Below are 72,089 nucleotides of genomic sequence, written 5' to 3' on the forward strand. Positions count from 1 at the left end.
CTGGATTCGTCTGTATGACATGCAACTTGGATTTGCTAATAAGGGTATAGTGGAAAGTGTAGTATCCGCAATGGGAGCAGTTAAAGAGATTGACCCTCCTGACTGTATAGTGCCTAAAGGGAAGCTACAAAAGGCTTTAGTCCTTATAGATGTTTGTAATGCTCTTTGCAGAGGTTTCTGGGTTAAGAATGCAGCTGGAGAAGAAGTCTGGATCTGGCTATACTATGAGAAGCAACCATTCAATCTCTGTGGTTTTTTTTATACTATAGATCACAAGGAAGCTGAGTGTGGAACTATTGCAGTCTATCTACTTCAGCAACAACGAGGTTATCTTTCTGCTACATCCATTTATGATCCTCCTTCATGGACTAACCCAGATATGAGAGGAGTCAAGGCAAGCATCTCTGCAACAGTTCAAATTCAATAGGATACAGACGATCAACTGGTAGATAACCCACAAGATCAAACTCTTGCCGATATAACTCAACTTTCTAGTCAGCAGCAGCCTAATGTGCCAGAGATGGTTAACAATCCTACATGCATGCATGCTGAGTCTTCAGCTGCTCAACCTGCACAATATTTGGTGGAAGTTTCAAAAGAGAAGGTCACTTTACAAGAGCAATCTGCAGACAACACAATAACAAACATTCCTTTGTCATATTCTTCTCCAGTGAATGCAGTGAATCGTTATGCTCGAGGTAAGATGCATGTTAATTTTGCTTGTCCTAGTGAGAAAGATAAAGGTGAATATAATTATTGTAAGAGGATCAGAATTGAAGAGTCCCCATCTAATAATCCAAAGAAGGTAGTTAATGAATCTTTAGAAAAAGTGTGTGATGTGCATGTGGAGAACCAAATGCAAAATTGTGAATCATTTATGGGCCAGAGTTTTGGGCTTGGTTCACATATGGAGATTTTAAAATCTTATATTGCATTAGGAGAACTGGACTTTTCCTTTGATGATTACAATGAAGACAATATTGATCCAGCTAGTCCAAATGCTTTTAAAGTTTATTCTCAGTCCCTTCAAGCACTCATAGCTCATTTTGAGGAAAACTTGGAAGACCGTAACTCCACTGAGTTAAATGTAGAGTACTCAGCAAATACACATGTTAGCTTGGATGTCAATTCTCTCTCGCCTAACTCATTCACTTTATTCCATGGGACTGTTTCAGAGTAAAACCTTCACAAACGACTCAAAGCAACTTCTTCAAGCACTAATGGCCAGGTAATCACCTATTTCCTGCTATATTTTCACTCTTATTTTCCTATTGCATACAGTTTATCATATGTGTTCTACCCTTCCAGTTGTTTAGTCTTATTTGAAGATTGTCACTTGCTTTCATCTGAACTTGCTAATATGAAAATCCTGTCATGGAATGTCCAAGGAGTAGGTGGTAAAGATACTAAAGACCACTTGGATGATATTATTAAAACCCATAATCCTGACTTAATCTTCTTGGTTGAAACTAAGGTTGGAATAGATAAAGCCAGATCATTGATGCAGAGATTTAGTTATCCTAACTCTCATTTTATTAGCTCTATTAGGTTGTCTGGTGGAATAGTTTTATTGTGGAAAAATGGGTTCCCGTGTGACATAGTTTTCTCTAATGATAACATGGTTCACTTGTTAATTACTGACAATCCTTCTAAGCATGAATGGTTGCTTTCATGCGTGTATGGTTATACTCATAATGGGTTGAAGCAACATCAGTGGGAGTTTATTAGAGAAATTAGTGAAAATGTCTTCCAACCATGGATTCTTTTAGGCGATCTCAATATTCATGTTTCAGACAAAAATTCTTCAAGTAGTGTTAACTCATTTGATAATTGGGTGGGTAATCTTTTAAATGACGTTGGTCTGATGGATTTAGGATACATTGGCTCCTCTCATACTTGGACTAATAGAGTCAATGGAAAAGGTTTTAAAAGAGATCATATTGATATGGATTTTCATAACTCTAACTGGATTAGAGATTATCCTGACTCTAAACTTCTACATTTTCCTTTCTTGGGTCATATCACAGACCCATTTTTCTCATTACTGAAGCTGACTATGTCAAACCAAGAAACGTGTGGAAGTTTTATAGATGCTGGCTTAGAGACCCTAATTGTGCTGATGTTATTGCTAATTCGTGGGATTCTTCTAATAAGAATATGAATCTTCATCAAAAATTATGCAGTGCTATAAATAAGCTTTCCAGGTGGAATAGGAATTATTTTGGTAAGATAGGGTTTCATGTTAAATACTTCAAGGATCAGTTGTCTTTTCTCCAGAATCAACCGTATAGTGATGCTATCTCTTATAAGATACACATAACTATTCAAAGGTTGTAATATTGGAAGAAAATGGAAGTGGATTTTTGGCATCAAAAGTCAAGATTTAATTGGTTTAAAGACTCGGATAACAACACTGCTTTTTTTCACTTTTTTGCTAATAGAAGAAGGTCTAGAAACCACATATCTGCCTTGAGAGATGATCAAGGTTAATTGCATCATTCTCAGAAAGATATGGAGCTTCTTCTTACCAAACACTTTTCTAGTATTGCCCAATCTTCAAACCCAAAATATGATGATAACTCTTTTGATATTATCTCTGAAATAGTCTCTCCTGGGGAAAATGCTTTTTTAGTCTCCATTCCTTCAGAAGAAGAAAATTTTAATGTGCTACAGAGTATGCCTAGCTGGAATTCTCCAAGGCCGGATGGATTTCCGGCTGGTTTCTTCTTAACTCAATGGAGTACTGTTGGAAGTGATGTGGTTCATTTAGTCCAAAAATTCTTCATAACAAGAAAGATGCCGCATAATATAAGTAACACAGTTACTTGTCTTATCCCTAAAAAAAAAAATTACCTCTACTCCTTATGATTACAGACCAATTGGTCTCTGTAACATAACATACAAAATCATTTCAAAGCTTCTAGTTACTAGAATGAAACCACTGATGGAGAAAATCATTTCTCCAACTCAAGCTGCTTACGTTCCCAGAAGATACATTAATGACAACATAGTGATGTCTCATGAATTAGTTCACACTATGAAGAAATCCAAGAAGAAAAGCGGTTTAGTGGCTCTTAAATTAGATATGTCGAAGGCGTTTGACAGAGTTGAGCGGACTTTCATAGATAGAATGTTGTTGTCCCTGGGATTCTGTGAGGAATGACGTACTATGATTTATCAGTGCATTTCAACTACCATTGTTTCTATCCGGCTAAATAGTAGTCTCAATCAATCATATATACCTTCTAGGGGTCTTCGTCAAGGGATCCTCTTTCCCCTTATTTATTCATCATCTCAATGGAGTACCTTTCTAGATCTTTAGCACCGGCGGAGTCGCATAAGTTACTCTATGGTATTCAAGTAGCAAAAAACTCGTTGTTTATCAATCATCTCCTCTTTGTGGATGATTGTTTGTTGTTTTTCAGGCAGATCACACTAGCATCAATCAGGTTAAATCTTGCTTACAAAATTTCTGCAATATATCTGGTCAAATGATCAACTTTTCTAAGTCACCAGATTTTTTTACTGGAGATATATCTGAAGAGACTAAGTCTAATATTAGGAATAATCTTGGTGTTAAACATCTTTCCTCCTCGGACAAGTACTTAGGTTTGCCCATTCTGTTAGGTAAGTCTAAAGTGAATTATTTTGGGGCTAAACAAGATGCTTATGAACATCGTTTTCAAGGATGGTGTTCCAAGACTCTTAATCAAGCAGCACGTTCGACATTAGTTAAGGCTGTCCTTAACTCTATGCCTACTCGTTACATGAGTAACTTCAAATTGCCTAAAAATATTCTATCCAAGTTAGATTCGACCCAAATAAAATTCTGGTGGGGTCACAAATCTAATCATGGTCTGAATATGATTTCCTGGAGTTCCCTGTATTACCCTTTAGATGAGGGTGGTTTGTCTTTCAAGAATCTTGAAAGGTTTAATAAAGCCTTACTGATAAAACTCGCTTGGAGATTATGTACTGAAAATAATACACTCTGTACTCAAATTATGAAGGACAAATATTCTCCATATACAACCTTTCTTCAGCTACAGGAATCACCCTCTAACTCTGAGTGGTGTAGAATTAGGTCTTTATTATGTAAGACAGTTTAGCAGATGGGAAGTCAGAGATGGAAAAAGTATATCTGTCTGGGGTGATAAATGGGTAATAGGGTTAGACACTCCCCCTAAACCAAATGATACCTTTAGAGAGCCAGCAACCATTGTGTTTGTCTCTGACTTAATGTTAAAAAATCCAAGAAGATGGAATGTACAATTAGTCAATGATCTTTTTGATCCTGATACAGCTCATCTGATTTTTAGGATGTATCTTGTTCAAGATGGTCAAGACAAACTTATTTGGTAACCAAGTAGATCAGGTGCATTTTTGGTCAAATCCACCTATAAAGCCTTAACTAAGCTTGAAAATGGTTCTCATCAGAATTGTCCTGCTACCACTAATGTGAACTGGAATAAATTTTGGAAGTCTAGAGTACCCCACAAAGTGAAGTTGTTTATCTGGAAGTGTCTTAGGAGAATTGTCCCAACAAACCTTAAGTTACACAACTATAAACAAACAATCGATACTCTATGTCCAAGATGTTTTCAAGCAGATGAATCTTTAACTCATTTGTTACTTCAGTGTGATCACTCTAAAGTTGTGTGGTTAGCTATGAACATCAATGTGTATGTTGTTTTTAGTCAAAACATTGATGTGGTGGAATAGATTACAAGTTGGTTCCAGGATAATGTCAACTCCTCTCTGGAAGATTACAATAATTGGACTTCTACTCTTATGGTGACTGCATGGTTTATTTGGAAGAATAGATGTTCTAAGGTCTTCCAGAATAAAAATCAAAATGTCTATTTCAAAGTTCACTCCATTAACATCATGTTGCAATAATCTGTGTCAGAAGTAACAAACAAGAAGAAACAAGCAGTTCAAACTTGGTTTCCTCCACCCCAGACCATTTTAAACTCAATATGGATGCATCGTTTAATCTTGATACTTATGAATTTGCTATTGGTCTGATAATTCGTGATTATACAGGACAAAGATACGGCATCAGGGGAAGATACTTCCATGGAGGAATAGATTGCGAACAAGCAGAGTGTCTAGCCATGAAAGAAGCAATCTTGTGGGCTAGAGAGTGCAATCTCAACAATGTTATTTTGGAAAGTGACAACTTGAATGTAATCAACTCGATCAGGCAGACAACTTCTTCAGTACAATGGATGAATCAAGGGATCATTGATGACATCAAGTTGTTGCTGTCAAATTCCCCCTGTTTTGTTGTAAATCATGTAAAAAGATCGGCCAATAATGTAGCTCATAGTATAGCTAAAACTGCTGGTAGTGACAAAACCTCTTTTAACTACACTTGTAATGTTCCGGAAGACTTCATGAAAATTATCCGGACAGAGCAAAAATCTGTCGCTTTAAGTTATGTAAATTAATCTGAAATGGTGTTTTGCATTAAAAAAAATGTGTGCTTCTTTAGGCGGCGTTGAACCATTGGAGGAGCTCCACTCCATGTAACTGACCTTGGATGCGTACATGCCTCGTGTCGTGCCGTTCCGTTGTGGGGCACGGACGGTGTTTTCTCTAATTAATCTTAATTAACAACATAAACCCTACTTAGCTATTTTATTAGTCCTCTTACTTACCGTCTTACATCCTGTTATCTCTTCTTGTTTTCTTGTTGCCGCTCTCTTCTCGTCTTGTTTACCTCGCCGCCTTCCACCGAAGAAAAAATCAGTCCAACCACCTAAGATGGCTGAAGAATACGACGATGGCCCATATTCTACTGATGACAGTGGTGATGACAGTGATGATGATCAGATGGATAGTGGTGATGATAGTGATGATAATCTGATGGATACTGGTAATGATAGTCATGATGATGATCTAATGGATAGTCTAGTAAACTTAGCAGCTATCATGAGAAAGTTTAAGGCTTCTTTATTTTTCTAATCTTTTTTTCTGTCTAGTGGTAGAAGAATTTAGGGTTTTGTGTTAATCCATTTTAGGGTTCACATGTATTATATTTTGGTTACATAGATATTCTGATTGTGTTTCCAGTCTCGTGAAGATGTTAAAGATGCAGTCGTTTATGGATGGGAATCTGTTAAGAACGAAGAGGACCGACGTATGGCGAAAATCAGGTCACAAGATAGCAACTAATTCGGAGTTCAATTGGGATTAATTATTGTTATTATTAACCTCATTTCCTAATAATTTAGAAATTACGAATCTGATGTCTTTAAAATATGTGTTTTGCAGGTCGTTATTGGGACTTCAGGATGGAAGTACTTCTGCTCCGCCTTTGGATGATATGTAAGTCCGTGTATTTGATGCTTGTTAGGATAGTGTTCTACTACTTATCATGAATCCTTCACGTATGGGACATTGAGATATGGTGCATACACGAATCATGTATGTCTAATTTTTAGTTTGAATTGGTATCGTTGAAACTCGTAAAGATTGCAATTGACATTTGCACTGTTTATCGTGCAAAATGCACTTCGTTATATTCGAGCTGTACTACATTTGTAGGAATTTCTCAATGCTTTTGGTGTATGCTGTTGCTGATATGAGTTGCATACATTCATTTATTCTACCATTGTTGATCTATTTTTTTTTATCATTGTTAGTAAAACATACATCTGAATTTTTATTACTGTTGTAGGAAACGCAACCATACACATTTGAGGAAACTTTTTTTTCCATTTTTGAATGCTTAGAATGTGTAGGAATGCTAAATTTCATCTCGAGTAGTAGAAAATAACTTTTATTGATAGTGTTACATTTGGTTTTCCTGGTGATGTATATGATACTAATTATGTGGATATTTACTTTACTTTGTTGATGACTTAGATATCTGCCAGAATCACTTCTGAGGGAAGATGATGTAAGTGATCACTTTTATCCACTTCCAACCTTATTCTTATTAATTTGAATTAAACTCTTCTCCTCTTCTTTGTTCCGATAGTTTTTGGACTTAATTAGACTCTTTTCCTCTTCTTTGTTCTAATAGTTTTGTATTTATTTTTCCATCAGGTCTCATACGAGAATATGAAGGCATCGGTTGAAAAATGTTTTAGATTACCAAGTTTTAAAAGAGATGGTTATGTGGTTCATCGCTTTCTGTTTCTTTTGGACAGCAACGATATACTTCAAGATGTTAAAAAGAATCTAAGGTCTATTATTAAAAGTCTATGAGTTGCACTGGTCTGCTGCGGTTTGCCAATATAGTTGCTGGAGACTTAGTCTTATATGAGAAAACTCGTTCCAAGATGAGAAAGATTATTCTGGAATATTTGAAGAAGATACTACAGAACCCTAAGCATAGAAACCGTAAAAGATTTATTAAAGAATTACCTAAACTTCTTAAGAATCCATCTAACTTCCACGTAAGTAATCATGTGCAAGTTGTAGACCCTGCTTACCTATCTCATCACAGTGCTGCAAAGAAGATACTGGAAGGCCTTGAAGAAATGAATAATCAATTATTGTCTGCAATGTTCAGGAGGCTTAAAGGTGAAGTGAAAGAACCCAAGTTCGGTGATAAATTGGAAAGAAAATATAAAAACAAACCCTATTTAATTTCACATGTGAGAAATGCATTCAATGAAGAGCTTTGTAAAGTTAGGGCAGGAGAGGAACTTCCCATAGGGTTGGCTAAAGCAATGTCTGTTGCTGTTTTGGGCCTTAGAATGAAATTGGAGGATAATCCAAAAATACTTTTCCCTGAGTTTTGTGGGTCCAAATCAGTAATTCATGGGGATCTTCTAAAGTGTATTAGAATTCTCAGTGACACCAAACTCAAAGTCTTGGTTGACAACATTATAGAGGAGTTGCGAAGTATATTGGATCCGATATCCAACTCTGTAGTGAAACCGCAATAATTCCAAGATGCCTTAAAAAGATGGCCGACTGATCACTTGTTTGAGTACAGTGAGCTGGCTAAGACCCCAGAAGTATTAAAAGTTGTTAATATCATCAAACAAATGCATCATAAACGAGCTATATGCAACAAAAACGAGCAAGTTGAGAAAGAGGTAGAGATTGTAGGAGATCTTAGTGCTCAATATAAGCAAATTATGCTAGATAAAATTTGTAACCATAATATGGATGGTGATTACAACAATGCATACTTTAAGGGTATCGAAGTGGATAATTATGATGAGTGTGATAATTTCTTTAAGGACGGGGTAATCACAGTGATGAAAGTGTTGGGGAATGCGAAGTAGATGGTTCTGTATTGCTTGAATCAACTAGTGGTGAAAATGCTTTTACACTGGAAAATGTGGGACAAAATTCAAGCGATGAAGCTGGCCGGGAGCAGAAACATGTGAATAAATACCTTACAATTCAAGAAACTTGTGATGAGAGAAGTTTGGGAGCTCATAATCTTATTGGTGTTTTACTTGAAAAACTTTTGGATGAAGAAGGTGCAGAGCTGGATGAAAGTAAAAGGTTGTATTTAAGAGGAGGTCGGTCTGATCATCAAGAAGATTGTGCAGGTTCCCTTCTAAAAAGAAAAAAGAAAAAAAATAGAAGATTGTGCAGGTACCAAACTCGAATCTTTATCATAGGTTGATTTCTTAATTCATTGCTCATAAACTAGCAGGGTGGAATTCGATACTACACCGAGTAATCAAAAATATATGTTAAGAGGTCATGATTATCCAGTGTAAAATGAACAAAGTGTTGTTAACCTGATAGGTGTTGTAAGAGCTTTAGTCACTCTTTACAATTGAACTGATCCATTGAATTATCTAAACGATCAAATATAAAAAGTTTTGTCTCATATACAGGTACCAGAAGATGAGAGCATCGGATAAAAGAAAAGAAGTTAACGCCCTGAGGCGTGCGCCCTACAAAAAGTGAGTTTTAATTATTTTTTTCCTACTTTGTGTGTAGATCCTTTCTGTTAACCCATGTGAGTAGATTGGTACATGTTAGTTATATATAGGTTTATGTGCAAACATGTGTTTCAGTGGGCTGGAATGCTGTAACTTTTCTTTTGGTTTTTGATAACAAGTCTTGTTATTCTAGAGAGGAGAAGTAAATTAGTCTTCTTCAGTAAAATAGAGAAAAATAGCATGTCCAAGGACCATCTGAAAACAATGTCTGCTCACACCTGAATGACTTTTGATAAGCTCAAACAATTTCAAGGCTTTTAAATGATGCAGGGATGTAAATTTCTCTCAATTCCATTTTTACTGAATGGTCTCAGTTTCAGTTGGTGATGCAAAAGCTGTTCTTCACTAAGTTGTTCTATTTATACTTCCACCTTACTCTTTTGTCAGTTTTGCCCAAAATGTAGTATAGAAAATCTGACTTTTCTGAAAACAAAAATAAGATGTAATGAGAAAACATTGATAATGATGACAGTTCGAAGATAATGAGTGTAGTGAGTTTCTGCTGTACAAATGGGGTACTTGTGGCTTGTTCTTGTAGAGTTGCGGTTGATTGTTTAACTTGTCCAGAGAACAGAGACAAATAATTATGGAAGATTATGTTTATTCTAGCAATGGAACTTAAGGGAATCATTCAGTAGAGAACATCTTAATTTTATAACTAGTTGGAATTGATTTAGTGTCTTGTTCTAGTCCAAGTTTACTCCCTGAGGAGTTATTCCAGATTCGTCTTAGGTTCAGATTTCGTGATCCTTGTATGGTAACTCGGGTTATCAGTTTAGATTTTTAAATTGGGATATACATTACGGGTCCGAACCTGAAGTAGGTCAAAGCCTTTATTAATAGATCATATGAGCTTTGTTGCCGTGAAGTAGTGAAGTTAACGTAAACTGTGTTACAATAGACCTTCTGTTCTCCAAATCGTTATTTGCTAGCTTTCGTATTTGCCGATAGTTGTGTACAAATTTAAAGATCAAAGTCACTGAACCATATTGGCAGCGTAGTATTTCCCTGTGTGCAAATTGATACCAGGCCTTCTAGTGCCTTGCTGGAGTTCTCTTTGCTTACGTCATGATATTTCCCTGTAATGCAGGACCTGCTAGGTACTGGAGAGTACTGCCCTGGAACCATAATTTTCACGAACTGAGTCTGGCTTTATCTCATATGGGACTGACAGGTCAGTGCGATGCTGGATGGAAATGCTTTAGGTGCTTGAAAGAGATACTATACTGTACAACCAAAGAATGCAGATGGATGTCTGGCTTTGCAATTTGAAGAACATTTACCTCCAACAAAATCTCGCAGTATTCGCAATTTTTTATACCTGTAATCTTGTAGACCTCCCGGTCTAAACGTCTTTATGGGATCTTGTTTCATGCACTTATGTTACTCTCTTGTTTTGTTAAAGCCATGTAGTGATTTAGACCTCAAAAAAAGAGGGACTTGGCACTTGTTTATAAAAGAGGTTTCGAGACTACTTCTAGTTAGATAGTTGTGCAGTCATTTCGTTAGTTACGAGATTCTACTTCAAGTCTATGTTGCACGGACACGCTTTGAAAGATGACGTAACCGTGTCGGACATATGACATGGTTACGACACGATGAACACGCCACTTCATGTATCCCGTAAAAGTTATATTAGACATTTTGCGGACACTTTCGGACACATCGTGTGTCTCCGAGCGTGAGGAATATGCAGGAAATGTTATAATTTACAAGTGCAGGTACAAAACAATTGGTACATTGCACTTTGAAAAATACAAGGAAGCAATCGAGTTTATCGTGCTAAGTGCAGCTAGAAACCAGTAGAAGTAATCAAGATGAGCTCGATTGAGGTTATTCAAGAACCGCGTTGGTTGTTTCTTGCAGACCGACCAAATAAGTATTGCAGAACCAATTACCAGGAAAGTAGGAGCAGAGAAGAGGTTTCATGCACCAATTATTTTATTTTATTTTTTTATAAGTCAAAATTGTACTAAAAGAAAACCGTTTTTACATGATAGTTACAGGGTAAAGCAAGAAAAGAGGCCAAAACTTACAACCTGCTTAAGTCTAAAACAAGCCTGTTATAGGGACGACATGTTCTGTTAGAGGGGTGGCAATGTGATAGCAATATCCCTTTAGTTGGTTAGGGGATGTCCTAAAGGGGATGTAAATTGACTAGATTACCCTCTCCATTTTTTAACCTAAATCAAAACTAAATTGATTTTTTTTTCTTTCTTTTTCTCTTCTCCTCCTCCCATCAACCGTAACCTCCATTAAAACTCAAAATTTCATCGACTTCGACTAATCGACGATTCGAAAATTAATCAAGTGTAGTGTAATGACTTATATGAAGTATGTTTTGAAAAATCCAATTAGGGTTTAGTTTATTTTGTTCGATTTAAGTTTAATTTCTATCAAAAATTAGGGTTTTAGATGAAAATTGAAATTGAAGTTTCTGGATTTATGTGAGTTACGATTGATTTTAACTCTATTACGAACCGTAACTGGAGATTTTGATGTTGTTACGATTGGTAATAGTTCAACTACCAACCGTATATTCTTATATCTGAAAATTTTCTTCAGTTACGGTTGGTAACCATTTTAGTTTATGAACAGTTACGGTTCGTATCGAGCGTTTGGTTACCAACCGTAACTCAGTTACGGTTGGTATCTAGCATTTCGTTATCAACCATAACTGATTTTACGATTGGGTTTTCTTCAAATTTAACCAATTACAGTTGGTAGTTCATCTTTTACGAACCGTAACTAAGATTTATGGTTGGTTACGAGCGAAATTCCAACCGTAATTAACTCTGAAAATGTAAAAAAAAATGGATTTTTTTTTAAAACTCTAAACTCTGATTTTGTTTTGATTTAGAGTTAATTGAAGTGAAACTTAATCATTAACACTAAACTAGATTATCAACACTAAACTATGTAAGGGTTAATTTGTCATATCCAGTTTTTTTATGGATAAGGGGCACTTGAATTATCATGAATGGGCACACTGAAGAATTTAAAATTCTAACCTCATCAGGGCAAACAAACACCATACCTTGCATCCGCGGGAAAACATGAATCTGCTGATGAACCTTTGCCTTCAGCTTGTAAAACTTGACAGTAGCACTATCATAAAAAACTTTGTTCCCACAAGCTCCACAGCCCTCATCAAACTGCCAAAACAGCAACAAGCCACAGATCCTTTCGCAGCACTGTAAGATGCAACAAAATAAAACTGTCTGGATACTAGAATACTAGCAATCCACCTCTAAATCTGCATAGCTACAAGGCAATCCCAAGGAATATCAAGCATAGAATCAACGCCACCCTTGCAGACTGCACATCTGTTGGCCAGTGGCCTTTGAAAACGACTCTGCACCTTATCAAGAGTAGCGCATCAATCATCTGGCAACAACTTCCAATTCTGAGCTGCAAGAGAAGGATGAACTGAAGACCTCCAAAGCAGATTGGCACCAGGCAGCTCGGGATACTTTTTGTTTTTGCGAATAAGTTTCCTAGCCGATTTGATCGAGAAAATCCCCTTATTGTCCACCATCCATGCTCGAGAATCATGCAACTCATTACTGACATATTCATCCTGGCCCATAAGAGAAGGAAGCACAACTGATAAAGTAAGAAATCCTAGGCCCTAAAACATTCTAAAGATAATGTTAGCAGTAGTAATTCATCGCCCTTGGCGCAAAAACAACTCATATCGGATGTGGCCATGTTTACAACTAGAGTCCTGCAACAAGACTACAACTAGTACCATTGTACCTTGTGGCAGTTGCTTTTTCTGCTGTTTGAACCTCTTTGCTTGTCAAACTGCTGATGAAGTAAGTGCATCTGCTCGCTTCTTTTTCTAAATCATATTTTTTGTTCACCAAGTACCTTTCCCAGTGCTCATGTTTTTCAAGTGACGACCCAAATTCCGATTGTAAATTTCTCGACAGCCAAAGAAGTGTTGCGCCTACTCAATGGCAGAGCTAGGAACGTAATAATCTGAGGAGGCAACACCTTCTAGCTGAATCTTGGTTTAAGGTCCACCGACCACACCTTTGGTACTTTGCCGAACAGCTTTTTTCACTGTTGACAACTCAAAGTGGAACAACAAGGACACAAACAGCAACAGGAAGAGAAAGAGGGACTTCAATATTCCTTACATTTTGGTGCAGTATCAGATAATGTGGTTCATACAGTTGTTTTTCTGCAGGACTTGAAACATTCAATAAAGGCAATAGGAGGAGCATACCGAGACTCGCACTGAAGTCGAGAACTCCAACTCAAGCGGCCAGTTATGCTCAAAAATACTTTTTACATGCAAGTGCTAGAAAGAATATAAGAAGGCGAAAAAGAGATCAAGCCTTCATGACTACCCATATCGAAGAAGTGATGGACTAAAAATGAGAACATTGGTTAAACCAAGACTAAAAATGAACCATCTTTAATTCAACAATCAAACGCCTTCAAGAAGCAAAATATTTAAGGCAGGAGTGAAGAAAAACCCAGCGGGAAAAAGATGTCTCAACTTCCAAATTTGGCCAAAGATAATTTAAATAGTAGGAACATTATATACCAACTGCAACATAAGCGAAACAAAATTCCTACCAGTATTAGTTGATGAAATCCAATAAAATTACGTAACACCACTTAAGAAAACAATCACACACAAAAAAAGAGCAATTCAAAGTTGGTCATCATCATATTTACTAGCTGCAAACCAGCAAAATCCATTGCAGGAAACACAAACGTAAGACATGATTCGTCATGAGATATCTTGCAGTACCAGTACTGGAGATTAAAAAGCCAAAAATCAAAGTGGGCCATTGCCTAAAAACATCAGAAACAAAAAAACAATTCACACTCCCATTTAAATAATTCAAGCTGTATTAGACCTGCCTTGCATATACCTTTCAAAACTCAAACTAGTAAATCAACACAATATGAAGAGCCTTATCTACGTACAAAGGCTCAAAACAGTTGTTCGTTACCCTACCAGGATACATTAGCCGAAGTGCCATAGTAGGGCACAATTAGCTTTTACAATGCAGTAGGATAAAAAAATAGGAAGTTCAACTGACCAACAGTCAGTATCCAATTCAATTAGATATCTGCATCTGACATGCCACTTACCTTTTGTTCTAGCATTAGGTAGTTTATTAAGATCCAAACATATCAATACAGAACTATGATACTGACTATCAAGCCAATACAAATATAAGACACACAGAGGTATAAAATAACATCAATCATATCACACTGGAAATTAAATGGGGCGAAAACTACATAAAAATGGTTCAACATTTCTAACCATCTTCCAACTATGAAAAATATTTGAATCTACATAAGGACATAGTTAACTATTTGTTACCATCCTTTCAACTTCACAAGTCACAAACGTATAAATGAGGAAATTCCTACAGCCTGAAAATTCGTAATGTGCTACAAAGACAAGGTGGATGACTTGCATGTTTCCTAGATAACTGGGACTCAATCATTTCAAACTTACTTTAACATTTAATCAAGTAAGTGAATTGGCATGGGTGTTCACATCGAAAATCCTAAGTTCTCTGAGGATAATCAGTGTCCCAAAAATAAATTCAGAGTATCGTGGAATTTATTCATTTTTACCTACAATGTCAGTGACTCAGTAATCGAACAGTTTGATTCCTCTATCAATTTCCAGATTAGTAAGTCATTCTATCTCCTTTGTTTTCTATTTTTTTTGGTGACAACAGTCATGAACTCATATTATTTCAAAAAATTCAACATTTAACAATTGAACTAGGCAGATACCTGATCACCCTATCAAGGGGTGGTAACCACTTGCCTTTACAGTGAGCAGTCAAAATTGCATAGAAGAAAAGCTAATAGAAAGCAGAACTAAAAGAAAGTTTAATTTTAGTGTTGACAAGAGTAAAATGAAGCAACATAGAACAAAAATTACCACCATAAAAGCTTTGTTCAGTTATGAAACACGTATCTAGACACTGCCACCTCCCATGCGATAAGTCCAGCTACTGCAATCAATAAGCTCTCCGCATCATTTTCTTTGGCTTCTTCACAAAACTTAGATTTATCTTCTTAAGAGTTTTCCTTTTTCTCGCCATTTTCTCAGGCAATGTTTCCCTCTTCTTGACAGCAGTCTTCTCAACCTTAGGCTTCTTAGTGAATCTCCAATCCAAATTATACACTTTGGGATCCACAAGTATACCTTTCAACTTTGCTTCACTGGAGAGATGATTCGCTCTGTGAGTCTGCCCATGAGAACACAATTTCTCAATCAACAACTCGTAAGACTTGATACCAGGTGCAAACCCATCAGCCTTCATCTTAGCAAAAATTTTCATTGCATGCTCAATCCTTTCAATCCCACACAGAACCTTTATAAACCCAAAATAAGCCTTTCTATCAAGACCACTCCCAAATCCAGCAGATTTCATTCTGTCAATCATTTCATCTCCTTCACCAATTCTCGCTGCCTGATATAAACTTTTGATAAGTAAAAGATAAGTTTCTGCATTTGGACTACATCCCCATTCACCCATTCTCTCAAACAGCTTAACCGATTCTTCAGTTCTCCTAATTTTGCACAAATTGTTGATCAATATATTAAACGTCTCCACATTCCTAGGTACTCCTGCATAATCCATCTCGACTAGAATCTTTTCAGCTTCAGATTGAAGTCTAAAGTTATCCTTCTTCCTACAGAGCTTGCAGACACAATTAAGGATTGAATTATACGCAGACGTCCCAAGTTGAAACCCTCCTCTATGAATCTCCCCAGCTAATCTTTTAGCCTGATCAAGTTTCCCATCCACACACCAACCTTTAATCAACATCTCACAAGTAGATTCATCTGGAAAAAACTCATGAGCAAGATTTTTGACCATCTTCTCAGCAGAATTAGCAAACCCATTCTCACAGAGATTCGACACAACAACCTTAAGCGATTGCCGATTACGAACCAAACCATATTCAGTTTCCATTTTATCAAAAAACGATACAGCCTGAGTATCTCTACCAGCCCTAACAAGTCGATTAAAGAATGTTTCTAGGGTTTTAGTACCAATAATTCCACGCCCATCAACAAGAATCTCATGAATTATCTTAAAATCTTTCTTTCTACCAAAATAATCAACAAGATATGAATAAGTTTGATCAGTATGTTGAAAACCTGGACGAGATGAGATCCATTTGTAAAACCCTAAAACAGTGGTACGACCAGCATCAGGAGAAAGATTCAGAACCTGAAGAAGAATTGGATTCGGGGTTTCAGTAGTTGCATTCGAGAAATGAAGATCTAAACGTTTGTTTAATGGAAGAGAATCGTCGTCTTCTTGTTTGAGTAGCTCTGTTGATATTCCCTGAGCTATTTTCTGTGTTTCTTCATTTTGATTACAGTTGGTTTGGGTTGTAGATGGTTGTGATGATGACGGCGGCGGCGGTGTTGATGATGAGAAGTTTCTTCTGTTATATAAAGAAGGTTGATTGCTGAGAAATCTGTAAGAGTGGGCAGGTGAAGAGGAGGAGGAAGAAGAAGAAAATGAAGATTGATCAACTAGAAGAAGACAACGCAGATTAGTTTTAGTTAAAGAAATGCAACGAAGATATCTTCCAAGTCGCAGAGCTCTCGACATTGTTTTTCTCTCTTTTAGAGTGAGAAGAAGAAGAAGAAGAAGAGTAAAACGGACGGAGACTGAAAAAACAAAGGAAACCTAGAATCTGTTTATTGGTAACTGGACCCGAGTCAATCCATTAACACCGGTTTTAAAGTTAAACTGGTAGGCAAGTCTGTTTGGTACCTGGAAGAAAAAGTCGTTTACAGGACTGAGAAGTTTATTGGGCTTTTTTTTATAAATTACCCCTGCTTTTCACATTACATTAAAAAAATGCCCCGTCTTTTATAAATTTGTTAAAGTATTCTGTTTTATTCAAAAGAAAAATTTCATCCAGTTAAGTGCTAGGTGGCAATTATGTTTTCAATTAAAAGTCCTATTTACCCCTGAACTACATCTCCTTGGTGGGGAAGGTAAATGATCCGACGACTTTGAAAACGGTGTAACGATCCTGAATCGGGCTCTACGAACCTGAAAGCGTTGTTATAATCCTGAACCGAGATCGACAAACCTAAAAAAATGTTGTAGAAAGTCGATTTTCTTCCAACCAAAAACCCCAAAACACTTGAAATGATGAACCCTTTTGGGGAAATGACGTAACGAACCTGAAAGCGGTGCAACGATCCTGAACCAGACTCGACGAATCTGAAAAATGATGTATAAAATCAATGTGGCAATAACTAAAGGGAAAATATGTAAAGTAAATTAGTCTTACCTAACACTAGATGGAAAAACTAACGTGAGGGTACTTTAACAAATTTTAAAAAAACGGGGGCACTTTTTAGTGGGTATCCGAAAAACGGGGTACTTTATCAAAATTCTCATCCCTGATTGCAGTTCTAAATTTGTATTCATAACTTAAGATTTTGTACATAACTTAAGTTGACAGACTTGTTGATCATCCCTGATTGCAGTTCTAAATTTGTCTGGGATGTTGCCAAAATAAACAAAAGACTGTCTGTCAGACCTACCAAAGTTAGCTATTGCATGGGCGGCATTGTTTGCCGATCTTTTAACATGGTTTACTGAAATATAACTAGCAAGAGATAACATATGCCTTATTTCATCTACAAGACCTTGATTCATCCACTGAACTGAAGGTTTGGCAGATCTGACAGAGTTTATAAGATTTTGACAGTCACTTTCTAAGATGACATTGTTGAAGTCGCAATCCCTAGCCCAAATGATAGCTTCTTTCATGGCCAGGCATTCAGCTTGTTCTGGGTTTATTCTTCCATTGAAGTGTTTGCCTCTGATGCCGTTGCAGTTTCCTGTCGAGCCATGGATGATCTAACCAATACCAAAGGAGTGAGTATTATTATGAAAAGAAGCATCCATATTAATTTTTAACTGATTTTTGTTTTCAAAAACCTTTAGACATATGTTCTTCCACAATGACCAAGCAGTGATCATGAGAGTGAGTATCCAGATTTGTCTATCTTCTTTATTCAAAGTTGAGTTTAAGTCTGTGTTGAACCAACTGGCAATCCAGTCACAGACTTGTATTTGCTGTCTTTGTAAAGACTCTACATTAATGTTCATGGCTAACCATATTGAGCTAGAATGATCACACTCAATGAGAAGATGTTGTAAGGTTTCTGCTGCTTGAAAACATATAGGACATACTGTTTCTATTGATGGGTTATATGAGTGTAGTTTTTCTTTTGTAGGAACTATTTTCCTGAGACACTTCCAGATGAATAATTTAACCTTATGAGGTGCCTCTGACTTCCAAAGTTCTTCCAGTTGATTTGCGCACCTGCTCTATTATAATGCTTGTACTGTGTTAGTTTCTTGTAAGTTGATTTTACTGAAATTCCCCTGTTCTACTAGGTTCCCATATAAGCTTGTGTATCCCTTGTTCAACCAAATGCATTCGAATAATTAATTCAGCAACCTCATCTGGAAACAATGACCAAATTAGTTGCTCATTCCATCTTTTATCTTTTAGGTTGTTCTAAAATCAAATCTGACATATATACAGTTCTAGCTGGTTCATGAAAAGTGTCTCTAGGTGTTAGAGGACTATTTAAACCTATTATCCACTTATCAAACCAAACTAAAATTTGTCTTCCGTCTCTAACTTCCCATCTATGAAACTGTTTTACATATTGAAGACCAATTTATATTCCTTTCCAGTGTTAATGGACCTTGGGAAGTAGTTTTTTTGATCCGTCGCAGCCTTCCTTTGGCGATATAATTTTGACAGGGCTTTTAAAAGCATAAATGGTTAATAGCATGTTTGGATGGACACTTAGAAATAACTTTTCGATTTTGAAAACAAAAAGTTAGTTTGGAGATTTTATTTTAAAACAACTTCTAGAAGTAAAATATTTCTGCTTTTGACTTTTGGAATCGAATTTTGCTTTTGGAGAAGCAAAGGTAATTCTATTTCTGATATCCAAACACGCTAGTGAGATGTGGCAAAAATATTTTTTGTTTCCCAAAGCTATTCCGAAACTATCTCTTGATCTTTTGATAAAGTTATTTTTTAAGACCAATAATTCTTTTTCTTTTCATACAAACATCGCGTTGAACCTCTAACCTATACTCGAGAGTTTAACCCCTGGCTAACTAAGTAGGAAGAAGCTGAGTAGTTGTCTGTTATTAGTTCTTAGAAATGTAGAATCACATCATATAAATATACAAATACTTTGTTTTATTTTAAAATGACTTATCTTTCGGTATACAATTATATATATATATATATATATATATATATATATATATATATATATATACATTCGAAAAGCTTAAAAGTTATTTTTCGATTTGTAAAAACTCAAAGTCAAAAATTAGTTTGAATATAAAATTTGAAAAAGACTTTTAAAAGGAATAAAACTAACTTTTTATGAAGTAAATGGTTTCAACTTTTGGAAAAACAGAAGCACTTCTGCTTCCAAACACCCTCTCAATCTTCGCATTTTTATGCAAATAGTCTCAATTGAGCACCATCAAACTGATCTCCTGTACCATCTTCCTATCAACAACAACAACAACAACAACAACAACAGTAACAGCACACCACCGTCACCTCATAAACCATGATTATGTTTCTGACAGAAAACTTAGCTTCCATTACCACAGTATAGCAATAATAGCCTATGCCTGTAGGCAATCCTTTTTGGGCCGGTGGATTCTCAACCTTGCATATCTTCGGGTCTCGTTTATTTTGCAGTAGTATTTCTCTGTATTGTAAGCCTTTGTATTTTGTGTGTATTTTGTTTTAGAACCTTAATCCTGCATTATACCCAGCTCGAATATCTTGTTATTGTTAGTTGTCTATGTAAGGTATATCACATCATATAGTTTCCCTAATTAATGTATTAGATTACCGTCAGAGTCTTGCTACAACACGGTTTTTTTGGTTTTTTTGTATGTAATCGCTTCTGAAGCTTTAGTAACTTTAGTCAATAGTTTGCGTTACTGGTCTTTTACCTCTTAGGAACCAGATTTTCTTTTAAAAAAGTTATTCAGGCGTTAATTCTAGCTGGGTATGTTTTTCTTTTAGATTTTACTGCATCTTTGTATCTTTACCTCTTAGTCCCTAATTTTAGTCCACTCTTATTTCGATTCTTATCAAGGTTCTATTTATCTTCACCGAGCTTTTCTCCTCATAACCCTGTACTTACCAAACAATTTCCCCACAATCTGTCTCTTCTTTATTCATAATCTCAATCTCAAATTTAGATTCACTTCAAAACCGATATAAGAATTCTTTTACATATATCCTGTTGCTTTCCAAAACCAATCATCTTCATTCGAAAGTCTCCACCATACAATTCTATATATACAACTCTAAACAGGATTATAGCATTCTGACTTTCGTCTAAGACACACCCAACAATCTCACCCCAAGCCCAAAAGCACTCTTAGCCCAAAAAAAGGAAAAAAAAAAGCTAGAACGGCTTAATTGTGATTCTGTAAGCTTGATAAGGGTATTTTCGGTATATTCAACCGGAAAATGGTCACTATTTGTTTTCTTTTTCAAAAAGGCAAGGAGTTCTTTTCCAATTCATCAACCAGACAGAGGGAGGGAGACAGATTTCATCTCTAAAACCCACTCCTGAGAATGCAGAAATCATTGAAAAGTCTGTCTAAAATTCTTAAAAATACCAACTCATTACAAGAATGTCGTTTAGGTCCTCCTCCTTCTCCTTGGCTCAAAACCACCACAAGAAGAGACTTATTCAATTCTTCTTCTTCTTCTTCTTCTTCTTCTTCTTCTTCTTCTTCGTTTACTAAACCCCCACCTCCCTCTTCAATCGAAAACTTCTTCTTCTCTTCGACTCCATCAAAATCAAACCCAGTATCGCATACCCTTTGGAAATCTCAAACCAGAAATTTCATCAATCGTGGAATTCTTTTTGCAAAAAGTAGTAATTTTTCTAAGAATGGATTTAGTTTTGGATTAAAACAAGGTTACTTCACTCTGAGTCGTCCCTCTAGGTAATTCAATTTTTTTTTATTAAGTTTGTTTATTTTTCTTCTATTTGGTTATTTCTGATAATATGATCGTTTTGGGTGTAACCTAGCATTACTTGAAATCCCATTTAGCCCCAAAACTGTTTGGTTGGGGTATTCCTATGTAATTCACTTGAAGAAGAAGAAGAATTCACTCATATGATCAATTCATTTTTGTCTTTAGGAACTCATGGTTTCCATCAGCAAAAGGTGTTCTTTGGGGGTTGATTGGGGCTAATGTTGCTGTCTTTATGTTGTGGAGGGTTGCTGATCGTTCATTCATGAAAGAGAACTTCATGGTAACTCCTTGAAACATCTCATTTTCTCCCAAACAATGGGAATGCACGAATGTGATGACGAACACCTCTATCCTTTTAGAAAAGTTAACTTTTACTTCATAGACAAAGTTTTGTTATTGACTTAGATCTTGTTTACAATCATGAATAACCCAAGTTTGATTCTAATCTTTAGAATGCTTCGTGAACAGATTTCAGTGGATAACTTCAAAAGTGGACGTGTACATACGATGATTACTTCTGCGTTCAGTCAAATAGATATTGAACATCTTTTCAGTAACATGCTTGGCCTTTACTTCTTCGGACAATCAGTAAGGATATACACACCACCTTCTAATTATACATCTGTTCTAATCACAATTTATGACTTGCACGGAGATCCTTGCTAGTCTCTCTTGTCAGTTCACCTCTCTGGGAATTGGAGAAGAGAAACGAGCTCACGAGTTCGTTGCTTGATTGCACCACCCTATCATTATTCGTACTGGATCCTTGGTCCTCAAACTAAGTTTGCATTACTTGTTGATGTACTCCAAATAACTACACCAGAATTTCTGTGTCAGATGACAAATTAAAAATTAGTCGGATACATAAGGACTGAATACTGCTGTCCATGAAGACATGAATTGGGTATCACAATCACAAACATCCTATCTCAATGTATTTGGTTTCTTTCCCTTCCCTCAGAGTCCAAGAATGTGGCATATCTGCAGGTCATTGTTTTTGTACTCGGCTGTGACAAACCTTTGTGCATGTGATACCACTCATGGCTTCTTAATTGTTTTGTTAAGCTGGTGTTTATATATGAAAATGTCTTATACTATGCGTTTAACAGATTGGACAGATATACGGACCACAGTTCCTGTTGAAGTTGTATCTAGCTGGGGCAATTGGTGGCTCGATATTCTACCTGGTACATCATGCTTTCATGCACCCATCAAGAAAGGTATGATTTACTCCCATGATGATTTAGATCTCTGTTCGCTGTTGGTTGTTTATGAAAAAACTGATGTAAACGGGTGAACAAATTTTTGTATCAGCATCCACTCATGGTCTTTTTTTTTTTTTGGAATATTTTTTTTCTTAAGATCTTAATGAAGTCACCTCTTACCACATGGGTCAATTGCTATTCTTTGTGTGTATTAAGTTTAATAACAATTTTGGCCGGAACTCCTTGATTTACCAAGTACCTTGCATCTGTTAGGGACAAAAATCTGTTTATTCCTTTTGTTACAAGTTGTTACATTTCAATCGAAGTTGCATCTTTATGCTGATTATATGCAGTTATCCTGGGAAACTTCATTTCTTAACCAAACAAAGTTATGATCTTTAGAAAGATCTGAATAGTCTCTTCTCGTAGAAAGATCTTTAGAAGCTCTCTGGAAGAGTTTGTGGATTCTTAGATTGTATCATAGTTTTCGAAATTTGTTACTGGGTCACCACAAAGCATGTGATGACTACCCTCTCCGTGAATCCTTAAAGAAATTTTATTGTCTTCTCTTTGCATTAACTTGTTCATCTATGTGTGCAGAGCTCCAGTTCGTTTTTTGTGGATCCTTCGTCAATCCCTGCATTGGTACGTATCTTTGCAAGAATTGTCACAACCTGGAAATACATATCTTTGGCATGCAAAAAACTGTATTTGAAGAAAGCAAATTTCGTAAGCCTTGAATTGTTAATTTATTAATATTACTTCTTTGAATTGACTCTACCTAACGCAGGGTGCAAGTGGTGCTGTGAATGCTATTGTACTGCTTGAAATATTTCTTTTTCCAAAAGCTACACTCTATTTCAATTTCTTCCTACCAGTCCCAGCAATTTTATTGGTGAGTATCATTTCACCCGTTTATATACCTCAGTTGTTACCTGTGGAAAAACGATCTATGCTGTGACTCTTAACTCAAAACATCTTCTGTGCAACTGAATCTCAGGGAGCTATGATAATTGGAAAAGATTTATACAGGATGCAACAGGTATTTATGCTCATCAAATTCAGCACTTGTTTTCCATTTGTGTGTTAACATTAACTTGAATTTTCTTGTCCCATTGGGCGGCACACTATCTTAACAAGGAGCCACAAAAACAAGTATTTATAGAGACTAGATTATGGACCAATGTCACTTTATTTGGCATTTACACACCTGTTGCCATGTTACGTGGCCAGCAAACAAGGGCCATTTACGTTTTACAGTATTCTGCACTTTTTAGTGTATGCTGCTAATCAATTGTTTCAAACATTGCAGGAGGACGGTCATATCTCAGGAGAAGCTCACTTGGGAGGTGCTACAGTTGCTGCCATTGCGTGGGCAGGGATCAAAAGAGGATGGTGGATTTGAGTCCATTAGCAGTATTTAGTCTAGAATGAGAGATAGGTTGCATATCCTAGGAGGGGAATAAATTTATTTTCGTTTAATCCCCAGATTTCTGGTAAATATGGTAGTTCAAACAGTTGCATTATGGAGAAACAAAATACGGTCTCTTCTAACAAGAAGTGCAATACTCAAGAATTCACATCGAGTTGGATGTTAAGATATCTGCACTCGTTAACTGCAAGAAAAATATTTCAGTCCAAGTGTATCAGTTTTAGAAGTTGTGTTGGTATCGAGTTCGATAACAAATGTGTGTTTCATTCCAATCACCAATTAGCTTGGCATGAAGTCATCAACTTTTCAAAAAATGTCTCACAAGCAGTTTTGCGTATTCTAAAGATCATAAGACTTTGCATATCCAAAAGGAAGCTTGTGTGGCTTAGTCCAAAGCCCCAAAATCATGGCAGGTCCTCCCTAGGGATTTAGACACGCAGGCTAGGAAAATAAAATAAAAATTAAAAAAAAAGTGAAACTTTATTCCCTCCTCTCCTATATTGAGACAGAGGCAGTTGATTTAAGGAGCATTCTCACTCTCGTTTCAAGAGTAGGTTAGCAACTCATAATCTGCTTCAAGTAAAATTATTTTTCTAGAGCTTTAAGTCAACAACGGTTTCGTGGTGTAGTTGGTTATCATGTCAGTCTAACACACTGAAGGTCTCCAGTTCAAACCTGGGCGAAGCCATTATCTTATCTTTTTATTTTTTAAAGTTTTTAGTTTTCGACAATACCATACCTGCTATACAAAGTTTTTAGTTTTCGACAATACCATACCTGCTATACAAAGAATTGTTCATGTCTTCATGAGGCCAACTATTGGTTTAATTAATCTGAACCATCTAATAGAGATGCTAATGCAACTGACAAGTGGAAGTCTCCAGAAGATGCCAATCTACACATTTTTTAGGGGTGTAAAAGGACAAAAATGACTAAAAATGGGATCAATTACTTGAAATTAGGCTTGGGAGCTCATATTTGAGGGGGTGCAATTTCACACCCTCCTCTCCATGTGGCTCCGCCCCTGGCCGATAGGGTGTATGGCTCTAGTTGAAGAAGGGATCTATCTTATTCTCTCCCAGTGGACTGCTCCTTAGCTTGCACTTCAATACAGGAATCATGACAGATTTTCTTGCCAAAAGGCAGACCAACTCCGTGCTGATATCTTCTCTTGGTTCACCCACTCAAAAGGTTCGGTTCAACCATATCCTGCTATTGTTTGTATTGTTTCTTTCTGGATTGGGTTTGGCATTGTGCTCAGCATCTTGATTTTCTGGATTTTCTTTTTCCTTTGTTAGAGATTTATATTAATGATTTAGAAGATATACTCGAAGAAAGCATGAGTCGAGTGAAAGCATTGGAGAGGTTACAGAGGTATCTGATTTTCATAGTTGTTTCGTAATTATGATGAAACATTAGAAATCTTGAACCCTGATTATCCAGATGCAGATTGACAATCACATTTGAATTTGTGAAACTGTTAAAATAGCAAGTTCAAATATTTTTGCTTGGATAGCTTGGTCTTTCTTGAAATTCACCCTTCTCTAGAGGATTCTTGGTTAGTTTGCTGATGAAATGAAGAGACTTTTCTTAGATAGAAGAAAACAAAAGGTCAAATTAAACGTTAAGTCGCTTGTTCGTCATAGATGTTTACTAAGGATGTGAGCCTGCAATAGGAGCTTATTTATATATTCCCTCTGTTTCGATTTACTTGACGTCGTAGAGTTTTTCACGGATATTAAAAAATATCAGAGAGAGTAAAATCTTTCCAGTAATACCCATATTAATTCCTATTTAAAAATTAAATAACCTAATTTTGTGTTTCTAGAATATAGGGAAAACTATCAATCCCATAGTAATGTACTTGGAATGTACAAGATTGAGTATGTATCCTCCATGGGGTATATATTTAAAAGTTAGAGTAATTGTTTTTGTGTTGATTACCATGAGAATTAATTCTCTGGTGTGATTCCAAAGCAGGGGTAGATTTGAATCAAGCTAGCTGTGTTGTTGTTCCATTCCAAGCACCAATTAGCTTGACATAAAGTCATCAACTTTTCTAAAGACTACAGCATATCCAAAGGAAAACTTGTGGTGTAGTTAGTCCAAAGCCCAAAAGCCATTGCAGGGCCCTTGCAAGCCTGGAAAATAAAAGACATGAAACAAACCATCCTCTCCTCTCTTGAGACAGAGGTTTTATATTGTTTTGACTTGATCATGGTTTGGGTTGTCCTTAAGCTATCACCATATTGCATTCATACCAACTAATTTCAAAAGTTGAGTTCACCTTGCTACCTTAATGCAACATCTGTTTCGTAATCCAAAATACATTCGTCTGTTCAGTAGGAAGAGGTTAACTTGTAGTTTCTTCGACTTTGGAGCACCAACGGTTTCGTGGTGTAGTTGGTTATTACGTCAGTCTAACACACTGAAGGTCTCCAGTTCAAACCTGGGCGAAGCCAATTTTTTTTTCTTCTTTCTTTCTTTCTGATTGATTTTTTTTTTACTATTTGTTTATTGAGTCTCCAGTCGACTCGTTATTCACTGCGTCTACTACAAGTTTCGAGTCAAGTTGAAAATGCACAGCTTCTAACTCCCAAGTCTTTAGCTTCCCATAAGCCTTTGCATTCCGCTTGCTCTAGGCTAACTGCTTCTGCTAAGTATATGTAATGGCTAACGGCAAACTATTACAAACTAGGAGAATATATCTAATATACATCAGAGACAACATTACAAACTAGATTTTGGAAACAAGCTTCAAAACTCGGTTGTAATGGAATGCCAATGAGAACCCTGTTGTGTTTAATCTCATGATCTGTGCTTCTTCATATAAATCTAATTTTTCTGCTCTGATAAGGGCTACGAACTAATCTTACCTAAGTAAGGGTAAGCATAGGATTGGAAATGAGACGGTGACCGCATTGCAGATAAATCATAATGATAACAAAAATATAAGAATGCACCACAAGATCATCGAATGTTGCAAATCTCCAATATCCATTTTGATTGTTGCACAGGGAAAAAAACTACATGGTGAGTTTCACTCTAACAGAATGGTTAGTCCCACATTTCTTGTGCCTATCCAAGACACAGGAAAAGATAGACTATAAAGAGAGGAGATGTAGAATTCGAAAACATACTTACCTGGGCGGGGTCTATGGATGATCATGAAGGTCCATGGCCTAGGTTAGCGACCTCCATTGCACACTAAGGAGGGGTGTTCGTCTAAGATCTCCCCAAGAGGGAGAGTCTACGTCATAATTTGTTCCTGAGGGGGGAAAGCGTCCGCGCTGCCCCCTGCCAAATCTTAATACTAAAGTTTGCTTCTTAATTATTTTAAAAGTTCATTAGAAGCTGCTCCTGCTGAGCTGACAAGCGCTTCAGCATAGGAGCCTACTATTGCAGTTCCATTTACAAACTTACAATGAAGCACATAAAAAAAAAGAAGCTACATTTCCTCTTCTGTTTTTCTTCTACAGCACTTGACATAAACACACGAAATTTGATGGACAGTGCAAAATCTATCAAAAAGTAGCAAAGCATGGTATGAGAGAGGCTCAGTAACCAGTGGTGCATTCATTGGATATATTTAGGGATTTCCCCTTTTCTTAAGAGGGAAAGAGCGTACTCTCCAGTATCAATAAGGTCCTCAATGTTGTGAAGGGTTTCCTCTTCTGCGCCTAGCATGAAGATAGCACGAGCCTCTGCTTTCTTGGCCAATCTTGCTGCTAACTTCATTGGAAGTTTTGGGGAGTTGAGGCTTCTTAATATATGACGGTATAAAGAAAGGACTCGTCCTCTATTCCTTGCCAAGTCCTTGGCTGTTTCCCATATCAGACCCTTAGCCATATTCCTTATCAACAATGAAATAGCTGTTTGTTCTCTTTGTAAATCAAGATATTTGATGTCTTCCACCCCTGTATGCAAATCAAGCACTTGTCAGTCTGCATCTCATTTTTATCATATATCTAAATTTAACAAATTTCCAGAGTTTGGTCCAATCTACAGTTGGATTCTAGAGCTGACTCATCAAAAGAAAAAGCTCCAAGGAAATAAAAATGGTCATAATTCATAAAGCATAATTAAATTCAAACAAAGTAAGCTTATTAAGTTGAATAGTTCTGCATCGGTTTATTCACTACTAATTAAGTAAGATGCGGATCATTGTTCTTCTATATCTTGCATGGGAATTAAAAATATAAGAGAAATGGCTCATACAACTTCTGCAAAATCTAGATCCAAAATGAGAGCATAGAGAAACACAACTGCAGCCCTGACTAATCGATGTATCATTGTCAAAGACAAACAAGCAAATAAAACATGTCAAAGGCAAATAGTTAAGTTGCCGACTGACAAGGTACAGAGATTCACTCAAGCAACTCACACTCAACTAGCACATGATGAAGGTCAGCTACCTAAAACTGCATCCACCCTCGTGACAAATTTGTTTCAATTACATAAACTTTTCAACAATTGCATAACAGGGTTTCTTGTTTTGATATATCTCATTCATCGAATTGCATATGGAAGGAAGTCTGTATAATTCCAATGATGGCAATATTTTCAAGGACATGAAGATTCAAAGAAACACAATTTCTTAGAAAGCCTCAAACCACTCAAAAACGACCAATAAAAGACACTAATCAAAACAGGCTGTATCATTAATCATCATCTCAAAAAAAAACTAGGAGGATTAGAAAATGAATGGTGCACCTATCAATAGAGATCCACCATCACCACCAAAGATATCTTCAAGCTCCTCCCCTCAGTCTCTGACGCACGCGCGATGAGCCTGCTATTCAATTTCAATTAAAATCGAACTTTTCATTTAATATTTCTTCAACCATAAATACCCATTTACACAAAATGGTTGGTTTAACATTTCTCTTGTTTGTTTTTCAGTCGAATTCTTTTACAGTGGTGACCATTATATTAAAAGTTCAAGAAATTAAGAAACATTTAGCAGCACATAAACAAAATGTTGGGAATAAGTAGTAGTTTCCATAAGAATACCACCATTCAGGAAATGTAAGAGTAGTTCTTGTAAAATTAGGAGAACATACATCAAGCAATAACCAAAATTGATTGCGAAGTAGATTACTCGAGCTAAACTTAAAAGAAACACCACTTGAACTGTTTGCTAAAATTTCAATGATTTTGGGTACTACTCTTCGTTATCTCTCTATTAAGATATTCAACTGTGATGTTCTTCGATTTCGCACAACACAAATTAAGGTACCAAATGAGACACTCATATCGATTTATTCATTGGGGTATTTTATCAAACAGTGGCAGTTCATGTAACAGACATTGTATTTTACACAGTTGAAGTTCAACATACAGCCAAGGTTTCATAAAACCTTCATTCATGAGAACCATTACATCTAAAGTATAAACTCATTCAAAATTTCATGAAAACTCATTCGAATTTTGGGACGGTTACCCTCAGTGTATGCTAAATTTTTAAAAATTCTGTAGAGGAAAACAAATCAAAATGTAGCAGTACTTGTATATTAGTTTTCCAACTACTTACCATGAAAGACACACTAAGTGCCACATCATTCACAACAGATGGCACTCAAAGAAGAATGGCGGATGAGTTATAACTGGCGGTAAAGGCGCAATAGGAGCAACCACAGTAATGTTCAAGCGATCAACCCATTCAGCATGAACCAAATCTACTCAAAATACCTTGTATAAAATAAGCACTTCACCTTACTAAATGATTCACGCAGCCGTTCGGTAAGCACAAAGCGAACTATTCTTTCGCCTTTTACTAAAGATTACCGTGTGCTTGCCGTTTCTAAGCGGCATACGCCCATTTTTGGAGGGTCTCTCTTCTTCGGGAGGAACCCAACAATATTCAAAACCAATCTTTTTAGTCTCCTTGGCTTGGCTAACCTAAGAAAGTTCCGTCATGTTTGTACAATTCTGCTTGTTTGATGGAGCTGTAAACTGGTTTTGCAGAGCATGTAACAAAGACGCATCCAAGAAATTTCTCACTGTTTCTGTAAACTGTCAACATGATTTGAGATACGAAATGGAACAGAACTGACGGACCCAGCTGCTAATACCCTATAGTTGTTCACAAATTCATATACTTCAACATGATTTGAGATTTCAATTCATGTCAACTGAGACCTAACTTTCGAGTCACTCATTTTGTCCACAAGGAGGTAACAAAGATCATTCATACAGCCTTATTCACATAAAGCTAAACTTCAGAATCAGATAAACCCTACATCAACAGTGAATATCCATTTTTCTGTTGGAAAACGATTAATAAAAAATAATTTTTTAAAGTTTTAATAAAAATTATAATTTATTGTTTTTTCGGGGAGTTTTTCTTCTTAAGTTGTATTTGTCAATTATATAAACAAATTTAATACTTTTGTAAAATCTATGGAAAAAGGGTTGCTCTATATTTAGAGGGACCCCTACGGGAAAAAACATTTTATATTGTTTTCTCAAGTGTTCGAGATTTTCCTTTATGGTTTTTTTCAGAGTTGCCAAGCTCAAGTTGAGCATCTGTAGTAGGGTGTTTTATCCTGGAGATATCCGTCCTGTGAGGGCTATAACATCACTTTTGAGTGTAACCGGGCGCTAATGTCTTAAGGGCACGTGACTCACTCAGTTTTGCCTTGTTGCTGTTGCGGAGATATGGAGAGCTCGTCCATTTCATCAAATCGATCACTTCCATTATAAAGGAGCTAAGTATCAATAACTTTTTCTTATTTGATTTTTCCTTGTTTTTGATTATTGCACCCCAACATTTTCAACTCTAATGAACTCATAAAACTATACGAAGTAATGAATAACAAGAAGTGCTCAAAATCTGATTAATCGCAGGGTATGATGGATCCTTGACTAAAGATATGCACCCGATCAGCAGAATAAAGCAACTTTCAAGACCTATTCGGTTTTGCAGTCATAGTTCACTTCCAACCAGGCAACACGGGGAAGAGAAAGAAACAATGAAGTTTTTAGTTCCTACGCTGCAATTTTGAAAAGACATGCAAATGAAGGGTATATGTTAAAAAAGATAAGATGTGCCAAACCCAGGCATTGACAAAATCAAGAAACTTTCATGACATGCGCCTTGTATCTAAGATATCTACTGATGCCACTATAGATTTGCCAAATGATGAGAACATACGAGTGTCCTCAATCTCTATAATGGAATCTTAAGCAACAATCAAAATGCTGAATCAAATCATAAAGCTAGAGACCAGGGTACAATATAAGTAGTTGTGAGGTGCAAAGTGCACTCCACGTACTCAAGTCGAATGTAAGCACAGGGAACAAAACTTTGCCAGATGCTAATACCCTTAAAGATGTTTGCAAGTTTCTATACTTAAACTCAGTTTGGGGTTTCAATTCTTCATGCCCACTTGCGCCAAACTTTCAGAGTCCTGTTCTTTGTTAGTGGTGAGAGGTGCAGCAAAAGAAAGACAAACCACTTAATTAGTATTTTCTTAAATTATAGACCAACAACGGTTTCGTGGTGTAGTTGGTTATCACGTCAGTCTAACACACTGAAGGTCTCCAGTTCAAACCTGGGCGAAGCCATTAACTTTTTATTTTTTCATTTTCTTTTATTCTTTCTTGTTTGATTGGTTTCAGACACTCCGTAACATATATTGTTGATTTACTCGGAACACATTCAACGGTTATCATTTTTGTTCATTTATTTATGCAGTGAATTTTAAGAATTTCATTCCAATGTTGAGGCTTGCTTGGATCTTTGATGTATATTGTACATATCCTCCTAGTATTGTTTCGACAACCTAATAATGGGCATGATTGTAATTCATTGTACAAGACTAAAAGTACTACCTCCGTTTCTTTGGTGAATGTATGCCTTAAAACATTTGAGTATGCCTCAAAACAGGTTTCTTACAAAAAGAGGGAGTATTAGCTAAGAAAACTCTAGCAGATAAATGTAATGTTGCTTGTTTCTACAATTCGGTTTGTTTGATGGAGCTGTAAACTGGTTCGGCAGAGCATGCAACAAAGACGCACTCTTTGGCGGGGCATGTAAACTGTCTTTGAACTGCGACAAGAAATTTCACTGTTGTACCATGACAGCCTGTCTCCTCCCATATCTGGTAAGGATGTATGAACCTAGCTACTGACGGCAATTTTAGACCTTCAGGAATCAGGAGGGATACATGAATTACCGTGTTCATGTCAGGCATGGTGGTGGTCGTATGCAATAATGCAAGACACTAATTCCCAAGAGTGTTGTGCACGGTAAGCCCAAGAATCGAGTATTTGGCTTACAAAATTTGTTTTACGAGAAGAGTGAATGCAAGAATTAAAACTAAAACTAATAAATTTGTTCAGAACTTCTGGAAGAACAAGTAAAATAGTGAATGCAACAAGTAAAAGTACTGAAAATAAGAGTGAATGCAAGATGTAAAAGTAAAACTGCTACGTAATAAGCATAGCCGTACAAGTTTACCTCACTTGTCCACTCTGAAAACATATTGAGTTGGGTTGGCACAATTACAGAAGACCAGCAAGAAACCTCTGGTAAAACAACTTCTAAGACATCAGGGAAAACTGCAAACTTAATAGTCCTGAACAGGTGCACAAACAAGTCTACTTGCACTCTGAGATGCTTTTACTAACACGGTGACTGACACAAAACACAGCCACAGGCACAAATTTGCAAAGTCCTGGAAACAACTCTACTTGCAAAATTGCACTTAACGGTGGCATTAAAGACATGCCTCCAATTTGAGATACTTCTACTTCAGATGGTGGCATTAAACAGGAAACAGCCGCACTTAAGTTTCAAACAGTCACAAAACTAAACAGATGCCTCTAGTTTGAGATACTTCAGATGGTGGCATGAAACAAAAAACAAGAAAAGCCGCAATATAGTAAATCCTTGGCTAAAGAAAAATCAGAATCTGAATAATCAAGTCAAAAACAAGAGAATGCACCCCAACCAGCAGACTAAGGCAACTTTAGTTACCTACAGTACTTGTCTCTACTGATTTTGCAGTCGGTCCATTTCCAACCAAAAACCAGCCACGCAATACATGGAAGAGTAAGAAACCCTAAAGTTTCATCTACCTACCTAATGCTTTGAAAAGACGTGCAGAGAGAGAAGATGTTAGCAAAGATGAGGCATCCCTTTTCCTATTTTCATAACGTGTGCCACAAACCTAAGATATCTACTGATGCTACTATACATCTGCTAAATGATGATGCTACTATACATCTGACATCTACTAAATGACGAGAACATACTCAAGCTTTATAACGGAATCTTAGTCAACAATCCAAATCATAATGCTAGAGACCTAGGTGCATCATTAGCAGTTGTCATGTATACTATTCAAGAATAAGAAATGGAACAGAACAGATGGACCAGATGATACCAAATTTATATACTTCAACTTGATTTGAGATTCCAATTCGTGTCAACTGAGACCTAACTTACTCGCATACAGCTAAACTTCAGAATCAGATAAACCCTATATCATAGAGTTACTCAATAGTCAATATCAATATTAAACTTCAGGATCAGATAAACCCTATATCATAGAATTACTCAATAAATAATCATAGGATAACAAGAAGTGCTCAAAATCTGATTAATCGAACTTTAGAAGTATTGGAACACAATTGATATCCCCAAGTCAAAACTAAAATCTTGAGACTATAACATCTTTTAAAACTGAGAAACAAAAACAGGTCTACGAAAAAAAAACAAACAAGCACGGTATGATGAATCCTTGACTAAAGAAATGCACCCCTATCAGCAGATTACAGTGACTTTCAAGAAATAATGAAATTTAGGTACTATCGCTGCAATTTTGCAAAGACATGAAAAATAGAGGGTATATTGTTAACAAAGATAAGAATCTCCACTGACATGTGCCAAACCCAGGGATTGCCTTGTTCAAGAAAATTTCATGACATTTGCCTCATGTGCCTCAAATCTAAGATATCCACGGATGTACTACATCTGCTAAATGATGAGAAGGTATGAATGTCCTCAAGCCCTAGATCAAAATCATAAAGCTAGAGACCAAGGTAATATAACTAGTTGTGAGGGGGAAACTGCAAAGTGCACTCCATGTACTCAAATCGAATGTAAGCAAAAGGAACAAAACTGGACCAGTTGCTAATACCCCTTAAGTGTTTGCACGTTTCTTTACTTAGACTCAATTTGGGGTTTCAGTTCTTCATGTCCAGTTAGGCAAAACTTTCAGAGTCCTGTTCTTTACTAGTAGTAGTGAGGTGTGCAGTTCATGTATACCAGTTGAAAGCAAGCAAAGGAACAGAACAGAAGGACCAGATGCTCATACCCCTAAAATCATTTTCAAGTTTCTATACTTCAACTTGATTTGAGGTTTCAATTCTCCATGTCAACTTAACCTAACTTTGAAGTCACTCAGTTCATTCCCTAGTTAGAATGATCATTCCCCTACAGCTTCTTCACGCAAACATAAACTAAGAATCAGATAAACCCTAGATGATCATTCATACAGCTTACTCACATCAACATAAACTGCAAAGCTAAACAATAAATCATACAGTTACTCAAAATCTTCCCTTCAACACTAAAAATAATAATAATAATCTCAGAAAACTGTATTAAGAATGGCAATGTATAACAAGTGGTGCTCAAAATATAATTAGTCGAAACTTTAGACGTAGTAATTAAAGAACACATTTGATATCTCTAAATCAAAACCGAAATCCTGAGATAATACCATCTTTTTACTGAAACTGAGAAACAAAAACATGTCTAAGAAATAACCGTAAACAAGCTCTAATCATCAACAAATAACCCATCCATCTAGAATCCAAGCTTGGTTCTGCGCCAGTGTCTGCGCTTTGCATTGTACCTAATAACAATTTACACAAAAACTAAAATAATAAGAACGAAAAACAAATCAAAACAAACTTGAAATGTAAAACTAGAGAAGAAAAATCGAAGGATTTATACCTGATAGTGTTGTCAGTCCTCATCCTAATCCAGTGAGGGATAGGCCTGTTCTGCCTCATCTTCTTCGCCAGTTTCTTCTTGATCATGAATGACTTGTGAGAAGGCTACAGACATATATCAGAGTTAGATGAAATCGAAACTGCTAATCAAACAAAACCCTAATCGAAATCGAAAGATAGAGAGATTCACCATTCTTGCTGCTGCTGCTGCTGCTGCTGCTGCTTCTGGTGTGGAACCAAGAGTTGACGGCTCTCTTTTCTCTTCTGCGATAAACCCTAGAAAAGGAAGGATAAAATGACGAGCAACTTAATATAAGGGTTACGGTTTGTCGAAAGGATATGGGCCCGTGGGATAGGACAGGGAATTGAATGTCCATGTTCTAATATGAACGATTTTTTGGGCACTAGCCCATTTTGGTGGGGGACTACTAATTGATAGGAATGTCCACCCTACATTTTAAGGGATGTCCTAAAAAATTAGAGAAGACTAATCTGCCCTCATCCTAATTAAAATTATAATTAATCCTAATAATCCACTAAACTAACCACTACCCACTAATTAAAACTGATTTTAATCAGTTTCAAAATGAAAACCCATCCATATTCCTATCTTTTCTTCTTCTTCTTCGTATACATCGGAATTAACCGTCGATTCGAAAAAATTTCACCGTCAATTAATCAATCGTTTATAAACAATACGTAGCAAGCAAACTCCAAGAGTTCCAGGATCAAGTCCGGGACTTGCAAAAATAGCCAATCTTCCAAATCAAATTCAAATTGATAGACTACTTGAAGGAAAGTTGAGAGACCAAATCAAGCATCCAACAGGAAAAAAGAAGTCTGATTAGAGTCAAATGCAAATCCACGGGTAATTTCCTTCATAACCATCCAACAGGAAAAAAGTTCTACTTTAGGGATTTCAGAGATTCTACTTGGAGGAGTTGCAAAAACCGAGGAACAACATGATGTTTGACATGAGTCAAGGATTTGAGGGTAATAATGGTTCAGGTACTAGTAGGAGAATGAGTCCTAGTGTTAGAGGAATGAGTCCCAGTGGTAGAGGTGGCAGGGGAATGACTCATTTGAGTCCCAATGGTGGAGGAATGAGTCCAACTGAAAGTCACTAAAGTCGTGGAAGTGAAAGAAGATTGAGACGTCGTCCTATGCAGGAGGTACCAGAAAAGTTCTACTCCAAACCTAGTGTTAGATACTCAAGTAGAACGTGGAGCTGATGAAAACATTGGCATGGATACAACTCCGACACGTCCACTTGGACAGATGGACATAATGACTCCTGGTAGTGGTGTGAACTTAGAATTTATTAGACAATCGAATTTGTGTACCCCAAGTGCCTCAATGTCATTAGCATTTCAGTTATATCAGCAAACTCCTCCATCACATCAACAACACGTCTTTCAAGATTTGTATCGTGTTCCCTTGCACCTATTAATTACCAAGGTTATGTTGATTCTGATGAGACTCAACCACCAAGTGAGTCTCAAACCGAATAAGGCTCGACAACTGAAATGTTGAACAATACCCTTGATCCAGGAAACATGGATAATTGGGTCTTTGGTCAAGAAGGACACGAACAAAGAAATCAGTAGTAATGAGTAGTTTATTTGTATAATTTAGTTTAAATATTTCAAATGTAATCTTTCTATTTTAATTAATGAAAACTATCTTTTTATTCAATTAAAAACTAGTTTTATATTTCAACATAATATTTCAAATCTATCTCCTTGCAACTGAAAGCCAACATCAAATTACAGAAATATCTTCTTAAACTGTGAGTTGAATTCGGGTGCTTATAATCGTGAAAAATTACAGCCGTTGGATGATGAACTACTTAGCGATAATCAAACAAGCGAGCGATAACTTGACTAACGCTAGCGATGGGATGACCAACGAGCGTTGAAAAAATCATCAAGCGATGGAATATCTATCACCCACTGAAAATTCTGTCGTGTATGCCTATATGCCAGGACTGACATGTAGACATATAAGTTTGGCATATATTGGGCGCATATATGCCGAATAGCGTGTTTTGGTATGTGCATGGGACCTTAACACATTTTGTTTTCAGAAAAAAAAGCTTCATATTCTAAAATCAAATTTCCTTTCCACATTTTTTTTGAGTCCGAGAGAAACTTAAAAATGGTGAAACGCAAAAACCCAAACTCGATGATCTTCGTACGAAGCTGTTGAAGATCTTTCATCATCACCGACAACTGAAAACTTCATTCCACACTCTCAAATCTTCGATTAAGACGTGCTTACTCGATGTAATTTCTAAAATTTCCCTAAAAATTCTTTTTAGTTTCTAGGGTATGATTTTTTTTTTTGATAGATTTTCCTGAAGATGTATTTACTTCACCATCGATTCCTTTAATGAAACTCGTTGGTTTGAAGACTGAAGAAATGGCTGAACAAGGAAGATCCTCTAATTTTTACATGGAATCTGATTCGACGGTGTGAAGGATTTGATACAAGAATTGGTCAACAGATGTGTAATCCAATGGTGGATTATGTGCAAGGAATTAAGGCTGAAATCGCAACAGGTGGTGCATTGAAAAAACTAATTGATGTTGTGAGTGAGATGGACAGAGTGATTTTAGATGGAAGATTAAAACTTGCAAAGGCAAAGAAGGAGGCGAGAATTGAACAGGCGAGGATGGTCGAGGCTTTGAGTAGATTAAAAGAAACAGAGGAGAAGAGATTAGCTCTGAATGAGTTGTTTGGGTTTCTTTTGAAGGCCAAGAATACTCAAAGGAACCTTCATTACTTCAACATAAGGTATCACATAACATTTTTCTTATATACATTATTCACATTTTAGAAGTGGTTCTGTTCAGTTTATTGATTGCCTTAGGGTTCCAATTGCAAATGGTACGGTTGGTCAATTTCGATTTGATGTTTGTAATGGTATATCTAGTTTTTAATGCATCCAAGTGATTCCCCCTTGTAAGTAAGGCATAACACCGGCGTCAGTGCATAAAAGCAGAGTAAAGAGTGCAATTTTCCCAGAAATTATTTTTTGACTTGCAAGAAACAACACAAGTCAATAATAACTCTCAAGCATATGGGAGATGCAAAAGAGGGATGTTCAAATGAAAACTGAATTGTAGATGTTGCAATGCAATGAAAACTGAGCAAGAGTATTACGAGCCACACTGAATTGGCTTCTCGGCTGGTTGCGCATTGGATGGAACTGCTCCGTCCAAGTTGGGCTTCACATAATCAGCAGTGCAGCAGGAGGTTTCCAGATGGGGGTCTGGGGTAAAACTATTATTCTACTAAACAAGAAATGAATAATAAAGGTCTAAAGATTGTACATATGAACTCAAAGTAAATGTTAAGTTGTCATATGACTTGTGGTTCTTGTTATCTATATTTTGATTTTCCCATGTTGGTATTCTTGATATTGTGATGCTTTTGTTTTTCTATTCTTGTTTAGTGATTCAGATCAGTCGTATCCTAGGGTTATACCTAATATATATATATATATATGATCTTAGCTAGTAGCACCATCCGTCTTTAGGAACTCTTATAAAGCAAGAATTCTAGTTTTATCGTTTCTTATATATACTGCTAAATGGATGAATAATACAATAATTAACATGTTTGTCTCGGAACATTTGCCTCATTTATTTGTTTTGCATTGACTTACTTAGATGTCGCCTAATATCTGTCATTTGATCCATATGGAACTTTGCTTATGTTTGCTCACAGATGGCACTCCGGTCAAAGGCAGGCCACCACTCAGTTGCGCGTCTGAGAGGTGCTATGGAAGACGGAAAAGGCAGGCCACTTCTCAGTTGCGTGGCTGAGAGGTGCAAAGGAAGATGGCAAAGGCAGACCACCACGCAGTTCTGTGACTGAGAGGTGGAAAGGATGGCGACGAAGTTCCAAAGACAGAGAGGCACAAAGATGTGTGCTAAATGGGAGTCTCACTGACCGGCTTAGCTTCTATATCCCATATAGTTCAACGATCATTATTGGAACACAGCTAAGTGATGTTGTCTTTCTCTTTGTTTTCTTGATTTCTGATCCCTATATAATTCACCTACAACTAATGGAACACAGTAGTAGGGTTTCAGACAAAGTAGGGTTTCAGACTTAGATAGTTTTTTCTCCTCGATCATGGAAGGTAACTCATGGAGGGTCTTGTGGTGGATAGAATGGGCTACTTTACGTTTCTCTATTCTTCCTTCATTTGAGCAATCGTTTTGCAACCCATCAGGAGATAGAACCATATACTTGTCTGATTAATCTGAGCCACCTCTTTCGAAAACTTACTTAAGAATTGTGTTAAAGTCACGTGTTTTAACATTTGTAGGCAAGTTTTTTTTTTCTATCAATCATAAGTTGAGCATGTTTAACTTCAACACTACATTTACTGTATTTCTGCAGAAAGTTCTTACTGGTTTGAGATGCAAAGGAAGAGTTGAAAACCTTGCTAGCTACTTCAGACATAGAGGTGACTACTTCTACGCTTATCCTTATTTGTTTCATTTTATGATATTTCTCCCAGCTAATTTCAGATTTGATCGTCTTGTTTTTTGTTTTGCTTCACAGGGGTTGCTGCTGCTGCTTGAAAGAAAGCCATGGCGTAGCGAACCCTATGCAACTACTCTGGATTTTGGTGACTACTGCTAACCTTACACTTTTGTTTTGCTTAACTCTTCTTCAAATGTCTGTTTGTTGATATTTTTTGCTTCTTCTTAATAACAGTGTGATGTTCTAGGTGATAACTATACTCTACTTTGCACATGTTGGTTGCTTCATTTTATCATGTCATGTCTTTCTAACCGGTTCATCAGGTTTCTTTCTTGTTTAAAAACATGGGTTAAGAGTTTTTCTTTGTCTTAGTTTAAAGCAGTTACTTAACATGTCTTGTACAGTATTTTGCTTACTTTTATTTATTTGCACTGATTTCTCTTGTTATTAGGTCTAAAAACGTATCTTGTAGTTTTACTTCTCGTACTAGACTACATCTGAACCTCAAAGTAGTCGATTAAAGTCGTTAGATCACTTGTGCTTCATGTTATCTTGAATTTCGGTTTTCCTATGTTTCCTAGTTGTCACTTGTCACGTCTGACGTCTCCTTGTTTTTCTCAGGTTTGTTGCATCTTTCCATTATGCCTATTATATATATACACACAATGGTAGCTAGTACCATCATTTGTCATTATGACCTTTCTTAATGTACTCATTATGGTTTTATTTTTCTTACTTATACAAGTATAGGGATGAATAATACAGCAAGTAAGATGTTTGTATTGGAATATTTGCCTCAATTTCTTGTTTTGGACAGACCTACTTAGTCTGGTATATCAACTGGTCGTTAATGTCATATGTACTGAACTTTGCTTATGTTTGCTCACAGATGGCACTCTGGTCAAAGGCACACCACTCGTTCCGGAGACTTAAAGAGGTGCAAAGGCAGGCAACCTCTTGGTTCCGTGACTGAGGGGTGCAAAGGAAGACTGCAAAAGCAGGCCACTTCTCAGTTCCACGACTAAGAGGTGCAAAGGAAGACGGCAAAGGCAGCTAACTGCTCGGTTCCACGACTGCTCTTGCTGGATATGTTGGATATTCAGGTGGCTACTGCTAACCTCACCTTATTTGTTTCATTTTCTGCTGTGTTTTTCGTTTAAATCTTTTTCTTATAAAAAATAGGAATGAATGATAAACCAGTTACTTAACATGCGCTTTCTAGAGTATTTGCTTACTCTTTATTGATTTGTACCGTTTTCATAGACGACTTCACATGTTATTAGGTCTAATGATATATGTTGTACTTCTCGTGCAAGTGTACACTTGAACCTTAAAGTAATTGATTAAAGTTTTTAAATGGCCCGTGCTTGATGTTATCTTGAATTTTGATTTTCCCATGTTAGTCACTTAGTTGTCACGACTCTTTTCTTCTGTTTCCGTGGTTCATAGTACTTTAGGGGTTATACCTAATATGTATACAAATGGTAACTAGTATCATCTTTCTTTGGAACCTCTACAAGTATGAATTATACAGGTAACATCTTTTACGGCAGAACATATGCCTCACTTTCTTGTTTTGCTTTGACCAGACTAGTATATCGACTATCATCTATCACCCGATACGTATTGAACTTTCTTATGTTTGCTTACAGATGGCCCTCCTGTCAAATGCAGACCACCACTCAGTTTCGCGACTGAGAGGTACAATACTACCCAGTTCCACGACTGTGTGGTACCAAGGAAGATGGTGATGGCAGACCACCACTCAATTACTAGACTAAGAGGTGCGAAGGAAGAAAATTACCCTGAAGGTGTTCATGCTGAGTCCATTAGTAAACTCTATAATCTCCAAACTCTCACCATTTAACTATTGAAAGACCTTTAAAAAATTCTCAACCAGATTTGTTCTTAGATTAATTTGCAACATCTGGATTTCTTGAGTTCATACGCCAAGTCTCTACCTGATTCTATCACGATGGTCACCAATTTGCAGACCTTAAATATCAGGTGTTGTAGACACGTCTGTTTCTTGCCACAAACATTGGTCAACTCGGAGATGTATCATCCCTTGACATTTCACTTACCTACAAATGTCTCAGAGTTACAATATCTGGCCTCAATAATTTAGTGAAGTTCAACCTCATCGATTGTGATCAATTAGAAGCACATGTCGTATTGCATTAAGTTGGAAAAGGGAGGCTATGGAAACAATTAGTAATGATTCTGATCCAAACAAATGGAAAAAATCCTAATCCAGAAGGCAAAAATCTAAATTGTGCCTTTGACCGACTTTGACTATATTGAAACAGAAAAAACATGATCCAGATTCCAGACGATAGCATACAACTATGTCTCATTTTGTGTCTGGAAATGATATACTGGACCATTTCTCGTCTGTTTTGGTCGGTCTAATTCCGTCAACCAGCAGTATTGACCGAAGGATAATAAAGCCATGGAAAATCAGACCTTCCCGCGGAGAGTTCAACTATGTAGAATTTTGGCGGGGTTTTGCCTTACAAGGCCAAAGAACAAACCCGAATGTCGATATTTTTCATACCAAAGACGGTCAATTTTCTTTTTATTTTTCTTTATTTCTAAATAGATGAGAAACCTTACAGAAATTTGTAGATAGAACTAAAAAGGAGCTGAGCAAGCAAGAGGAGGTTTTAAAGAGTCAGCTGATCAGAGGAGTATTTCCTTCAATTCATATCAGTTTTGTTTGATTATTCTCTCATCAAATTTGATTTCCCCCTTCTTTTTTTTTTAATTAAAAACCCTAACTGTAAATTTTGATCTTTTTACTTAATTCTTCTCTCAAGAACTTCATTAATCTCCCCATTCATAATTCTTCTTCTTGTTTGTGATTAAAAGTATTTTTTTACTGTAGAGATAGATATGACAAATAGCGGGAATTATAAGAGAAACAAGAAGAAGAGGGCAAAATTAATGAAAGAGAAGGCGAAAGCAGTAATGGGGTATGTATATTTCGATCTCGTAGAGTAAGTATTTGGACATCAGTTAGTTGTTGTTGCAGACATAAGTGTCCAGCAGCTTAAGTTTTTGTATCCCTTTTTAGCAGTAGCTCATTGACATGAATTTACATGCTTAAGCTGAACAGAATCAAAACTTCATTCATCCAGCCAGTATGAAATCACACTAAAGATAGGCAAAGAGAGACGACAAAAGTTCTCTTCGGTTTCTTTTTTCGAAATTAAAGTTGGCATCCACATAGGAGTCATGAAGGTTGTCAATCTTTTGAACATGATGATTGTCGTCAGAGATCAAGGTCTCCTCGAGTTTGCAGCCGCGGTCTTGTGGTATGGTAGAACACATACATGGTTATTGCTTTTGGTGTTTACACTATAATGCATACTGATTGGTATTCCGATTTTCATTTGTAGACTCCAACTTGGACGATTGTGGTGAAGGGGTTGCCAAAAGAGACGACTGAGGAAAATATTCATCAGATCCTAGTAACATCTATCAACTTAACTCTGAGTTTTCTTTTCATATTTGTAACTTGACTCATTTGTATGTTTTTTCTTCAAAGGTAAAAGTTTTTGCTTTGATTGTTTACCTTTAAATTTGAATTGCCTTTGTTTATAGGCAGAATGGAGGCCCCCTTCGTAATGTTCGAGTCATGCTGTGGAAGCGGCTCGAAAGATGATGGATGAAATTGGAGATTGTGGCCTCGATGTTAATGGGCGAAAGCTGTCTTTCGAGTACAGGTACATGTTTTGAACAAAAGGTCTTAATTAGTTCTCAACTTCTGGATTGGTTATAAAGAATCTCAACCTGTTCAAGTCACAAGAGCTTTAGAATATGTGGTCTGCAGCCTTGAACCTGAATCTCTTTCTATATGTTTATGTGCATCGTTAATTCACGAATGATCTAAGAAAGTCGGCGTTGTTCACAGAATAGGTGAAATATTTGAATTGGCTAGTGAAGATCCGATTGGGGATGAACCATATAATATGAATCTCATTCAGCCGAGAACAATGGTGTCTTATTTTCCCTTGTAGGTTGGTAAACAAATGAATCATATGTTCTTCAACGAATATCGAAAGTCAGTCGTATGATAATGTATTTACTTATGCAGACAACTATAATAAGTACACTATCTTTGAACTATGATTTTGGGCATACCAAAATTTTCAAGGCACATACTGAATGAAGACAAAAAAGGTTGTGAAATAGCAAAATCAGATAACCCCTTAACCCAATTTTTTTTTAATGGCAAATCTGCCCTTTACGTATTAGTGTTAATAATTTTGATTAGTGATTAAATATTTTGTTTAATGATTAAAATAATTTTCAGAATTATAAGAGTTGTTTAGATGAAAAATTTGAGGAAAAAATAATCAAAGTTTTGGTTTGGTTAAGAAGGAGAGAAAGAGAAGGAAAAAGTGAGAAAATTCTAATTCTTGATTCAATGGAGGATGATGAGGGTAATCATTCATCTAAAAAACCTAGGAAAATACATATCAACTACAACAATGATCCAGAAATGGCTGATTTCTTAGATTATGAGAATGATTTTACACCCACTCAAACTCAAGCTCAAACTCAAACACAAACTCAAGATGATGATTTTTATGAGCCAAATCCTGATGATGAAGACATTGATGAGGAACCCAATGCTTCTAATACACAGGTACACTTATATCCTATACTTAATCTCACTTCTATAGCTCTCAATTATCAAAAGTTAGGTTTTTTGAATCATGGTTCGGCGAAACAGGTTGAGGTTCGGCTCACATCTATGAGCCGAATCTACCAATTGATGAACGGTTCGGCTTACTGAATCTGTTTACTGCATGCGCCGAACCTATAATTTCCAATTCCAACCCTTTTGCTAGACACTAGTTCGGCTTGTATGAAAGTTTCATAGTAAGCCGAACGACATCCTGAATAGCCCGGAATAGAATCATTACTAATTCGGCTTATATATCCAAAATTGTATGTGCCGAACATAATTTTTTAATTTCTGGATTGAAATATTGTTACTAGTTCGGGACATATGGAGAATATTGTATCAGCCGAAACCTCTTATGTTCAAGGTTCGACACATAATATGATTATCGTATGAGCCGAACATGAATTTGTTAATTTTTGGGTTAAAATATTGTTCGTGGTTCGGCACATATTGAGGATATCGTATAAGCCGAAACCTGTAAATGTTTATAGTTCGGCACATAATGTGATTATCGAATGCGCCGAACCTTGTTATTATATTCCTTTTCTAGTGTTTAACCTTGTGATATTCTTTGTAGATCGTGCTTGGACCCATGGAAAATCAACCTGATCCAGTAGACATAATTCCAAATAGACGCCTCATCAGGAGTGATTGTCATCTCTCCAAAAGGTAATTGAAATGTGTAAGTTTCTGGACAAAAGCGCTCAGTAAATGCAGAGGCCGACACACTATCATATTCATTATGTCCATAATTGATGATATTCCATAAAGCACTGCGTTGTACGTAAGCAATCACCTCAGGAACCTCTCCATCAAGACTCCATTCCGCTGCCCTCTGGTGTCTCAATACTCGGACTGCACGGTTGTGATGAGGAGTCTCATAAATTTTCTTCTCCCAAGAATCGGCATAACCAATCAACACATTTCCTCCATCTTCCGGAAGACCATGAGGCAAACCATCTGATCAAGGTGTAATTACGTCATCTTCATCAGGAATGTGTAAACCAGTGATCTGTCGATCATCATCGTCCTTCTCTTTCTCAGGTTCTGCCACCTTCTTACCTTTCTTGTCTTTCTTGGGTTTTTCTTGGGGTTGTGTTTCTTGATGAACTTCTTGATTATCATCAACTTCTTCATCTTCAGCTATTCCTTCTTCTTGTCTTTCAATTCTTACTTGTCCAACTTCTTCTTCTAAAATTCCTCCTCTACCTCCCGCTCCCAATTTTTTCTTACCTCCTCCTCTAGGATCGGGAGTTTCAGAAGTAGAAGGTGTTACCTCCATCTTCTTCCTCTTTGTAGCCGCATTGGTCCTGACACAAGTATGAAAGTTATAAGACTAATTCGAACAACAAAGGGATTTGGAAAGCCAAAAACTTGTAAGAAAATAAGAAGGCTCGGCTTACCCGAAATAACACATAAGAGCCGAATCATGTCTTGAAATTTTTATTAGCTTACACAGAGAGTGGATCGGCTCATACCACAAAACAATTATAAGCCGATCCTATATATTCGGCTTACAACCGATACCGTCGAATAAGCCGAACCTATGATTATAAACTCAAACATGTATTCGGCGCAACATGATATCATATAAATAAGCCGATCCTATACACTTGTAAAATTTATGGAATTTTAACAATGATATTCGGCGCAACCCTAATACTATCGAATAAGCCGAATCTAGACTTATGAATTGAAACATTATTCGGCGCAAAATGGTGTCATACAAATAAGCCGATCCTACACATGAAGAATTCATGAATTTCAAACAACATTAATCGGCGCAAAACTAATACAACCATACAAGCCGATCCTAAGCACATGCAAAATTTCTGAATTTCAAACAACATTTATTCGGCACAAAACTAATACTACCATACAAGCCGATCCTACCCACATGCAAAATTTCTGAAATTCACAAAACATATTCGGCACAAAACTAACACCATCGAATAAGCCGATCATAAATATAAGTCTCTGTGTCATTAAGTTCGGCTCAAAACGGATTTCAGATTTACGCCGAGCCGTTCATATGCACTTTCAGGGTTCAGTTTTAAGAACAGCTCGGCGCACATCTAAGATTTGTTTTGCGCCGAACTATACACTGTCACCGCCGCAGAAACATGATTTTGACGAACTAAATCGACCAAACCAATCTGAAACATCAAATACGAGATGAGTTTGTAGAACTAACCTTCTTATTCTCATTTCCGGAGTTGGTTTTTCTTCAATCTCTTCTCCCGGTTGATTTTGAGTTTGTTCTTCACTCTCTAAATCTTCTTCTTCTTCTTCAATAGGTTGTTGAGTCGATTGATTTGAACGAGATACTGGCTTACGACGACCCATTATATAGATGAGTTTAATCGTCGACTAAATTTTCACGAATCGACGATTAAATTTCCGCGATGATACGATGAAAAAAAAAGGAAGAAGAAGAAAAAGGGTTCGACTGTTGTGGAGGAGGGAGCAGAAGGGATTAGGGATATGAAACTGATTTTAGGTTTTTGTATTAGGGTTAGGGATAGATTAGTAATTTAAAGGATTTAAGGGCATATAGGTAATTGAATCACCCCGTAGGGTACCCCTTATAAGGTCACCCAAGTTAGGACTAGTCCTTTGTATGCCTTGAAAGTTTTTGGTATGCCCAATACCATGGTTCCTATCTTTTGGGGTACTTCCTTAATGTGGATCCTTAATTACCGAAGGACATGTAAATCCATTTATGGGCTTTAGTCGGAGGCCCATTATTCTTAAATGTGAAAACTAATGGCACACCCATTTTTTCAAATTTTTCCACAGAGAAACCCAGCCGCGGAAAACTTCACGCGCGCACCCTTTTTCTGAGAAAAAATTATTCACATGCCCTTATTTTCAGAAAATTATGATTTCGTCGTAGAAAACGTCCGGTGATATCTAAATCTGTTTTTTATGTTCTCACAATTTAATCAAGCTGAGATTAAACTTCTATCCAAATGCAATCAAATAAACGCTTTACCAGTTCATCGAATCATCCATTGGATCGTTTCAATATTAAGAGACTAATCAAACAAAAAAAAAACAGAGAAAAAGAATGAAGAACATGGCACATTCCAACAAAATTTTCATCAATTTTTTCAATTAACATCAACTTCTCCAAATAACCCATTCACCAATTTTATCTACATAGTCTAAAAATTACGAGGTAATGGATTTGGAACAACATTGATTAATCAATCAATCAAGAAGAAGAAGAAAGCCAAATCTTTTCGATTACAGAAGACGAGAAGACGCATAACACGTAGTGTAAATTGACAACTTTAATGGAAGAAAATAGATGTTTTCGTCCGTGGAGAGTTCTGAAATGCAACGAAAAAGAAAGAGCTGGCAGGTTATTGATTTCATCGACATATCAATGGAGGAAAACTACTGCTGCCGCTGAAGAGAGGAAATGTTGTTGTTTTAAGATTGTATTCTCCAGCTGAAAATGTGCTTGATTTGTGACGTGTTGATCATGCATCTCATGTTAGCCACATGTGGACCATTAAGGAAATGGGATCCCTTTTTTAGTGGTACGAGACTTTGTTTCTCCAAGGCTAATGCCAAAACACTTTATTCAGAGTGGGGACGACTGATTAGTTAGGGGCAAGTATTTATGCATGTGATCCAAACCAATCGGAACCTTGGATTATCAAAATGGCACCCCCTATAATTAGTTTTCATGTAGGCAAGTATTCAGAATATTTGTGAATAGAATATTATTGCATGTGATTTGTTAAAGAAGAGGAGTAACATGCCTAGACGTCCACGAGCTGATGGGATTACTGGCTATGACTCCATTTCTAGGTCTTCTTTTGGGTGTTATGCATGGATAACCTGTTATGCATCTACAAAAGTTAATGCATAACTTGTTATGTAGTCCAGAAACTGTTGCATAACACGTTATGCATTAATTTTTTTGTTGAAACCAACAAAAAAAAAAAGAATGCATAACTTGTCATGCACCTACAATAACATATGCATAATATGTTATGCAGTCATGCGAAAGTATGGCTGCATAATGCATTATGCATCAATTTTATCTTTACACACTAAAATCAACCAAAACAATGGCTACATAACTTGTTATAGATGCATAACTTGTTAGGCAGTTGAGAAAATGGTTGCATAATTTTTTATGCGTCTGTTTTTTTGGTTGGATTCAGGCATATACAACGTTTTAGTGGCTGCATAAACCAAAATAATAGATGCATGAACAAAAATATGGTTGCATAACGTGTTATGCATCTTTTGTGGTGTATGCATATTGTGTTATGCATCATTTTTGGAGGCTGCATAACGAATATGTAGTCGGTTTTCGAAATTTTCCCATAAAATGATGATCACCTCCGATTTTTTCGTGAACAACAAAAATTTGATATTCTTGTTTGTACTCGTTGCGTAGATCTCTTAAAAAGATTTCCAACGATATAATATTTGTAAAATTCCAAGGAGGGAATTTTTAGATATGTTATATCCAAGTTGCGTTGCCAATAATACCCCTGATGCATAACCCGTCATGTAGACATTTTGAATAATTTCATATAATTATGGGTGTCACGGAAATAATTATGAATGTCACGGTATCCTAAATTAATTGTGGACCTGACAATGAGAATATTTTTTTTTTGGGCCTGCGCCTAATTTTCCCAAATTAAATCCCTTGCTTGAAATAAGTTGGGTCATGACTCATAAGCAAGTAGTTAAACTTGTTCTTCACATTTTCCTTGCTTGGAGTCCTATTTTTGGAATGCTAATTTGGGGCATATTGAGAACCTTTGGGCATACATAGTTATAACCCTAACTAGTATGGGTAGGGCTGTCAACGGATAAATATCCGCCGGATATTAGACAATCTGATAAGGTTAAGAATTATCGGATATCCGATATCCGTTAACATCCGACGGATATCAAAAATACAAACCGATATCGTTAACGTTAATCTATCGGATAACGGATATTTATCCGTTAAAATCCGTTAACGCCTGTCACAGAAGCAAATGCAGAAATGCTGAAAATTTAGGTTGTTCTTCAAGTTTTTTGACAGTCTTTTTTGTTCAGGTGTAAGAAATACAAATCACACAAACACCTCAGTCACATCACACATGAAAAAACAAACAACAACAGAGTCTGCAACTACAAACAAAAAACTACACTCAAACAGGCTAGATCTTCTTTGCTGGTTTCATTTTGCATCAACTTCAGTCGACGACTTCCATATCTGCATTCACAATCACAAAAACCTGGTTAGGGTAGCTCAATACTTGGACTAGGGCTGCACGGAGGGTAGGGTGGGTAGGATATGGTCTATACCCGCCACCCTACCCGTTTACTGGCGGTTAAAAAAATCTTTACCCGCCATCCTACCCGCCAAATAATGGATATGATAGGATACGGTTAAAAAACTGGCGGGTAGGATAGGGTTGGCGGGTAGGAGTAGGGTATGTGCACTCCTAGGTAGGGTGGGTAGGATATGGCCTATACCCGCCACCCTACCCGTTTACTGGCGGTTAAGAAAATCTTTACCCGCCACCCTACCCGCCAAATAGTGGATAAGGTAGGATACGGTTAAAAAACTGGCGGGTAGGGTAGGGTTGGCGGGTATGGGTAGGGTATGTGACCCCTAACTTGGACACTATATTAGCTCATCTACTAGCGTATGAGATCTAATATGCTTTTACATGTTACAGTTCTAATTACAGTTCTGGAACAAGTGCAATATGGTAGCTCATCTAATGTTACAGTTCTAATATGGTAGCTCATCTAATATGGTAGCTCATCTAATATTAATATTGTTACAGTTATAATATGGAAACGAATTAAGTAAAGGAAAAGAAACGAAGATTTACCTGCATCAAAGAAGTCTGGCAGCCAATCACTTAAGCATAGCAATGCTTGGACTAAATATGGACTTAGTGAAGTTCTATGAGTTATTAGGACCCTTCCACCATCGCTGAACATGGACTCTGACGCCACACTAGTCACTGGCACCACCAATACATCTCTTTCTATCTTTGCCAGAGTTGGATACTTACAACCATTCATCTTCCACCAAACCAATATATCAAAGTTCATTTCATCTTGAGTTGTTAGAGTTGGAAGAATTGGTTCTGCTAAGTATGTCTTTAACTCAGATTTCTGAACATCATCTTCATCATTTTCCAACACAAAACTAGCATAATCTGTGCTAGATGCACCTGAGCTTCTTACATTCATGCGAGCGACAGAGTTTCTAAAGAAAGCAGGAGCTGCAGTGTTGTTTTGAGATTCATATGCATTGTAAACTTTGAACAAGTCTGTTTTGAATTTCTCATAAAGTTTTGCAGCTTTAGCATCTCCAAACATTCTTTTATATGTGTACCTAACCCATTTTGCCTTATACCTAGGATCTAAAACCACTCCAATGCTCATAATCAAGTTACTCTCACTCTAATATCCATTAAACTTTTCTCTCATTTTCGACCCCATTTCTTTGATATAAAAAACTCACTATCTTCCCAACTGTTGATGCATTTGTTAATTTCATAAACCCCATTATAATACATATTTGCAGTTGGATACTTAATCCCTGCAAGCTGAGTTGAAACAGTATTAAAAACCTCTAAACATTTACATATTTCTATTCCTTGTTCCCACTGCTGTTTAGATGGTAGAATATCGAAATCAGAATCAAACTCACTAAGTCTTTCAAAACCTTCTTGCAGTTTAATTGCATTCTTAAGCATCATGAAAGTGGAGTTCCACCTTGTGTCCACATCTAAACTAACTTCTCCAGACAATCTACATTGTGCCAATGCTATATCAAACTTTTCTTTCCTAGCTTGTGAAGACTTTACATATTTAACACAATCTCTAATAGCCTCTATAAACTCAGCAGCTACTTTCATGCCATACAATACAATCAAATGCAGTATGTGGTTGCTACACTTCATGTGAAACATTTTTCCTCCAAGCAACAAACAATTTTTACCATCTATCCAAGTGATAAGATTTCTCATCATAACACCATTAGCTGGAGCATTATCAGCAGTCAAAGCGAAAAATTTCCTATCTATGTTCCATTCGAAAGTGCAAGTTTTGATAAAATCTGAGAGAGCATCTCATGTATGTGGTGACGGCACTACAATGTAAGCTAAGATTTTGGATTTCAAATTCCACTCATCATCTATAAAATGACATGTAACACAACAATAACCATCTTTAGTGTATTTGGCAGTCCACATATCAGTTGTAAGACTACATTTGGAAGTCAATTTCTCTAATTGTAGTAACAATTCATCTTTCATTTCAGCATAACACCTCATAACATCTGCTCTACTTGTATTCCTACATGGCATTTTAGCAGCAGGGTTTAAAGCCTTAACAAACTCTCTAAAGTAGAAATGCTCAACCATGTTGAGAGGGTAATCATGCTGAGCAATCATTCTAGCAAGGCAATCTCTCATAACAATAGGATCATACTTCCAATTAAGTAATTTAACTTGGTTATTACCTCCTTTTTTCAATGCAGAGCTAATCTTCCTCTGGCCTGTCTTGTTTTCAGGCTTCTCAAGGCAGGTTTTTAGATGTTGAGACAAGCGGGTAGTTCCTTGTTCACTCTGAGCAGGTACTAACCTTTTACAATGATGACATTCACCCATAAGTACAACTTCTTCCTCATCCGTCTTCCCTTTTACAGGTTGTACAATGATTCTCCTAGTGAATTCATCCCATGCCAGTGACCTTGTTGTACGCAATTTCTTCAACAAAGCAACAACAAGTGGATGATTTTCATCCGCTACTTCTGCTAATCTCTTACTTGAAGAATTAGAAGGTGTTGAACTTGAAGCAATTGTTGAATATTCAACACTTTGATCTTCTTGTTCTGGTTGTTCGGAATTTGGTTGACTGCCTGAAGTTCCAACTCTGTTGGATGCTTTATGACTTTCAGACATTCTGAGAACAACAACATGAATAAAGTATTAGTAAAACACACTTGCTGAATAAATCATCATATCATTCTCTCTTCATCATTGATATCTTAGTATTGACCACAATATATGAGATATCTTATTCAGATCAAAATAAATCAAGATTTAGGCATCAGATCTCCAAGGTGTTTAACATCACCGAACAATCAGATGCAAATTACCCATTTGATATATTGTTCCTAAATGTCAGAGAATGTGCACGAGAACAAAAAGTATGAAAATGGATATGACTGTGAGGATTAAGAAGTAAAATGTGTATGAGCTTAAACAAGTATTTTCTCATATGTCAAAATACAAAGAAATCATAAATCTAATCAGTTAAGTAGTAAAGCAAGTCATGTACAGTGACAAACCTTGAATGTACAACAGCAGTAGCAGCAACAACCAACTTAAAGAATGAGTGAACTCCAAGAAGACCTGAAATTTGCAGCTGAAACTCAAAACCTAATCACAAAAGCAAGAAAAAAAGAATGAATTTAGTATTGAAGAAACCAATATTTATTCCACATTTTAAAGCCCCCTTCTAATCAATCAATCAAGTAACCAAAAATAGATAATTTCCATTTTTCCTTTTTTCGTAAACAGTGATTGACATCAAAAGTTAGACTTCACTTCAACATTTCAAATCAAAAAACCTCAAGAACAGTGGAATCAACTATTTGAGAAATGAAAGATAAAGAAACCTTAATTTCTAATTGCTAGTCATGTTCTGATGTTCCTTCCACCAATAGTAATCACAAATCAAATCACCATAGAAAAAGAACATCCCATTTAGAAAGTATAATCTTCATCTTTTCATGAACAGTTTGTCTTAAAGAATTTCTAAGAGAAACCACACTGAACTTAGAAGATCAAACACACAGCCAACATCACAGATGAGAAGATTCTTTGGTGAGAGAAGTGGTAACATAAATCATCATAATTCATTTCTTAACAACAACAAGAAACCAACTGCAACCCCATGACCCTTTTTCTCATATAAACCAGATTTAGTGAATTCAGAAACCAATTTCCTATACAAACTTGATAATTTTTTTAGTAACCCTAATTTTATCTGGAAAAAATTGATTTTCAGAATCTCAAAAATTAAAAACATAGAAACATTCATGACTTCCTTAGGGCTTAGGGTTTCGATTAGATTAGAAGAACATCAAAATTAAACATCAAAATATGCAGTCGATTTGGGGGAAAAATGAAACCTAAGTTTGAACATCAAAATTAAACATTCACGACTTACTTCTGTGAGAGTCTCTGATGATGACTGATCATCACACTTCTTCTCTGATGAGAGTCACTTCCTTCTCAACTTCTCGAATCACACTTCTTCTCTGATGATGGTGAAAAACGGTCCTCCTCTAGAGTCTAGAGTCGAATCGAATAGAGAAGTCGAAGATCAGAAGATTAGATTAGGTTCTCCCTGTCGACAACATATATCTATGGGTAGGAAATTACAAGTACACCCCTAGACTATCGGATATCGGATATTAACCTGACGGAAAGGCCTATTCCAATATCGTTATCGTTAAGAGAAAATATCCGATAAAATATCCGATTCCGATATCCGATATGTCGGATAAAATCCTATAGGATGTCGGGTTTCGGAAATGGATATCGGTTTTCTGTTATCCGTTGCCAGCCCTAAGTATGGGGTGATATATAAGGGGTGTCTAATGGGTGGTTAGGTTATTTACATATCCTTGATTGATTAATTAATTTTAAGATTTTTTAATTATTTAAAAGAAAGAAAAACATTAACTTTATTTCCCGCATTTAAAAAAAAAAAAACTATGTTCCCTTCTTTCTTCCCTCGGTACAAGGAAATATACAAAATAAAATGTTTTCCACAAACCCAAATCTTATTTTCTTATGATCGACCGATTGATTATGTTTAAACCGAAAAAGTCACAGTTTTACGAAAGTTCCCGAGCGAAGTTCGGTTGACAATAAGATCAAATTATCAGCTGAACTTCTCATTTTTCTTTATCCTGAAAGTGCTAATGAACGGTTCGACTGATAATCAAACACGAACCGAGTTTCACTTTATGAAGAACAATTTTAAGTTCAGATGTCCTATTTTTTTTATCATATTTGTCGAATCTAAGTTCTGCAGATACAGAGTTGAGTACAGATGATAAACTTGTTAGCCGAACCTAGGTATGTTTTCGCAATTCTCAAGTTCGGTTGACAAATTATCAGCCGAACCTACGTATATTTTGAAAAACTTAGGTTCAACATATAACTTGTCGGGCGAACTTAGGTTCGTAACTAAAAGAAATAAAATAAAATAATAATTCTTTTTTTTTTAAGAAAATAAATTTTTTATTTAGGAGGAGGCGACTTTCTCGGAGGAGTCCTTTCCCGGCAACTGAAGGCGATTTTCCGGGCATTGGTTTTCATCTGATCAAACCATCCCCTTCAAATCTCTTCTTTTTGCCTTCGATTCCTCATCTTTTTCTCCTCCTTTAGCATTACAGATTGATACCAATTTTGGCCCGTGAATATCTCTTTTTTGCATCACTGGCTGGGTTTCTTCTAGGGTTTTAACGTTTTTCTTTTTTCTGATGCATAGAACTACTGCCTTGTTGAACCCTAAAACTTCCACTGCGTCTGCTTCCCCCTGAATTAGCCCTAGGAATGAGGTTTCTAATGACAAAACTGATCTTTATCAATGTCCCTTTAAGGGTTACGATGAGTGCAAAAACGGGGTTGGAGGAAACGGTTTATTAAAGGTTTCTTTGTTCAATCATCTGAGAAATGTACATTACAAGAAGGAAGGTGGAACTGAAAAAGGCTGCGAGAGAGTACGCAGCTGTTGTGAAGTCTACCAAGCCTGGGAATTCACTTTGCATCATCTAGAGAGCTGGTTGTGCACTAGCTGTATGCACATATATGCCTGGGGTAAGAAATGTTCGCATCTGGAACATAATGAACTTGCTCCATCTTCAGCGTCACTACATGGCATTGCTGCTCCGGTCTCTGAAGCTCCTCGTTCCCCTGCTGAGATTGAGATTGCTGCTCCAACTTTGGGTCTTGAGCTATTGAACATGGTGTTTCTAGCTCAGATTCCCACGATCTCAAACATTCCAGCAAAGTGCAGATTTCACTTTGCCCGTACCTTCAAGGCAGTGTTACAGAAAGTGGTGGCTTTGCCTTGCGAAGTGTCCTCATGGATTCAGCTCTTCCTCTTCCCTGTATGCACCCTCCATGTTGCTGAGAGTGATCAAGAGGAGAAGGCTAATCCCCGTAGAAAGATGCAGATTAATTCAATCAATCGTGCATTGCGCTTATGGACTGAACCCAATGGGTGTTCTGTGTTGGTTCAAGAAGTCCTCGAAAAACATGAAGAGGTGAAGAAAATACTTGAGAAGGTTAAGAAGAAGACCAAACAAGATGATCAGGAGGCCACCAACCGGAGATTGTGCAAAGATAAGCTCAGAAATGGTTTGCACGCCGCTGCAATTCGCACTCTCACCTCTAGTGGAGTGGCACCCAATAACGAAGGCACGTTAGCGGAACTGAAATGCAAACATGCTACTGCTGCCAGACCCGTAATTCCACCCACTCCACCTTCGCAGGACGCTATGGTAGCTTCCACGGAACTAATGCCGAGCAGATTAAGAATTTTCCCTAAAGGGACATCTTACAGGAGAAATGGATTCCGTGCACAACATCTTATTGATGCCCTTAGTCGCCCTGCTGCTGTTATTTCGGACGAGTTAATTGCTTCTATCACAGATGTGATTAACTTGTGGCTTTCGGGCTCTTGTCCATCTGTTTTGGGAGAATTTGTAGCAAGTGCCCCTCTCACCCCCCTCATTAAGCCTGGTGGTGGATTGCGCCCAATTGCAGTTGGCACCATCTGGAGGAGGACTTGTTTCTAAATGTGCTGCGTCTTTTGTTAGGAAAGATATGAATTCGTATCTGGGTGATTTCCAGTTTGGAGTGGGAGCTAAATGTAGTGGAGAGGCGATTCCACATGCTGTGAATCGTATGCTTGAAGAGAAAGGGGACCAAAATAATCTTTCCATGCTGCTGGTGGACTTTTCTAATGCGTTCAATCTCATAGACAGAACATCCATGATCTCATAGGTACGTAAGATGTGTCCTTCGATATCTCGTTGGGTTGAGTTTTGTTACGCCTCACCAGCACGACTATATTACATGGACCATGTTCTCTCTTCAGCTCAAGGGGTACAACAAGGTGATCCTTTGGGTCCACTTTTGTTTGCTCTTGCTCTCCACCCTTTAGTCTTGAATATTTCAGAACGATGTGACCTAGAAATGCAGGCTTGGTACCTTGATGATGGTACGGTGATTGGTGACACTATGATGGTTGCAAGGGCTCTGAAGATTATACAAGAGGAAGGTGATGCTAAAGGGATGTTTTTAAATATCAAGAAGACAGAATTATTTTGGCCCTCCCCAGATCCTAGAGAGGCCATTATAGGTATGTTTCCTCCGTATATTAGTAGGCCAGAGAAGGGTGTTAAGCTGCTAGGCTCTCCCGTTAGTCTTGATTCCCAATTTAATGTGGACCTGATTGTAAAGAGAGTGCATAAGACTGTGGAGCTCATTGATGCGGTTGAAAAACTTGAAGATCCTTAGTGTGAACTCCTATTGTTTAGGAATTGCGCCGGAGTCTCACGCTTGTAATTTTCTCTACGGACTACCTTACCTGATTTCACATTTGAGGCTCAAGATCTATTTGACTCTCGGCTCTACAAGTTTCTGCGACATGTGATCACAGGGGACGGTCCTAGTTTTGGTCCCTTGCAATTGAGGTTTTCCACGTTGCCTCTCAGATTGGGTGGGTTTGGTGTTTACTCAATGCAAGATACCATGCATTATTGCTATTTAGCCTCTAATGTATTTTCAAAAGTTATTGTAGATTGTGGTAAAAGGGGTTCTTTTCGAACTTGTGAAGGTAACTCTTTTTTTTTTTAAATTTAATAAAAATAAAGCAAATTAATTTTCAAAGAGTGATGTCAAGATTTAAAGTGGGATTAAGGCTCAGGATTCACTATTACTTCAAGTTGATTGGTTATAAATAATATTTCAGAAATTATTATTAAGCACTTTTTCTTATTAAATCACTTTTTAATTTAAAAGGTGTCCAAATATTAAGTTGTAATCCTTAAGCATGATTTATCAAAGAATTATTCTAAGCATAAAACATCAAACTGATTCACAAATAATTAAGAAAACCATTTTATCTTTTTTTTTTAATATATTTATCCAAGTGAATTAAACAAAATAAATAATTAACGAAATTATAAATAAAAATATTACCAATCAAACATGAGTGAATAGATCCTCCATTGCCTCAATCACCAAGAATTTAGCCTCTCATCATGTTGGAAAATACTCAAAAGATTTTATTGATGCTCACAAGTTGATTACAAATGATGAAATAATAGGAAAATCGATTTTAAGACCGTCCGTTGCGACACACAGGAAGCGTCAGGAAGAACGGCACAACTGAAGTGCTGTAAGCACTGTTGTGAAGACGCGGGAAAGGAACTGAGAATTGTCGCAAATATGCGACACTAATCAACGACTCTCCTGGACTGTAAATGTTCTTCGTGTTCTTGGCTGAGCAGCAGCAGAACTTCTTTTGCTGTCGACCTCTTCTTTCGATTCTCTCGGCTCTAACTCTCTCCCAATGACTTTCTAAACTTTTCTAAACTCTTTAGCCTTGTATTTATAGTGTTTTAGATCAAAAATATCCGACCATAACTTGCGTATATTCTCCATTTAATCCGATTATTCTCCGCTGTTAATAATAACGATAATTTCCAAAATTAACTCTGTCACACGTTTGAATTGGTTCTGCACACTCCAATTCATTCCTCCACGCCTAGTAAGTCGTCGAACGTCCCTTAATCACTTCCATGCATAGCAAAAACACACACAACAGCGTGTACAGGGTGTGTTCAGTCCGTGTAGCTCTGTTTTGAGCTCGAGAATCAAATCGATATTTCCAGCCAATTTCGATCAAATTCGACACTTAAAATATCTTCCTTAGGATAAATCACAACTTCTTACCAAGTTTGAGCGATTGAATCGCACTCCAACCCGTTCATTTTGCCGATTGAAAATCTGCCAGAGATGTGTAATTTTTCCCGCCAAAATCTAAATTCAAATGAAGAAGATAACTGCCCCCTAACCAAACTGGGGGTGCGAATAGCAGTTGCCTTGAGGGTGACCTGGGGGTGCCCTTAGTAATTAGGTTACCCCTTATCCAAAAGCGAGAGTCCGAATAACACTTGTCCTCCGGGTGCCAAAATCAACTTTTCGAGCCGAATTTTCCAAAAATGTTTATTTCCTAAAAATACATAAAAACACAATATTAGTACAAAAATAGAGTTCCAACATACGGGCATTGAGGACATATTAGACACAAAAATGCGTCTATCAGCCTCATGTTTACAAACTCTTGATTTACAATCGGTTATCTTGAGGCACTCCGGTATTAGTGGTTTTAGCTCCCACCTTGAGCGAGCTGCAGCTTCCTTCAACTCTTTGTGTAGTCCGGTTTTTCCTATATGCGTCGATAGCACTGCCACCCACTATATGAAAACTTTGGCAAATGTCTATTTTGATGCAGTAAAGAACAACTTGACTTCCAATTTGAAGTTGTCCGAACGTGACCTAATGCTATAGCACAACAACCAAGTAAAACATGCTCTAGACTTCTTATTGGCTATCCCCATTGCTGGTTTAAATCAGAAAATTGGTGCAAGGCAATTCAGTGCGGTTTTATGTTATAGGCTTGGTATTACTTTGTTTGAGTTGGACAGTATGTGCCCCTTTTGCAAGAGAGAGATGGACGTTTTTGGGGACCATGCTGTGCACTGTGCGAATGAAGTGGGGTTAAAGTTTCGTCACGACTTGATGCATGACACGATTGTTGACATGTGTTATCGTGCTGGAGTACTAGCACGGAAAGAGATGGACTTGGGATTTCTTGCGAACAATCTTTGAGACCAGCTGATGTCTTTGTTTACAATTGGGACAATGGTCGGGATGTTTGCTTAGATGTTACGATTGTTTCGCCCTTTGCTGGGGGTAGTGGTCGCACTTTTGAGTTGGGACAGGCTATTAGAGATGCCGTTACTCGTAAGAATTCCAAGTACCTGGAAAAACGCACGTCACAAGGCTACGAATTTGGTGCTTTGGCTTTTACTACCCTTGGTGAGTTTAGGGAAGACACAACAGAATTTGTTAAGCGCCTTCGTCATTTCGTAGCCAGTCATGATGCTAATGTGCGAGTAGGAGACTTTTTAATTTCATAGATTAAGTGTGGTTGTTCAAAAAGGGGTTGGATCCCAGCTTGTTGCTCGGCTCCCGACTAGTTTCTTGTCTGATGAGAATTCTCTCGAATAATGTAAATTTTATCATAAATAAATAAAAAAAATCAAAAAATCAAATATTAATTAAAAAAATAGTTTAAATATTATTTTTTAAATTATTGATTTAATAGTCATCAACAACAAGAGACGACTGAATAAAACTTGTTGGAATCCTAGCAACAAGCTGGGCTCAAACCCATTTTTGAATCACAATCCCTAATCTATGCAAAAAGAAATTACATTTCTTTGCATTAACATCGATCTAGACAGGTGATTGTGAAGTCTCTTCAAAAATATAATCGTGTCCTCCCTGAGTTCACCAAACGTGGAAAAGGCCAAAGCACCAAACTCAAATCCTTGAGCAACAAACTTATCAAGATAATTTCTTATTTTTATGCACAATAGCATTACTTAAGGAAAAACGTGGCTGAAATGAACGAACTCCACCACCGGTAAAAGGGGAGACCCATGTTACATCAAAACACATGTCCCGGCCATTGATTCAATCATAGAAAAAGATTATCAGCAGGCCGCAAATCAGCACCCTCATTAGACAAGAGACTCAAGGAAACTTCTTTCCTGACAAGAACCCAGCATGAAAACACATATAAGCAATGATATCGAACAAGGTTATGTCGAAATTTGAGTCCCACCTCATGGTTATTAATGCAAGGCACGGTCTCCATAACAATCCATGTCACTGCTGCAAAATGCACATTGTCTGCCTACAAAAACAAAGTGGGATACCCATGCGGTAGCACATGGCAACACTAAATTGACGTGCACCCATTGTCTGATTGAGGCCCTCAACAAGAAAGAAAATAATAAATTATTATTTTTGAAAATAATAAAATATAAATGATAAGGGCAATTTTTTCCTTTATGAAAAATGGCTGGATAAGAGGCACTCTGGAAACATTATTTCAAATCTCGTTTTTGTCCTATCCAATATGCCGCAAAGATTTTGGGTATGCCCCAAATTAGGATTCTATTTTTGTATTGCATGAATTTTGATAAGACTGTAAGGTAAAATGGAATAAGTTATTTTTAAAATAAAACCTAAAACCCTCTATTCAAATATATTATATGATGGCTAAGGTATCCTCATTTAATTTTTGTTAAAGAGAGAGAGAAAAAAGATCCGAGGAGAACAAAAACCGTTGTCAACTCATTATCTGAGTCTAGTTTTATATGTTTGTGCGATCCGGACATAGTTACCCTTACTAGGCGCACATAACCTTCACACACACTCGACATCACCATAAACTAACCCAACCTGCTCGTCTGGTTCTTGTTCATATATTCTTCCCTGCGATGCCTATTTGTGTAACCTGTTTGTTTAATTTGTAATCTATCAGATTATAAATAACATTACAGGTTACAAATAACCTATTTTAGTTCATACCTATCAGTGAACCTGCTTTTTATAGTTTAATTTGTAGTAATATATAACTTAATCAGATTCCGAGCTACTGAACCAAGAGGTCAATTTGAATATTTATATTAATTTAATTCTCCCAGTCTGGATTCAATTTTTCGTTATGAGTTCTTCCATACTCCTCTCATGAATCTCGAACAAAGAATGAAAAACAAGATTGATTTGCTAAATACTCAAGTGAAGAATTCTTTTATCCCAACAATCAGCAAAGCTCTACTTTCCTCTTTGTTCTTGTCTTGAATTTTGATATCTTGGATAATCTAATTCGTGGATCCAGTAATTGTATTCATACTCAAAAGATGATTAGTAGTTTTAGTTGATATTTTCAAAATGCGACGAATTAAGTTTTAAACCGACTAATAAAGCTATTCTCGCCATATTTTTTTCACGACTATCAAGATTTTGGAGAGTTAGGAGTACAAGTGGTTGTGGCAGGTGATATGAAGAAGACGAGAGGGGTTAGGTTGATTCATTTTAGGCCAATCGTGTCTCACTAAGGGTAATTATTGTTCGACTTGCACAAATATATAAAACTATACCTAGTTACCGAGTTGAATACAATTTTTTCTCTCCTGGGATCTCTTTTTGTTCCTCGTCTAACAAAAAACCTTCATTTAGTTATGTGATAATGAATTAATTTTATTGAATTATTTGCACGTTAATAGTGAGATTAATGTTACTGGAATATGATGCATGGCTTTTTAGATCATGGATTTTTCTTACCTAGTGAAAATGCAGGGTACCAAAATACACCACTAACTTTTTTCAAGGCAACTGTATGGACTAAACCTAAATACAATTCCAAGAGTTAGACTCAATCAAGGAATAATATTCAGAGTTATATTTCTAACTATCACAATCAGAATGTTTACAGAACCGAATCTGTGAACCTGATTAATAAGTGAGAGAATTTGGACGATCTCAAAAATCAATATCCAAGTATCAATCAAGTCGTATCCAACAAACATGGTCGAATGTATATACTTTGAATGATCTATGTACAATATGTGATATATCAATTATAAACATAAACAATATAAGCGGAATAAAAAAGAAAAACACAAACATCAGAAGTTTTGTTAACGAGGAAAACTCAAATGCAAAAAAAACTGGGACCTAGTCCAGATTGAACACCGAACTGTATTAAGCCGCTACAAATACTAGCCTACTACCAATTAACTTCAGTCTGGAATGTAGTTGAGGCCGAATTAAACCCTCACAACAGTTCAGGCTACTTACGACTCTTGAATCCCCGCATGATTTCGTACAATTTATCCCCTTAGCTGACTTTATTTACAACCTAAGAGTTGCTTCAACTTAATTGAAGACTTTAAACTGATCTTCCTCCCACAGATAAGCCTATATGTGATTTCCATTTTTTATCAAAGATCAATGGTGAATATCAAAAATCACTAGCAATAGACAAAGTCTAGCTAACCTCAAAATTCGGACAGATGCTTCGCGAAGAGTAGCCTAGATTACTATTTACCTCACAAGAACAAAGACTTGTGGAATCACAAAGTTCGAGACGAAGAGAACTATGTGATTACTATATATCTCGAATGAGTGAGTAGCTCAATCAATCAAGATCAGGATACAAACTATCAGAGATAGAATTGATCTTGGCTTCACGAATCCCTAGATTAAGTATTTTCAGTCGCTAACCCTAAAATGGTTTATGGAGATGATGACTCTAGTTATGCAACTAGGACACACAGAGTTGTGTCGGAGATTCAAAGATACTAACTGCTAGAGTTCTCCATTATATAGACTTTCAAATAACATGTTGCTTTAGGTTTAAGCTATGATAGATTTGGAACCACGCAATCAATATCCATCATTAGATGAATCTTTGGAATCTAATTTACATATACAAGATATACAATCTGGTTATGTGAAACCGTAACCAAACCGTGTATAAAGACTATGTTCAAGGTAGTTAGCCGAAACTAGTCGATTTGAAATTATAAGCTTAATTCATTTTCATGATCACAAGAATTTAGCCTTTGAGTTACAATCATGTGATAAAATATGTCTATAGTGCTTTTAGAGAACTAATCAAATGCTAATTATCTCATAGATATAATTTTATTTCATTTGAAAACAATCAAAATAGATGTACAAAGTACAAATACCAAAGCCGTTGATGAGCCAGTTAAGTCAAAATAACATGTACCGGTATGTATACCACTAAACACAACCGAGTTTCGGAATTCACAGATGTATTTAGGTATGGGTACCTGTATGGATACCTTAAGACTGTAAACAGTTTCGGAGTTGACAGAACTATTTAGGTACGTGTAGCGGTATTGATACCTTAATACACAAACCGAGTTCCTAAACACAGAATATTTTTGGTACGTGTACCGGTAAAGATACCAATCCGTTTACATGACCAACAGTTCCTTTTCGGTTTGCATGCGGGTATGCGTACCGATCCGGTTCACGAGTTCATATACTTTTCAAGGTGGGCACATGGATATGCATACCAAAAAATATGATGTCTACATATAACTAATCCATTACGTGTACCGAGTACATGTAATACAGTTTCAGATTTATAACAGTCTTCCCAATTTTTATGACTGATATGCATATTGTCTTGTATCCGAATTTATAGTAGTTCTATATTTCTCTCTAAATCGATTTGAAACATTCCCAAATAACATCAATGACATATATCACTATTTCGTGATATTTTTGAATAACGATTTTGATTACGAACAATAAATTGTCCTTAACCGAAAGTCATCAAGTATGAACAAATGTGCATTAAGCTTAGTCATTCTATTTCGAGATCTAATAAACAAGATAAACTTGACACGAAATTCTTGTCTATGCATGATGGTCTAATTATTCATGCGACAATGTCTCATAGATAGAAAGTGAATATAACTTGAGAAATAGGTGGTTAAGTCTTCATTTAACTTTTCTTGAAAAAGTTCTCCAAAAACTTCGATTGATCGAACGGTCAAACACTATGATAACTGCTGTGATGACCGTTTTTCAACCACACTTCTGAAAAAGTGGGGGTCTAACAACACCACCCAATATTTCACTTAGCAATCTGTATGGACAAACTCGAATATACTTTTAAGAGAATCAACAAGACTCAATCAATTAAATGTATATCAACGAGTTTATATCTCTCTCTCTTGATTTGATTTCTTCAAACAGAAACTGCGAGTACTAATCAAATACAAGGAATAACTTGGATGGTACCAAAGACCAATATCCAAGGATCAATCAATGACAATCAACAACCAAAGGTTGGATTACTCTAATTGATGATCTAACGCACAACCTGTATTATTTCAATTATAAAGATAAAACAATATAATGCGGAAACTTAAATAACACAGACACCAGAAATTTTGTTAACGAGGAAACCACAAATGCAGAAAAACCCCGGGACCTACTACAGATTGCACACAATAGCTTTGATCACTAACATTGACAAACATGCTTGAGATAGCAACGCATGCGAGTTCGACCAAGCAATGCTCTAACAATCTCCCCCCTTTGTCAATTTTAGTGACAAAACTATCAATACGTATGGAATACAAAAAAGATAAAGAAACTTTAGTAGCTCCTACTCCACATGTCTAATCTTCAACATTCCTCGAAATCTTCGTCACTTCCAAGTACTCTAATTATCCCAAAGGTTGTAAGTTTAGCATTACTGTTGTTGAAGATCTGTAGATATAACAATGAGAAAGCATCAGTCTCGATCATTATTATACAGTGTCATAGTATTATTACACAGTGTCAAAGTCCAATTGTATCACAACTTCACAATAATACTATGGTGATATGTATCACTCCCCCTTAGTCAATACTCCATCTCACATGGAAATCACTCCCCCTTACACAATGATCCGAAAACCATATGTATTTGTAGTGTGAACTACATATTAATTCTCCCCCTTTTTGTCAATAAAATTGGTAAATGTACAAGAACGGGATCATAATGAAATTTCCGTAGGAGACATTTCATGATTAAAAGAAAAAAATACATACCATCTAATTTAGATGCAATCATATAGACGAAGCTAATAGCATTCATCAAGGAGTTTAAAAGATACAAGATAACCCCTTTAAAATTCCACAGTCGCACACCCCTCAAGATATGACCATTAAGCACAAGTTCAAAAGAACTCTTCCCCATTTGATGTCATTCCAAAGGGAACAACAAGAAGGACCTTAATTTCAAAGAAAATAAGGATTTTTATTGGACACCAAAAACCATGAGAATGATTTTTTATATCCAAAAACTCAATTAAATTAATCACAAGTAAACCCATGATTAATTTAATTGGAATACGCAATCAAATTAAACACAAAAGTGATCAACCGAATTGATTATGCTCGACATAAGAGAACTTACGGAGCATACGACTAACATACCCATTAGAAAATGAATAGGATAGTCGTTCATATACTCAACATAAGAGGAATCTTATGGAGTAAGAAGATACTCCACTAGATTAACTACAAGAGAAACAATAATTAATCTAATTGGAATACTCAACCAAACTAATTACAAAAGTAATCAATTTAATTGTCATTGTTTTGCTCGACATAAAAAGACTTATGGAGCAATAACTAATAACCAATCAAAGATGATTAATTTAGTTCAAGAATTCTCAACATAACCTTACGTAACAACCAACAAAGCTAATAAAAAATTAATCAACTTGGTTGTATCGATCTCAACATAAGACACATTACGGAGCCTCACAGTTTTACATAAAATATGGATCATTGAAGATCAATACTGTGGAATACACAAGGATTCATTTTATCTTCCGTCACGATTTGCATAACGATTTTTAACAGATATAATCCTTGAACACAAAATATTTTAAACTATCTTCCATAAAAGAATTGACAATATAGGCTTAACTTTTGTATATGTCAAAAGTCTATTCATCCTTAAATCAATACACAAATACCGATCATGAACGACTTTACTTTTGACAAAATATGGGACAACATAGTTCACGGACGTAAACACCAATATCCCATAACAAATTGCAATATAAAAAATCATAAAGATTAAATACTGCAAACCATCATCCTCCAAATATTTTTAGAATTTAATACCAGTAAACCTAAAAAGAACAAGAAGATGAAAAATAATAGCTATGTGTAGTCACAATCATTGCCATTCAAGCACTAGTTATTCTTCCAACTAAACCAAAAAGAAGACATAATAGGCAACAATACCTTTGAGAAATTCCTTATCATTGCCGAACTCCTTGTCGTCAACATCCATTGGAATATAAGGTTCTTGGAGGAAGGAGTCAATACCAACAAACCGTCTTGGCTGATGATGTCGAACCAGGGCCTTCTGAATTTCCAAAGATCTTAAAACGCAAGCCTTTATTTCAATAATCTCCTTTCTTACTTCCTTCAACTCATCAAGAACATCGGAAAACTTCTGAGAGTTAGAAGGGACAACCCTTCGCTTTCATGTATTCCTCCTATTTATTTTCAAGGAAGGAGTTACTAGAGATTTCTCTTTTTCCTTGATTGATGGCTTAACAATCATATTGACATCTTTCCCATCCAAAGACATGATGCTTAGAGAATAGTTATAAACAACTGGTTTTTTGTGAGTGGAATTCACAATCTCATTAAGCATTATTAAGATATAAAAGATATCAGAGAGGAAAAAGGAATGTAGGGTTCGCAACCTTTAAACAGGTTCGTAGACGCCCAACTCTAAACCCTATAAAGAGTAGAATTATCGATAATAACCCTTTACTTTATTTGATAGACAGGAAAAACAAACCTAAAAATTTTTTTCCTAAAGCCTGAGCGGTACACAATCTTATCTCTTTTTGATCAGGCACATGAGACAAGATTTACCAAACAACACAATTAATTTGTACTGTGGTGAACAACAATTTGTCCACCATTTTCCTCTTGAGAGGAATCCTCAGACTTCTGTCTATCAAAGCGATTTGACCATACCTTCTTCTCTAATGGTCTTATTTTGTATTTGGAAACCAACTTCTTAGACGAAGATAAAATCCTACATACCTCAGCAGTCTTCTGAGTAAGTTTAAGCTTCCTTGCCAATCTATTTGATCTTCGTTGAAGTTTGTTGGCGTGCCTCACTTGATGTTTGTACTTGTAACATCTTGATAGTTCATGACCCTTATGAGAACAAAACGAGCACGTCAAACTTGGATAGTATTCAGGCATCTGTGGTGTGAAAGCAGCCAGACACATAGTAGATCCCGAAACATTACAACCAGAGTTTTCAAAGGATGGGTCAACTGATTCTTCCAGCTTGATTGGATTCTCTTCTTCATCGAAACCATCAAGGTTGATATATGTATTGATACAATTATCAAAATCAATGTTTTCACATAGAAGACCAACACTTGATTTCCTATCTTCATCAGAATCATAGATCTCAGACATCTCATCAAGTGTTACATCAAGACCTTTGTTCCTAGCGTATTTTCTACGATTTGGACACTCGTTTGCAAAATGACCAAAACCTTTACACTTAAAGCACCTTGGAATATCCTCGTCGTCAGCCTCGTCAGCATCCCTGTTTTTAGGAGGGACGCGATTGTAAGGTTTATCTGACGACCTAGGTTTGTCTCTTGAAAACCGTTTACTTCTCTTCAATAGAAGATCCCTAAATTGTCTTGTGATCAAGGAGACTGATTTATCAAGATCTTCGTCCGAAAAATTACCCTCAGACTGATCATCCTCAGAGACATAAAAACTTTTACTTTTATCAAGTAATTTAGTGTTCTTCTGTGCTTTAAAGGCAACATCCTTTCCGATTTTGGATGTATGCTCATGATCAAAGATCTTTAGCTTTCAAACCAATGTATTTCTGGAAAGATTATCAAGGTTATTTCCCTCAACGATGTCATGCTTCTTAGACTCGTATCTAGATGGCAGCGATCTGAGAATTATCATCACAATGTCCTTTTCAGAAATAGTCTTACCCAATGCAAAGGATGCATTAACAATTTCAGACACTTTGTGATTAAACTCATCAAATGTATCTTCATCTGCCATGCGAAGGTTCTCCCAGTCGGAATTAAGGTTTTGAAGCCTAGCTTCCTTTTCACTGGAGTTACCTTCAAATACGGTTTCAAAGATATCCCAAGCATCTTTAGACCTAGTGCAATTTGACACATGGTGCTGAAGATTTGGGGTAATGGCATGTATGATGGCATTCAAACCGTCAGAATTTTGCTTTACAACAAGTATCTCGGCAGGAATATATTCACCAATATTCTTGGGAACGTTTACATCTCCAACTGCCACAACGGAAGCATCATAGCCATTAACAACATATACCCACGATTGAAAATAACGCGCTTGAAGAAAAGCTTGCATAACAATTTTCCACCATAAGTAATTAGAGCCATTGAAGACTTGTGGTACGTTAATAGAGATAAAACCTCTGTCCATAGAGTCAGATCGCTACAAACACAGACTTGTAAGGTCTTAAACGTGTTTGCCTGCTCTGATACCAATTGAAAAAGCGGGGGTCTAACAACACCACCCAATATTTCGCTTAGCAATCTGTATGGACAAACTCGAATATACTTTTAAGATAATCGACAAGACTCAATCAATTAAATGTATATCAACGAGTTTATATCTCTCTCTCTCTTGATTTGATTTCCTCAAACAGAAACTGCGAGTACTAATCAAATACAAGGAATAACTTGGATGGTACCAAAGACCAATCTCCAAGGATCAATCAATAACAATCAACAACCAAAGGTTGGATTACTCTAATTGATGATCTAACGCACAACCTGTATTGTTTCAATTATAAAGATAAAACAATATAATGCGGAAACTTAAATAACACAGACACCAGAAATTTTGTTAACGAGGAAACCGCAAATGCAAAAAAACCCTGGGACCTAGTCCAGATTGAACACACACTGTATTAAGCCGCTACAGACACTATCCAACTCCAAGCTAACTTAGGACTGGACTGTAGTTGAACCCCAATCAGTCTCCAACTGATCCAAGGTACAGTTATATTCCCTACGCCTCTGATCCCAGCAGGATACTGCACACTTGATTCCCTTAGATAATCTCACCCACAACTAAGAGTTGATACGACCTAAAATCGCAGGCTTTGACAATAAACAAATTTGTCTCACACAGACAAGTCTATCAAAGGATCAATCTGTCTCCCACAGAAAAACCCTAAAGTTTTTGTTCCGTCTTTTGATAATAATCAAGATGAATAAGAACCAATTGATAATCCGGTCTTATATTTTAGAAGAACAACCTAGATAAATCAATCACCTCACAACAATCTTAATCGTATGGTAGCGAAACAAGATGTTGCGGAATCACAAACAATGAGAAGAAGATGTTTGTGACTACTTTTTATATCTTGCCTATCAGAGATATTAATCTCAAACAATCAATCTGATTGTACTCGTACGATAGAAGATGCAAGATCAGATCACACAACTACGATAAAAGTATTATCGGTCTGGATTCACAATCCCAATGAAGTCTTTAAGTCGTTAACCTGGTTTTAGAAGAAGAAAACCAAAGGTTAAAGAAGAAACGACTCTAACACGCAAACTAGTATCCCACATGAGGTGTGGGGATTAGTTTTGCAGAGTTGCTAGATGTCCCCTTATATAGTCTTTCAAATCAGGGTTTCGCCTTGGTCACAAAGCAAACAATATCCACCGTTAGATGAAAACCTGATTTAGATTCAAGCTAATATTTCTCAGCCGTTAGATCGAAAACTTAACTTGTTATACACAAATGAAATGCACTCTTTTAGATTTGTTAACCGTACCCAAACGTGTACATTGTTGGTTCAACAATAGTTAACCAAAAGGTTAGCCACATGAGCATTTCATACCAACCATATTCTTCTACACCATAACTAGTTCAAGTGACTAAAATGAACTAGTTAGAGAGTTTTTCAATTGCAAGGAAATCTTATGTACAACACAAGACACAATTGAAGAAAAGATGATTTGATTCACTTGAATCGGTTCATGAACTTTATAGCCACGATTTACAATTTGCATTCCTTAGTCTTTATAAGTTTAAGTTCAGAAATCATCTTCAGATATATAACCTTCTTAAGTTCGCACACTAGGTTCGCAGACTTAAGCAACCGGGCAGAGTTTACAAACTCCAACAGAAAATCTCGGCAAATACTTTCCGCCAGTTCGCGGACTGGGTTCGCGGAATGGTACTCACTCAACAAGTTTGTCAACTCCAGCATAATTTTTCGGGGTGATAAGTTTGGCAGTTCGCGGACTGAGTTCGCGGAATTGGCAACAAGCCATTCTTTCGGTTTCTCTTGATCAACAAAGTTCACAAACTTTGGTTCAAAGGACATGACTTATGCACATATGTGTTTCCACAACAATACTTATGTCCATCATTGGTTATGTAATCTAAACTCTCATTCCAATCATTGAGACATTCTTAGAGGACGTTATACAGTTGTTACACCATTTTTCGTCAAAGAAATTTTCAAAGTGATTGAAACATATCATAACTTTCGTCACTAGGTAGAGATAAACATGGTCAAAGCGAAACGTTTACCAACACATATTTCGAGATATAGATAGGCGAGGTATACGGCTCGAAATACCAAATGTGTATAATCTAAGTCTATATATAGCATACGACTTTTTGTCTCAAGAAGTAGGAGATAAAGTAGATAGACTTTTGAGTGACAGATAAGTTCAAGTCTTCACATACCTTTTTGTCGAGAAGTTCCACCGGTTCCTTGAGTAGTTCTTTTTCTTGTATGATGAATCGCCATGAAGTCCTTGAGCTCAACTACACTTTCTATCCTAGTTCGAGACTTAGCTATAGTAGACTAGAAATCAAGACTTATAGTTTTAATCACTAACATTGACAAACGTGCTTGAGATAGCAACGCATGCGAGTTCGACCGAGCAATGATCTAACAACTTCTATCTTAATCCGAGACTTGACTAAATCATAGACTGGAATCAAGATATAGTTTTGATTAAATTTAACAAACTTGATATTGAAACACTTGTGAGTTCGACCGAGCAATGCTCTAACAATCTCCCCCTTTGTCAATTTTAGTGACAAAACTATCAATACATACAGATAAAAAAATAAATGCTATAGAAACTTCCTTGAATCCATCATGCTTGATTTGCTGGTGTCTAATCCTTGAATTCTTTGTTACTTCAAGTTACAATGATTATGAACATGTTCAACTCAACATCGTAGTTGTTGAAGATCCATAGCGATAACAACATTTGAAAACAAATATTCTCAATCGTCTTTATACAGAAACATATTATTATTATTATTATTATTATTATTATTATTCTCTAACGTTCAATTGTATCACAACTTCGAAATAATATTACGGTGATATATTTTCCCCCCTTAGTCAATACTTACATCTTTAGCATAATATATGAAACCTACAAATACATTGATCCACTCCCCCCTATATATTGATCTGTAACCATATGTATGTAGTGTGAAATTACTAATTAATTCACCCCCTTTTTCTCAATAAAAATTGGCAAAGGTAGAAAAATAATGGGATTATAATGAATACAATAAACAGATACTTCAAGACTTAAAGGTTATCATATCAACTTTAATTCAGACGATATCACATAATATAACTTAGTGTCTCGTCTAGGAGATTAAGATACAAGCTTCCCTATGAATTCCACAGCCACACACCCCACAAAGATATAACAATTAAGCACAAGTTCATTAAAGAACTCTCCCCAATTTGATGTCATTCCCAAGAGAACAACATGAGTGACCTTACTTTCATAAAAAGAAGGATTTTGTCGGGCATTATCACATGGATTTGTACCCAAACATCGACAAAAATTAATTCTCGAAGAGAAAATAAACTACCCGACATGATGATTTAACATAAGAAAATCTTACGAAGTTTATAACACAATAATAATACTAGTGTGTGATCAAAAAATCAATACTGCGGAATTTCTTCTTACAAGTTTGTTCAATTTTATAGTTTGTACAAACACAATATATTTCACTTATGAGCATATATGAGATATCAGTTCAATTCACATAAAATGAAGGATACATATATCTCATAAGACTTTTGCAATACATAAAACCACTAATGATTAATAGTATAAGTTCATCTTCCAAAAACTTTAGAATTTAAACCTAAAAACATGCAAGATGAAAATTGTTTGAATAGCTTGTGTAGACACAAATGCTATATCAAACCCTAGTTTTCCTTCTCGAACACAAGGATAAATCCTTACAAGAAATCTCCTAGTATTTAAAATCCTTGAGAAATTCTTTATCATATCCAAACTCGTTATCAACAACATGTATAGGAACATACGTTTCATGAATATGAGAGTTAATTCCTTCAAACCTGTTTGTCAGTTATTTGATGAGTGCTTATTGTAGCTTAAGAGATTTCTTCAACATAGATTTCAGTCCCCGCACTTCCTTTTTGGTTTTCTTAAATTCTTCGAG

General features: G+C 36.5%; 3 protein-coding genes, 2 long non-coding RNA genes, 5 other non-coding genes and 2 pseudogenes across 22 annotated transcripts; 8 read left to right on the plus strand and 4 right to left on the minus strand.

The window, feature by feature from the left end:
- The first annotated feature begins 5,887 nt into the window (after positions 1-5,887).
- LOC113271760 lies at positions 5,888-10,398 on the plus strand (annotated as a pseudogene).
- A 4,392-nt stretch (positions 10,399-14,790) lies between these two features.
- Positions 14,791-16,624, minus strand: LOC113271761 (pentatricopeptide repeat-containing protein PNM1, mitochondrial-like). Its single transcript, XM_026521668.1, has one exon. It carries the CDS (start codon positions 16,544-16,546, stop codon positions 14,933-14,935), a length of 1,614 nt encoding a protein of 537 aa, XP_026377453.1. The 5' UTR covers positions 16,547-16,624; the 3' UTR covers positions 14,791-14,932.
- Positions 16,625-20,517: 3,893 nt separating this feature from the next.
- On the plus strand, positions 20,518-23,966 carry LOC113271762 (RHOMBOID-like protein 12, mitochondrial). The gene is made up of 8 exons (XM_026521669.1): positions 20,518-20,974; positions 21,174-21,288; positions 21,477-21,596; positions 22,118-22,228; positions 22,814-22,858; positions 23,004-23,108; positions 23,214-23,255; positions 23,526-23,966. Exons 1-8 carry the CDS (start codon positions 20,598-20,600, stop codon positions 23,616-23,618), a joined length of 1,008 nt encoding a protein of 335 aa, XP_026377454.1. The 5' UTR covers positions 20,518-20,597; the 3' UTR covers positions 23,619-23,966.
- A 293-nt stretch (positions 23,967-24,259) lies between these two features.
- On the plus strand, positions 24,260-24,333 carry TRNAV-AAC. Its single transcript has one exon. It is a non-coding gene; the product is annotated as a tRNA-Val (tRNA).
- Positions 24,334-26,033: 1,700 nt separating this feature from the next.
- TRNAV-AAC lies at positions 26,034-26,107 on the plus strand. Its single transcript has one exon. It is a non-coding gene; the product is annotated as a tRNA-Val (tRNA).
- A 674-nt stretch (positions 26,108-26,781) lies between these two features.
- Positions 26,782-26,945, plus strand: LOC113276736. The gene has a single exon (XR_003324610.1). It is a non-coding gene; the product is annotated as a U1 spliceosomal RNA (small nuclear RNA).
- Positions 26,946-29,378: 2,433 nt separating this feature from the next.
- LOC113276895 lies at positions 29,379-29,496 on the plus strand. Its single transcript, XR_003324687.1, has one exon. It is a non-coding gene; the product is annotated as a U5 spliceosomal RNA (small nuclear RNA).
- A 1,644-nt stretch (positions 29,497-31,140) lies between these two features.
- On the plus strand, positions 31,141-31,214 carry TRNAV-AAC. Its single transcript has one exon. It is a non-coding gene; the product is annotated as a tRNA-Val (tRNA).
- A 3,003-nt stretch (positions 31,215-34,217) lies between these two features.
- On the minus strand, positions 34,218-34,949 carry LOC113274437 (60S ribosomal protein L39-1). Its single transcript, XM_026523826.1, has 3 exons — positions 34,804-34,949; positions 34,615-34,718; positions 34,218-34,513 (listed from the first exon to the last, which is right to left on the minus strand). Exons 1-3 carry the CDS (start codon positions 34,804-34,806, stop codon positions 34,465-34,467), a joined length of 156 nt encoding a protein of 51 aa, XP_026379611.1. The 5' UTR covers positions 34,807-34,949; the 3' UTR covers positions 34,218-34,464.
- A 1,734-nt stretch (positions 34,950-36,683) lies between these two features.
- LOC113271763 lies at positions 36,684-43,298 on the plus strand. Of its 13 annotated transcripts, none has more exons than XR_003322320.1 (10): positions 36,684-37,409; positions 38,346-39,093; positions 39,192-39,258; positions 40,003-40,216; positions 40,766-41,825; positions 42,001-42,088; positions 42,224-42,430; positions 42,515-42,586; positions 42,720-42,841; positions 42,949-43,298. It is a non-coding gene; the product is annotated as an uncharacterized LOC113271763 (long non-coding RNA). The 13 variants fall into 13 exon arrangements; XR_003322319.1 differs by having other exon boundaries at positions 43,030-43,298; XR_003322318.1 differs by having other exon boundaries at positions 42,720-43,298.
- A 5,652-nt stretch (positions 43,299-48,950) lies between these two features.
- Positions 48,951-53,089, minus strand: LOC113274438. Its single transcript, XR_003323018.1, has 3 exons — positions 53,032-53,089; positions 52,148-52,238; positions 48,951-49,045 (listed from the first exon to the last, which is right to left on the minus strand). It is a non-coding gene; the product is annotated as an uncharacterized LOC113274438 (long non-coding RNA).
- On the minus strand, positions 51,899-51,978 carry LOC113276889 (annotated as a pseudogene).
- Positions 53,090-72,089: the final 19,000 nt, after the last annotated feature.

Source organism: Papaver somniferum, chromosome 4 (genome assembly GCF_003573695.1).
Source record: "Papaver somniferum cultivar HN1 chromosome 4, ASM357369v1, whole genome shotgun sequence".
In the NCBI taxonomy this organism is placed as follows: Eukaryota; Viridiplantae; Streptophyta; class Magnoliopsida; order Ranunculales; family Papaveraceae; genus Papaver; species Papaver somniferum.

What these genes read in the sequence shown, in the direction of transcription:
- LOC113271762 (XM_026521669.1), top strand. Translation starts at nt 20,598, where the DNA reads ATGCAGAAATCATTGAAAAGTCTGTCTAAAATTCTTAAAAATACCAAC. An exon ending in TCATGAAAGAGAACTTCATG is followed by an intron (nt 21,289 to 21,476) that starts GTAACTCCTTGA and finishes CTTCGTGAACAG; the next exon opens with ATTTCAGTGGATAACTTCAA. An exon ending in CTTCGTCAATCCCTGCATTG is followed by an intron (nt 22,859 to 23,003) that starts GTACGTATCTTT and finishes TACCTAACGCAG; the next exon opens with GGTGCAAGTGGTGCTGTGAA.
- LOC113274437 (XM_026523826.1), bottom strand. An exon ending in AGGACTGACAACACTATCAG is followed by an intron (nt 34,514 to 34,614) that starts GTATAAATCCTT and finishes AATTGTTATTAG; the next exon opens with GTACAATGCAAAGCGCAGAC.
- LOC113271761 (XM_026521668.1), bottom strand. Translation starts at nt 16,546, where the DNA reads ATGTCGAGAGCTCTGCGACTTGGAAGATATCTTCGTTGCATTTCTTTA.